The sequence below is a fragment of the Notolepis coatsorum genome (genome assembly GCF_963971535.1).
Source record: "Notolepis coatsorum genome assembly, chromosome: 3".
Taxonomy (NCBI): Eukaryota; Metazoa; Chordata; class Actinopteri; order Aulopiformes; family Paralepididae; genus Notolepis; species Notolepis coatsorum.
Genome location: NC_140167.1, coordinates 53239222 through 53311310, shown reverse-complemented (window position 1 = coordinate 53311310; position 72089 = coordinate 53239222). Strand labels below are relative to the sequence as shown.

The 72089-nt window shown below is 43.7% G+C and overlaps 1 protein-coding gene across 1 annotated transcript; it reads right to left on the bottom strand.

Annotated features, from left to right (window-relative positions):
* Positions 1-19309: 19309 nt before the first annotated feature.
* On the bottom strand, positions 19310-54827 carry tunar (TCL1 upstream neural differentiation-associated RNA; the record flags this gene model as incomplete). The annotated part of the gene is made up of 2 exons (XM_084311206.1): positions 19310-19495; positions 54792-54827. 2 exons carry the CDS (start codon positions 54825-54827, stop codon positions 19310-19312), a joined length of 222 nt encoding a protein of 73 aa, XP_084167332.1.
* Between the last annotated feature and the right edge of the window lie 17262 nt (positions 54828-72089).

The following is a 72089-nucleotide window of genomic DNA, read 5'->3' as shown; positions in this document are numbered from 1 at the left end:
GGTAAGATTCAGCGTTATTTTTCAATGTGTACGATACTAACTGCTATGATGAACATTTGACCCACATTAGATGAATGGTATAACGCTGCCCACGGAATTATAAACGCCCCCTCGGCCATCCGGTCAACATCAGATTACGTGTAGTAACTTCCAGAAGTCCGTCCAGTTGGATTTTTTTATATCGCGCCGATTGCTATCAAACTGTATTTGATCATCAATATAATGCATTTGGGGCTATAAATCACGTTCCGGGCCCGGGCACCGCAGTTTTTTTTTTATTTTTTGCGTTTTTATTTTTTTTATATAACTAGGGTTATAGGATAACCTTCGTTTTTAAGATTCGTTTTCGCTTTTGCGCCAAGCTGTCATCGGAGAAACATTTGGATGTAATTACCGCAGCGCGCAGGGAGAACTCAGGCCGGGGACAACTCGATTGGTTGTGTTGGAATATAGCCAGTTGGCGAACGTTTTATTTGTACTTGGATCATGTAGCCGGTTGAAGTTTTGTTAAAGTTGTTCAACGCGTTGCTGACGTCGTGGTGAGTGATGTTTATTATTTGCTGCCTGTTTTGTTGTGCTTTTCATTATTGCTCTGCTCAAAATCTGATTTCTGTTTGTTTGTATATAGTGACTGAGTAGGCTATTGTGTGTCGTGTGTGTGTGTACTGTGTGTCAAAGAAGATTCTATAGCCTTCAATACGTTTTACGAGGCTGCTCTATAAGCGAGCACTGGGAGGGAGGCATAAATGCTTCTTAGTTTTCAGCGTGATATGCGTTATTTAGGCAGACCTATTGGACATTTTCGTTTTTGTTTTTATTTATTAAGTTAATATATAAAGTGTTTAGAATATTTAAAACAAATACAAAAATTATTTTTTTCTGGGTTTCACGCGGGCTAGGGCTTAAAATATTATTTACAGTCAGGCTTATTTTCGGGCAGGGCCTGAAGTTCACGGGCTCGGGCAGGGCTCGGGCTTTATTTCAAGGCCCTTGCAGACCACTACTCTGCACACCCCTAAACATTGCACAATGGAATGAGATATAAGAGAATCGAATGAGATAAATACACTAGTGGTGGGACTCGATTAAAAAATGTTATCAAATTCATTTGAGACTTTATAGTTAATTAATCAAAATGAATCGCATTTTAAACATTCGATTTTGGTATATGATTGAATCAATGAATATACATTATACATACGTTTAAGCAGCAAAATCTTGTTTATTAGCTACTACACAGACCAACAGATCAATGCAATTTTTAACAAAGTGCACCAATTTTTGGAATAATATATATAGTGCAAAGGACCTTTTGTACAGTAAACTCAAGCACTTTTGAGGTAAAAGTAAAACACAGTACAGATGCAGCTCTAGGCATGGGTTTACCGCGGTTTCAAAACGTTGCAGTGTCAAAACCACAAAAATAACTTTCAGACGGTAGGCGGCGACGGTATACGTTGCGTTTCGAATCATGAACTTCGGAAAATGCCTGTCAGAAATGTCAACTGGAATGCTGGAATAGCTGGGAGTTACCATGGCTAACTAGTTAGCTGTAATGGATCATACATGACGTGGTGTGCTGTTAGTTATCTGAAAATAATGCTCAATACACAGGGGTAATTAACGTGAGCTAAGGTTAGCCCTTCGACAAGTGGTTTGCATGGACAGTAACGTTAGCTACAGCTTTGTTACCCTAGCTAACGTTAGCTACATACCTAGCAAGCTATAGAAAAAGAAAGTTTAATGTGACGGATCTAGTGAGCTAGAATCATATTCCACCCATAAATAGCTAATGTCAAATATAAATAACGCAATGGCCATACCAACCCGTTCGTTTTGACGGGAGCTAGTTAGCGTTAGCTAGTTAGCCAGCTAGCTAGTAGTACCGGTGATGTTGCTAATTGATTTCGGTCGACTAACGTTAGCGAGATTGGCCTACGTTCCGTTACATATTCATAATCATGAGAAGGATAGGAGTCTGACTCTGAGCAGAGGTGCGTTCCTGATTGGCTGACTGGTTGCACTATATTTGAATGACGCCACGTGCACGCACGCTCCCGCGCATGCGCATACATGTTCCCTCGCATACGCACAGACTAAAGACAATGCCTGATTGCCTCTACGAATGGAATGTAACACATTTCATTCACAAGTTTTGTGTGAATGTATCTGAGAACGTATTTGAACACACTTGACGACCTGAGCTATTGTTATGCAAAGTAGCCATGTGGGTACTTAGCAAGTTGGTGCATCAGTCGAGTGCAGCGCATTCCTCAGGTTTGGTGTGAACGATGGTCTGACTCAGGCAGAGCACCGTTCACACCAAACCTGTGAATGTGATTTCCATGAATTGTTATGCTTATGCGAGGTAGCCAGGTACACGCGACGAGTCGAGTGCAGCGCGTTCTTGAGTGCACGCCATGCGCGCACACATCCGTGCATGTGCGTGCACCGCTTCTGCTCACAAAAGCTTGGTTGCAACCCCGTCCCATGAGCAACGCACCTCTGAGTCTGAGGCGGGATGTCGAAAGACGATGCTAAACATTTATTAATGTTAAACTCTGTTGACGTTGAGCTAGTTTGCTGACAGGAACGTGCTGACAGGAAAGTAACAAACAATATGGTCCGTGCGGAACCCTTATCTGGTTGTTAGAGTTGTTGATCTTCCACAAAAGTTTAATCCAGTAAGAATAGTACTAGGCTATATAACATACATCTGTGCAAGTAGATTACATTACATTAACAAAACGTATTGCCCTTTTGACATGTAGCCTATCATAATCGTGAACGTTTATTTGGAAGTATTTTTTAGTAAAAGTGGTCAGACAGTTCCCTCTGTGTGTAATACAGACAGTCTTCACATATTCATAAATAACACTTACAGAAAAACTGATTTGTGCACTGTAATAAAAGACCTTTTGTTCAATGGGAATTTTTAATTTTTTTTTTACTGAATACCGTGATATACCGTGAAACCGGGGGATTTTTGCCCAAGGTTATCATACCTTCAAAATGTCATACCGGAAAATGCCTATGCAGCTCTTAGGACTCTGAGCTCTGCTCTGCACTGCTACTGTGGTAATCATGCACCATTAACCTGGCAGTGCTGTTAACGAGGCGTTAACGATACTGCGCCCTTGCAGTAGATTGTGATTTTTAAGAGCTGGATCTGTACATTCCAGAACAGTTGACCATTGGAATAAAAACGTCTTGATTGATCTGAATTTTTTCAATATTCTGTATGAACAAACCAGACTAAGAAAAAATTGTTGGCTCGATCTGCTCAGTAGAGGACCGGAGCACTGTTAGCCCCCTCTTCATCCTCTGAATCAGAGTCTTCTTCTTTGCTGGCTTCTCTGTGGGTTCTGGAGTGGCCTTGTTGGGTTCTTCTCGCAACAGTACCTCAACGCTGGTCAACACTTTAAATCCTTAAAGCGTGGGTCGAGTTCTGTAGCCATCCTGAGCTCAGTCACATATCTGCAGTAGATAGTATAGGAAAGTGATTAATTATTGTACCAATTAACAGTTGATTAAAATAATTGCAAATAAAAACAGCAGCAACGTGTGATATATTTCATTAATATTTCAATGAAGGATTACAAATCCTTACATCTAAGCTCTCCTCTGGTCAACCATGATAGCATCGTCTCCACCACTCTGGAATGTGACTGCATGTGGGTCCAGTGACCAAGCTACAAATACATATTGACCATCAGCATCAGGACTAGAATACATTTGACCTGACAACCGGTGCCTGCATGCATGGCGTCTTCGGGTCCAGGCCACCGGCCAGTGAGGAGGAGCAGACCTAAACATAATATCATATTCATCCCCAGACCATGTATACCAATATCTGTCGATCATCAGTCATCAAACCAGTCGGTCATCCTCTCTAAAAATGGACCTCCCAAAATGTATATGACCTTGTCTGTTTCTGTTGATCAAGACCTTAGTCTGCGGTGGGGCGTTCATTGCATGAGGCTCCACTCAGGGCTCTGGTCAGGACTGTATTTGCTTCTCGTGTGCAACAGCAAATAAACCATTGATTGAATTCCACCCTTGACTCCTGCTTCAAATTCCTGTTCAGCCGCCTCATGAATCACCAAAAGCTTATATTTTAATATCTATCATACGTTATACTATCGTGATCAATATTCTGTACATTTCATTTTGGAAAAGCAATTAAATGTATATTTCACTAATTCACCGTCAATTCACAAAGCTTTAACTCATTCAGCGCCAGGGGGTGGGGCGCCAGGGGGCGCTAGAACGCCATCGCTTTATTCAATGAGGAGACTGCGAAATTTGCGAGTGCTTAAAATATATCTTATATTATAGCTATGGGTCTAATACACCTGTCGATTGTCAGTGAGTTGCTTCCAGTCAACATGCACAAAACAGATTGTTTTTTCATCCGTACATTTCCGTTTTATACCGTTTTGAATATGAGTATAGTTTTGGTGATTCTTAGTAATCCCAGGAAAAGACGCGATAATAGCGTTTTAGTGGAATACACTTATCACGTTGTCATTTTTCACCTGATTATCGAATCTTCCTGAAATCAATATTATGTCTCCTCGTGCATACATGAAATTGCCCTCGTAGCGCCCCACCACAGCCAACGTAAACAGCCACACACATTCCACACAGACAGCTTCGATCGCGGTAGAAAGAAATATCAGATCAACGCAAGATTGGATATATACAGTCCTTACCTGGTCTCTGATGTAATGCAAAAAGAAGAATCCAATTATCTGATCGCCATTCCAAATACTGCTTGTGGAGGTCCGTCCCACATTGTCCGGCATTGCATATGAAGGGGGGGGGGGGGGGGGCAGCATCGCAGATGTAATGTTGTAAACGCTAGTCCTGCCGGAGTATTTAAACCCCGCCCGCACGGCTCAGATCGGCCCAGAAAAGAAACTACACCATTTCGAATGGAGTGTAATACGGGCTGGAAGGCGTAGGCGGCGGTATTTGCCCTTTTGCGAACTCAGACCCATTCCCAATGATAACATCAGGCTGGATGGATGAAAAATGAATGGATATAGCGAATAAAAGAAATAACGATTAAAACCAGACTTTTCTCGTGATTGACGCTCAAGCGATGGCGAGTTAACCTGACTTTTTTCGTCATTGGCGCCCAATGAGTTAATGGACAGTAACTTGTAATAAATCCCATTAATAAAACGGTTCTTGTTGTGGGTGGGTTTTTGTTTACCTGCATGTTTCAAGGAGGGTCTCCAGCTTCTGTATTTTGGTGGTCTACAGTTCACGGCAATCCAGTGAGCCAGTGTGTTTGTTACTTCGTTAGACGTGGTCTGACTCATCTTGGCTCTGAACCCCGTCCCGCGACCCTGCTTGCTCGTACTAGAGCTAACGTTAGCCTGACCAGCATTATCTCTAGCATCCATGGTAGCTGCAACATGCTTAGCATTGAGGTGATACCATAGGCTTGAAATGCTCCGGTGATATGCAAAGTATTTGCAAACACAACCGTTCAAGCAGTGGCGGTTCGTCCATAGTGGGCGCTAGAGCGCCGCCCTCCCTGGTTAAAAGAGAGGAGAAGAAGAATCTTTTTTAATAAAATTTTTTTTAGAGCCCTAGAAATAAAATAAACATGTTTAAAATGAATAATATTTACTAATTTTAAGTATGTTTATGTTTCCAATGCACAATATAACGTTAATATATCAAATATAAATAATTGTTTTCATTCACAGGAAGTGACTGTCTGATAGAGAATAATACCGCGTCTATACTTATCGTAGCCGCATTTCTCTCGGGCTAGACGCATAGCGCTTACAGTGGGCGTGCACTGGTTTCACCGCTGTATCCGTCGCAGCCAATCAGTGCGTAACGCGCTGTGCGTTGAAATATGATGTATTATGATGGAAGCCGGTCGCGTTTTCAAGCGACCAGCTAGAAAAAAAGCATTAGGCACAACACCGGTGTTGCAGACCGGATGTTTTGCTACCTTGACTAGTAGCTGGATGCAGCACGACGGTATGGTCCGGACTGTGGAGTTTCTTTTTGAGTGGATTTAAAATAAGTGGATTATGGCTTGTGTTCAACAACAACAACAACAACAACAACAACAACAACAACAACAACAACAACAACAATTCAACGCCATTCAACTTGTGATGGTAAGTCTATGTTAAGGCTATACTCTGTCTTAGCTGGTGAATCGCAATCTTTTTTTCTCTCTCTCTCTCTCTCTCTCTCTCTCTCTCTCTCTCTCTCTCGCTCTCTCGCTCTATCTTGCTCTCTCTCTCTCTCTCTCTCTCTCTCTCTCTCTCTCTCTCTCTCTCTCTCTCTCTCTCTGGCTCTCTCTAGAGCGATGCTGTGTGTTGTTGTTGAAGCCCATAATCACCCGGACAATGAATGGTAACTTGTTAAAAAGGACAAGATATACATAAGTGATTTTTTTTTTTCAACAAGATTGCTGGCTGCTAATTAAACACTTCGTGGAAACGGGGTAACGTTATGTCGAGTTCATACGTGTACTAGTGTAGTATGAATGAACTCGACTTAACGTTGGAAACGGGGTAACGTTATGTCGAGTCAGTGTTCGCTTGGTCAGCTGTCCGCTTGCCCCCCCCCCCTTCACCCCCCCCCCCCCCCACCCAAATGTAGTTCACACCGGCCGCCACTGCGTTCAAATATCAAAACTTTTTTTATATCTAAATCTCCCATTCAACGGGCCAAGCAACGCAACCTCAACTTTTCAACTTTAGCCTACAACTTTCTGACGTCACCCAATGCATGCTGTGTAACTGTATAAACGGTATGCCTGGAACTCGTCCACTGAGAAACATTCCACGGTGTCTGGAGTGCAAAATAATTATAAAGTATGATCAAATGTCTTTATGTTTGATTTTTTCTGTAGTTAATTAATCGAAATTAACGCTATGAAGTCCCAGCCCTAAAATAAATACTATATACAGTACATATATGACAATGAGGATTTGTGTGTAAACAGTATTGCACATTAGGCAATGTAGCAGTCCAGGTTTAATAGCAGCAGTCATAGTTGATAGTTGAGTTGCATTTTTATGTAAACAGTGCAGACAGCAGGTAAGCAGATATGCAAAGTAGAATATTTAGGTTCATGAGTTGAGAAGCCGGATGGCCTGGTGGTCCTTGAGTCTGGTGGTACGTGCAGCCCTGCTCCTATATCGTGTGCCTTCCACAGGCACCGCTGATGAAAGATATTCTGGATGACTGGTAATCCGTTGCCAGTGATGTGCTCTGCCACCTCCACTACTCTCCGGCAGCGTGGCTACGTCAGTAGAGCTCCGGACTCATGATCGGAAGATCACCAGTTCGAGCCCCGGTCAAGGCTGCTGTCGGAAAGTGGTGTTGTTGTCCAGCAGGGGGCACTCTGTCCTCTGGACTTGTCAGTAGCAATGCCCCTGTTAGGGTGATAGGGACACCGTACAGCTGCGAGTGCCGTTCTTCGGATAAGACGCTAAACCGAGGTCCTGAAAAAACCCAGGACACCTATCGTAAAGAGTAGGGGGTTTCCCGACATTCCTGGCCAAATTCCCAATCAGGTCTCTGACATCAAGGCCACCTAATCATCCCTTCCCCTTAATTGGCTGATATCAAATCCCTGTCTCCTGAGCCGTTCAGCCATTGTGTAGTGTGATGTGTGCCTGGTGCCAGTGTATGGCAGCCATTGAGCCTGCGTAGCCCAAGGTTGGGTGCTACCAGTGGTGGTGAATGAGGCAATTTCCCTAACCCTATGTTGTGAAGTGCTTTGAGTCTGAGAAAAGCGCTATATAAATGTAATGAATTATTACTCTCTGTAGTGATTTGCGGCTGTGTGCAGTACCGGAACCTAGTAACTTGAAGCTGCTGACTTTCTACACAGCTGAGCTGTTGATGTCGTCCAGCGTTTCTCCCTCTCTCCTGTAGTCCACGGCCAGCTCCTTGGTCTTGTCAATGTTGTACCAGGTTGTCCATCTCTTCCCTGTAGGCTGTTGTGTCATCAGCAAGAGGTTGGAGCCCATCCTCACCACCTGAAAATTGTCAGAATCCTGTTGCACAGGTCAAGGTCGAGTCCTAGGTTCCTGAGTTTGGGACTATGGTGATGAATGCTGAGATATACTCAACAAAGATTCTCAGAGTTCTTTCCGTCTAAACTAACCTATACTGTAGCACGCAACACTTTGATGAACATTGTTACTCAGCTGATAGAGTTGTGCCCTTCCTGATGACTTGTCGTACAGAACTTGTAAGTCGCTTTGGATAACAGCGTCAGCTAAATGACTAAATGTAAATGTAAATGTCTAGGTGGTTGAGGGCACTGTGGAGTGTTGTTGTCTGTGGATCTGTTTTGCCTGTAGTCAAATTGGTGGGTGTCTTTTCCGGTGGTAGCCTGCTACAGGTTCATTTCTTAACAGGCCTCTCAAAGCATTTACTCACTGTGGCAGTGAGGCCAACAGGGCGGCAGTCATTCAGGTATGTTACCTTGCCCTTTTTTGGCACCGGAACAATGGTGGATGACTTTAAGCAGGAGAGGACTGTGCACTCGGAGAGGGAGAGGTTGAATATGTCAGTGAACATGCCAGCCAGCTGCTCCACACACGTTCTAATCACTCGGCCTGGGATGCCGTCTGGTCTGGCTGCCTTGCATATGTAGACACCTGAATATGTCTAACAATAATTCAATGTGTCTAACTAATAATTCCTTTTACTCTACTGTGCCCACTGACCCCTCTTGATCCTCCATATTCTAACATTGACAGTTAATAGTGGGGCATGCACTGGAGTGCCGCCAGGGGGAGCTGGTGAGATGTTGGGCAAGGGAGGAGACCAGGTGAAGAAGGATGGACTGGAGGTGCGGTGCTGACAGCGGAGCATCCTCTTCGTCGTTTTCCAGAGAAGGAAGAGGTCGCATGGAGCAGGAGCTCCGGACATCAAGCGTGCGGGATATAAACCCAGTTACGAAGCGGGTTATTAATGGAATACTCGATAGCTTAGCTTTCAGTTAATGCTAAAGGAGACATTGTGAACGAAGAAGCAGACAAGCTACTGCTGAAGAGTGTGTTAGATATTGCACACGTTGCGTTTTAGCTAAAGTATAGGCGTCATGACAGGGGGTCGTCCCGATCCGCAGATTAGCTTCAGTTAGGCCTAGGGCACAGTTTAGTCCGCGTGTCGCTTCACCTCTCCAGCCGAGCAGTGGATCACTCAACGGACGTCGCGGCACTGCACGCACCTCCAGCAGTCACCTGCCTAACGTCCACCCAGCCCTGCCTCCTGGTACCACGGGACTTCTCGACGGCCATCTCACCACACGGACGTTCGGTGGTGGGAGCGGGCCAAGCTTTGGTTAAGTACTCTCCAGCCTGTTACCGTGAACGCTCCGAGTGCTGGAACTTTATCGGTAGACTTTCTCTTTGTGCGGCGCGGGCCCTTTAAGGGCGAAGAGAAGCAGTACGTTGAACTGACGCTGGTACAGTAACAGTGTTTAGGGGCGCCCCGACATTTATTATTTTGGGGAGCCGGCTATAGATAGGACTTTTGTTTTCAACGTGGGCCCACTGTCTTTTGGTTAAATGTGTGGTGTGATAACGTGTGTTCCTTTATAAAATCCCATTCAGTAGCTCCATACCCCTCTCCCTCTTTCTCCCCTCTGCACCTACAGGTGAAAGAACAGGTATTTCAACCCTTAAAGGGACGGGTGTCATTACTGTATCTTGACTAGTGTGGGAAGAGCTTTGGTTCCCTACCGTAGAGTGAGAGCACTAGGTGCCTAGCATTTCAACCCTTAAAGGGACGGGTTCCATTACTGTGTATTGACCGGTGTGGGAAGAGCTGTATTCATTGGGTTGTGTAAGCGGGAAGAGCTTTAGTCCTTGGGCCTTGTGTAAGCGGGAAGAGCTTTGCTCATTGTGCCTTGTGTTAAGAACCATATAATTTCTTCAGTAAAGAACACTGAATGGGAGCACTGTGTGTGTGTCTGTTACTGTGTCATGGTGTATTAACCCCTTTCTGCCCGGGTAATGCATTTTATTGTTTAACCCTTTCCCCACCCCCTGCCTAAGCATCATTGGGACAGGTCTCTGCTCATCAGCAAGGAAAGGTACTGCTTTGGGGAGAAAGTATATCATCTATCACTACTGTCACCGGGTGTGGGAGGGTGCGGGTAGTATTAGGAAAAGTGTGGGTGTGTGGGGAATTACTGCGAGTCGCCCTGGAGGGCAATAAGGACCAGCGCACCACCCCTAGGTTAGTAAATCCTAGGCCCCATCCACTCCCTCTGCTAAAGCTCCACTCTAATACTACTGCACTACAGTCTGGGATTCAGCCGGACTCAGATCTGCTCCATTCCCACTACCTGGTGACAGGGTACATCTACTCTCATAAAGCAGGGATAATCCACCCTGCTACACATACGCTAATATGCTTGAATTCCTTGCACACGCCAGCCTCGGCAATGAACAGATTGCCAATAGTTTCGGCAGTTGATGTGGGGGGGGGGGGGGGGGGGTCTTCCCTTGGGAGGTTTGTTCATGACAAACGTCCTCAGTTTTCTCAGGAAATAGAGCCGCTGGTGAGCTTCCGTAGCCACTGTGTTCATCTGTAGTGTCCTGACGAGGTCCTCAGTGATGTGCACAACAAGGAACTTGAAGCTGCTGACTCTTTCAACCTCAGCCTCACCAATGTAGTGGGGGAGGTGTCCTCCCCCCTACTGTCTTCTGTCATTTCTTTCGTTTTACTGACGTTTAGAGATAGGTTGTTGTCCTGGCACCAGCTGGTTAGTAGTCACTTTTCTCTGTAGGCCGTCTCATCATTGTCCCTGATGAGGCCCAGGATAATTGTGTCGTCAGCAAATTTACTGTAATAATGATGACATTGGAGCTGTGCTTGGCAGCACAATCGCAGGTGAACAGGGAGTAGCTACAGGAGGGGGCTGAGCACACAGCCCTGTGGTACGCCCGTGTTAAGGGTCAGGCGAGGAGGAGGTGTGGCTGCAGATTCTCACCACCTGGGGCCTGCTCGTCAGGAAGTCAAATATCCTGCTGCAGATGGAGGTCCCCAGTTCGAGATCAGCAAGCTTAGAGACGAGTTTCGAGCGAATGATGGTGTTGAATGCTGAGCTGTAATCAATGAAGAGCATTCTCATGTGTTACCTTCATCCAGGTGATTGAGTGCGGTGTGTGTAGCCAGGGCGATCCATGGCCCGGTTTGGTCTGTATGCAAGCTGAAGGGGGTCTAAGGTGTTGGGTAGAGAGGAGCATATATGTATATATATATATTAGGGCTGTCAATCTATTCAAATATTTCATCTGATTAATTGCATGATTGTCCATAGTTAATTGTGATTAATCACAAATTAATTGCATATTTTGTATCTGTTCTAAATATTTTTCAAGTTTTAATACACTTATCAACATGAGAGTAGAAAAATGCTTGCTTTATGCAAGAAATGCATGTTTATTTATTGCCACAATGACAAATACTCTCCAGAATCTTCAAGTAACTTAAGATGTGCAAACTGCATTGTAAAACAAAATGCTGAAATCATAAACAAATGTTTTTTAAATCCCAACTTAAATTGGCATACCAATTTACTAACTGTAACATTACATAGTAATGATTACTAACACAGTAGTGTGTTGAACTTTACACTTGAACTATTCATCCCAATTTTTTTTGTTTAAGCAGCCATTTAACACAAAAGGATGACCCTCATGCATTGCAAATTTGCATCACATTCAAAACAGAGTGATGCACAAAATAACTTAATAATAATTTTAAAACAATGAATAAAGTGTGCATGAAACAGTGGGGAATGTAATACAGAACAGGACTCAAATTATATAGTGCAGTCAGCCTATAGCCTATAAACAGCTGTTCTGTTGTATTCAGCAGAGGCTGAACAACCCAGCCTCCTTCTCTTCTCTTTTTAACAGAAAAAATAAACATCAGCTTCCATCTCTTTTCTTTTTTAACGCAAAATAAACATCAGTCTGTTAAAAAAAGAAAAGAGATGGAAGCTGATGTTTATTATAAAATTAATATCAGTTATTTCTTTGCACTGAGCCAGTTGCTCAAACAGACAAGCCATTTTCGGAAGACAGGGAGGCTCTCTTCTTCGAAACAATATGCCCAGACAATGAAAACAACCTCTCGCATGGCACGGAGGTGGCAGGTGTTGCCAAATACTTGCGTGCAAGGCAGGCCATCATGCTGTGTGCCCCTTCATGGTCAGACCACCACTGCTGCAGACAGTCCTCCATGTCCACACAGTTCTCAATGTTGTCCTCCTCTTCATCAGATGAAGACTCTGAAGCAAGCATGAGAGCAAATCTTTTCTTCTTAGGTGGCTCAGACGTCGCTGGTTGTTCCTGCTGTGCAGGCCTCTCCTCCCTGAGCAAGGCACTGATCGAACGCTACACCTCAGCCCTGTCAGGTTTGCTCAGAGACTTGAGGTCCTTAAACCTAGGGCCCAGAGCTGTCGCAACCCTCAGCCATGTCATGTTTTTTTTTCGTTGCTCCACGTCTGCTGTGAAGGTCTCCTTGAATTTCACCATATATGCTGGGTCATCCTCAGAGACCTCCATGACTCGCGACAGATGGCACAAGGCTGGCAGCACCAATGAGCAGGATACAAACTTCTCTCCTCCAAGAAGTTCTGTTATGTACCTGCAATAATAGGGGAAAGAAAAAGTTAGGAACGTGTTACATTCACCCACACAAGGGCTGAGGACTCACCCCCCCTCTCTCTCTCTCTCTCTCTCTCTCTCTCTCTCTCTCTCTCTCTCACACACACTCCCAGCTCTCTTTCTATCTTGCCCCTTCTTCATCTCTCTCACCCCCCCTCTCTCTCTCTCTGTATCTATCTCTCACACACACACACACACACACACACACACAAACAAACATAGTATCAATAATTCACCTGCAGGGTTCCAGCACTGTCTCCAACTTCTGCAGTTTATCCAGCTCAGCTGCTGTTGGCATTGTGTGTAGGGCCAGGACATTTCTCAGTGGTTCTTGATTCATCAGAATATGCCTGATCATCTCCAGGGTGCTGTTCCATCTAGTTGAAACGTCTGGTGTGAGCGCCTCTTTCGTTTTTCCATTTGCAACTTGCTGCTGCTCAAGCTCTGCTGAATTTGGTGCGCTGTGCTTGAAATGGTCCACTACCTTTCTGCATTTTGCCAATGTGTTATCAAATGGGCTGTGTTGTAGAGACACTGTGATGGCTCATTGGAGGAGATGTCCTGCACAAGGCATGTGCTCAAACGGGAGTTCCCTGGACGCTGCTATCATGTTGCGTGCACTGTCGGTGGTCAGTGTGCTGACTTTATCTTCAATGTTCCATTCTCGAGATACGTGCATGAAGTGCTCCGCGCACGTGTTGGCGAAGTGCCTCTCCTCTATCTTCATAACAGTCAACGCACGTGACTGAAGTCCCCACTTCTCGTCAAAATAATGCGCTGTGACCCAGAGGTAACTGTGATTACCGAGTGAAGTCCAATAGTCTCCGCCACTTTGGCACTCTCGTCTTCATACAAGCCGTTGATCTTCTTGGTATTTTGCAGAATGGGTCATGCTGATTTCCTGTTTACATTTACATTCTTGTGCCCATCATTAAATAGCTTTCACTGGGGTCAATTTTGTTGTTCACATTTATTTGCAGCGGAAATAAAAGCTCTTGCTGAAGGCAGATGACACATTTGACCCTCTATCCCCTGTGGAATATAGAATAATTTGCCAGACAGAAGCGTGCGCATGATAATGCCGTCTTATCGGGATATATTTTGCATTGAAATTGTTTGTATTCAGTGGGGATTTTGGGGAGGAAAAATAAGCCTGCATTTCTTTGTCTTGTTGGAGATGATGTTTTGCTGTGTGGCATTTGAATACTTACTCTGACATTCAGTGGTTGAATTGTATAAACTGTATACCAGGTGTATATGGTAGGGCTGGGCGATTAATCACATTTTATTTTCAATTACGATTTTGACTATGAAAAAAGATAATCGAGATAAAACTATTGTGTAAATCCACTGTTAAAAAGACAATACATTTTTTGAAGTTCAATAAATGCACAGTGTTTCCAAAGTCAATGAGTGTTAAATAATCGTGATCTCAATATTGACCAAAATAATTGTGATTATGATTTTTGCCATAATCAAGCAGCCCTAGTACATGGCATTGACCTACAGTACAGTGGGTCTTGTTGATCTGGTATACTTTGTAATCTTGAAGTAGATGAATCAACTGCCCTGCATTCCAGTGAAACCACCTTCGAAATAAATACAAATAAATAAAGCTCAGATATACAGAGATGGAATGTCTGCGTGGATCATCTGCTCGATGGAATCATCCGTCTGTGATACGCTGCAATGTGGACACATTGTTTACTACAAGCATCTTTGGGCTTCATGAGGGGGAAATGATCCGAGGCCGCGTCGGCCTGCAGGATCCAGGTGAAACAATACAACATGCTCCTGGGCTTGTGTGTGGATTTGAGCAGCTGTGGTTCCTTCAAACAACACTGTTTACTTGGTTCAGTGCCTAATCCAATATAGAGGGGAGAAAATGGAGTTAAGCTGTTTTTTGTTTATTTTTCTTTTTTCCCCTTCCTCCAACAGGATTATTCCAGTCTGTTTGCAACCCCACAGCATTCTTAATGGAGGGGGGAAATTATTCTGACACGTATATGACCTACAGTAAATGACACAAACAGAAAGGACGATGGAATAAAAATAAACGTGTTTAGGGGATGATTCGGTTCTCTGCCTCTTTTGTCCTGCTAGCTTTGTGTTTCCCTCAGTTTTTCTTCCGTCTTTCAGATCGATTTGCAGCCGGACGGAGAAATGTGTCCTGTGGAATGTAACGCTGTTGACTCTCGTGGTCCACTTCTCCACCCAGCCTTCAAGGCTCTTTAATGTAGGTATCTACATCTAGCTGTCAGAGTCGAGTTCCTCAAAGCTTCTCTTCAGAGTTGCTCTCGGGTGCCTTTCTCACATGGAAATCTTTGTGGCGCTACTTGACGTTCCCTCTGATCTCGGATTGTATGACGGGGGGAGAGTCTCTTAATAATGACAATGTGTATCTATTAGCCTGCATGAGCTCTCGTAGGTTTGATGGTAAACCTGAAAGGGGAACCTGGTCCAATTTCAGAATTGACATGGAATATGTTATTCCTCTGGTCTGAGACAGTTAGTAAAATATGAGTGTCTCTGCCAAATCCAAAAATTAGTGTCAAAACTCAAACGTGTGATGTCATCAAGTATAAATTCTGAAGCTGTGCCTGGCTTAGACAATGAATTGGGAACGATTTTATAGATGACACTGAGAGCACCAAGGGGAATGTTTGAGTCTGCTACTATAGAATAAAGCTCTTTTGGATATAAAAGTGTTCATTGTCAGTGGAGCAGCTCCAGACTTATATACTTGATGACACAAGTTTGATTCTTACTTCTCTGGTTTCTCATGTTCACACATATTGATTTAACTGTCTTAGGCCATGGAAATAACATATTAGACATGTCCCCCTTTAATTGAACACAAAGGATGAAAGACAAGATACTGTAAGTCACTTTTAAGATATTTTATTTTGATAATTTTTAACAAAACCGCAGGCTGGAAAAGGATAGAAAGGACAGGAACAGGAGAATAAAATCTGAAAGCACACATTTTTTCATACCTCTCCTGCTCGCAGTATCAACAAGAGACAATTCATTATGAGCGATTTTTATATGAGACTTGGCGTACTCATTAATAAAACATGTAAATAATTAAGATTACATTTGTTTTAGGAAGAGCCAAGTAAACAATAACGGTGAGGGGAGTAGCTAATAATGCAAACACCATATGAATACATTCGCAAGACTGTCTAAGAGCTCAGCTTTCCTCCAACTTCTTCTGTCAATGGAAAACCAGAACTTTACCTCAGAAACCATGGGTAACCATTTACTGAAGGCATAGCGTGACATTTATAATATATTGTAAGAAACATTAGAGGCCCTCATACTCATGTCCATGTGATGCAAATCAGAAGCTGCCATTTGCCACTTAGTGTATCATTTAGTGTCATTGATCTATGTAGATCATTATCAGTGATTGTGTACAGTATGATGATGATAACCACACTTGTGATTAGGGCTGTCCTCAACTAAATAAATTCTTAGTCGACTAGCTAGTAGTCAAAGACAATTAACCCACAATACTGCAAAAGCAACTTTTTAAATCATGTATTTGCCAGAGATGTGCTTATAATTTTTCAGGAAATAACGTTCATAATTATCAAAATTTACTAACAAAGTATTGGGAGACTAAGATCAAACTGACCAATTAATTAATTCATTAACTATGAGTGGACCTGTAACACATTATGATTAATTTTGTATATACCGGTAATTCTTGATAGGTGTATGCATTAAGGAAATTGTTACCAAAATTACTAACTTTACCGACTAAACCTTGTAGAAGAAATAATGTATGTACCAGAATATATGTTTCCCTGTAAATTCCATCCCTGGCCCTGTTTATAGATGGTCATAAGTATGTTTGTGCAAAGTGGTACAGTATAAAAATGCTGAATTCACCAGTACTGTGTGTGTTTTCCTTCTCTATGTTGACCTCTCTGAACAGTGAGATTGAGGCACTCAGGCACTTTCTGAAATCATGAGGTTGTGGACCGAAACACACAAACACACTAATGTACACACAAATATGTAGCTAACCTGCCGTCTGCCTATACATTCTTAAATCCTGTGTATAGATCAAATGTTTCCAATGTATTCTATTCTCGCTCGAATGTGTCCCCACCCTCTGGCCACAGTTTTCACCCTTGGAGGCTGAAATTTGGCATGGAGGTCAAGTGTTTGTGTGTGTGTGTGGATGATTGCACGTATGCGGTCACAGCTATTGCGGATTTGTGTGATCAATACATGGGAATGTATTTGGTTACAATACCAACTGATAAAAAATGTGTGGTTAAATCGTTTGACCTGGACTTGTATGTTTGAAATAACTAATAGCTGATTTAAGTTGATTTCACTGCTTGAATCCATGTGGTTGTTGGACCTTACAGTTCAGGCTTTGTGCGTACTGGCCTAGATTGTTACTTTATTTTTAGACAATATATAATTTAATTTGTACAAATGTTTTCAACAAAACCTTTCCCCAGCTCACCATTAAAGTATAAACAAGTCATTTCATGAGATACATGTACAGTACATTTCACAAAGAGAGCCGGGATTTGAAACTACAAGTAGTAGGTCTTACATTATGTAGCTTGAAGTGGTGTGGGATCATTCTTGTAACAAATTCCCACCACTGGGACTTTAGCAAAAAAAGAAAATAATAATAATACTGTATAATCTGTATAATACTGAGTGGACCCCTTCACAAAGTAGCATTGATCTGATTTCGTACACACAATGGAAATACCAATTGCCTGATGTTTTAAGGTGTTCAGTCCTTATGCACAAGTTTAAAGATGCATTTTGCCAATTCTTTACGTCAATCATATTGTTCTGTTTTGAGGAGGACATGTGATCAGACGTGATCCGTGTCTCGAGAGCTCAGCTGCCTATAGGAGCCCCCCGAGAAACTCTGCCAGATGACATCACGCAGCAGAGCAGACCTCTCGTGAGGCGCAGACACCGTCTCAGAACACTGTGCTCAGCGCTCCTCGGGTTGGGTCCACTAGAGATGAAAATAGTTGGGGAAATAGAGCCGGCAGTTCTCTAGCATGTGCTCACCATCGGGCGAGGTCACCCAGCGGGGTTTCTCCAGGGGGTCAGATTATCTCGTGTTCTGATGGAGATGGAGGGATGACACAAAATGCAATCTATCCTAAGCTCTAAAGTTCAGGAGAAATGCTATACATTTTGATAAATGGACTGATTACAGTGTAGTAATATCGCATGTCACCACTTGAAAATGCACATGTTGATGTTGACTCATGCAGACTCTGTGGTATAATTTGATGCTTCCCTCTCACTCACCAAACTACAGCAGGTACCTGGATCTTACCTAGAAACACATCAAATGAAGTGAAATACTTATTTTGATCTTGTCACAGCGGAGAAGATGGCTCTCATCACTATCTAAATATCCCCTTTAACAAGTTTCTCTCACAAAGATGCATACACTTTCAATAGAGGATTTCCTCTTCCGATATACAGTAATGACCCTTAATTGCAGACATGTTAATGGAACATTAAATAGCTTTCTAAATGCATGATAATTGTAATATTCAATGTTGTGTTTTATGTTGTATAATTACAAAGTAATATATCTGAAATATTATTACATACAGTATTACTAATGCATCTCTGCAATTACAGCTGATCATACACTGCGGTGTTACAATGTTGAAACAACACTGTGCAAGATTGTTCATAACATTTTAGCACTTTAGAAACAGCCAAAACACCATTTCAATACACAATTTGTATCAATAAACACAATAAACAATAAATTATTATAAATATAACTCATTTGCAGATTATCGCAGATTCAGCCTCGTTATGCAATGCAAGAACACTGTCCAAAATAAAATTTTCCTGAAAATAGTAGTTAATACAATATAATAACAATCATTAAACCAAGTTGTTCAATAATCATATTCCATTCAATTCAGTTCTTATAATATAAATACATTTGATCATGTTCCACTGAGGGTATTTCTTGTGAAAAAGTAGAGAAAAACAACAGAAAAGTAGACGCACGTTTTTACTTTGTCCACATGTCAAAGTACTTTGTACGTATACTTTGTCCACCCCGTTTGCATTCCCTGCAGATCAGACCCGTCCATTCTTTCCGAATATCCACCCAGCATTCTCAACCACATGCTGCCGAAGCTCCCGGTACACAGTAAGGCAGTCCTCTCCCTCCCTCATGGGGTCGGCTGGTGAGCGCTGTCTGAACGGGCGGCTCACCCTATAGCTTCATTCGTTTGCGTCTCAGTCAAAAAGGAACAGATATTCTGGGTGGTTCCGTCTCCGGCAGAGATGCCAGAGGGGACGGGCCAGTCTCCCACAGTCCCACCACAGTTAGTTTGCAACACCGTGTGATGCACACCGTACGGTGATGACCGTGCGGCCTCAGATCCCATCCCCCGTCGGGAAAGTCCACAGAAGTATTAGCGGCGCCTCTCGGTCGCGGTTCCAAGTCGATCAACATAACTGGTTACAGTGGAGACGGATACAGATACTGTATGCCTAACTGGTCCAGGATCAGTTATACGGATGTACAATGTACAATGTAGTTTACAGATGTGCTTACTGGTCTAGGATCATTTATAGGAGTGTCAGTAGGCAGGGCCTTACATGGTAGTGTAGATGTAGACAAAGATGATCACCACCAGGTTGAGGATGGTCCCGATGATTCCCAACATGGCCAGGATGGACTCCTCCTTGCCCTCCTTGTCTTGAATTCCCTTTTCCTCATCACTGTACACAGTGTTTACCATTTTTCCTGGAAAAGTCTGCAGTTTTCCTCTCGGACCAATCTGGAGTGAAAGGATTAAAGAGAGACAGCGTCATCCAAACGTTAATCCAAGCAGTTTTGTTCCGCATTGATCAAATAAAACTCATTGTACAATGAACGGAATCCTGTTAAAGAAACAAAAAAAAGTCATGTGACAACTGTATGAGAAATAGGTGACTTCTAAATAGAGCAACGCGTTGGTTTACTTCTCCCTCAAATCAGGTAATTAAACCACTGCAATAAACGGTGAAAGTAATTTCTGCAAGCAGATGAAGTCCTGCAGCAATAGCAGCAGGGAAACAAAGTATATGCACAGTGTTTTGAGTTATAGATGTGTGTTTATTAAGAGAGATACTGGAAGAAGGTAAATCTGTTTCTTATTGAGTGGTAAATCTAGTCTCAGTACTAGAGATGGTAAAAGTGTCTGTACTAGAGATATTTCTGCTTTCTGGAGTCTGAATTCCAGGAATCACTACGTTAACATTACTTTATAAATGCTAGGACAATATTTTTGAATTTGTTGGCTGCACTACCTCATTAAAAAATATCAGCATATGTTTGGTTGGGCCTGGAAAGCTGACTTCATAATGTCTGGGGCAAGCCTCCATTTGTTGACTGTGTGTGCTGATTTTTGGGTTAAAGGATGGTTGTTATGTGAAAAGCTGCCACAGAAGATTTCATCGTGGGAGAAAGCTCAACCCTTCTTTTCGGAAAAATATTTGTTGCATCCAGAGCCCTGCTTCGTCATTTTGGACATAGTGAATAACCAAATCCAGAATTAAGAATCCAGGAATTATATGCTCAGCATTGCCATTTCCGATCCATAATACCAACACTAGTACGTTCACCCGAGGCTCAACAAAACTATTTGAATGTTGTCCCGCTGTGTTGCCTTCCTTTAAATGCAAGGAATTAGAAATTATGTAAGGAAGTAGTACCGTAGCTTTACCAACTTCAGACGTCCCAAAAAAGCTTAGTGAGGGATGAAATTATTAGTGGGTGGTGTGATGCTTGTAGCTGACTGCCTTTCTGAAGTGTGTGTGTGTGTGTGTGTGTGTGTGTGTGTGTGTGTGTGTGTGTGTGTGTGTGTGTGTGTGTGGTGGTGGTGGTGCGTGCGTGCGTGTGTTTGTGTGCGTGGGGGAGGGGGGTGGGTTGGCTTAACGTCTCGGAGTTAGCTGCACTGTATCTGTGCTCTAAGTCTAATGCACAAGTTACCAGAAACTTGCTGAACGAATTGATTTTGATTCTGTTATATCTTCATTTTATTATATTCTATATCCGTTTGAATGGCATGCATGCTGACTTGTCCTGTTCAGCTTGGCAGTGTTTGCAAATTGCAATGTAGGGCAGGGCTACAACACGACAACACAGATGAAACTAGAAAGTTGTGCTTAGTAAAGCACAAATTTCCACCAGACGGCAGTCAGACACAGTTCAATGTGTCTGCCTTGTTCTCTGAACCCCTGAATGTTGCATTGGAGTCGTGTTGCCCCAAATAGGTAGAAAGGAAGCCTGTTCAAAAATACACACCCTACATTCAGTCTTAAAAGAACATGCCAACATTTTGGGAAATGCGATTACTGTCTTCTACAGAGTCAGACAAGAAGATAGATACCAATTGCCAATTTCTTTACAAATGAATGGAAATTAATATAGACCAGCTAGCCTAGCAGTTGGCCAAAAACACCTATCCCTTAGTAGTTAGCTAGGCTAGCTGATCCATATCTACTTCCATGTGTGCTAAGCTAGGATAGCATACAAATAACATACAAACCAGTGGCGTTTCAGCTAAGGCCAAGGTATGGGACCAGGGAACAAACTTAACTTTTTGACTCACCAGCCATTTGGCTGGTAGATTTTTAAAAGTACCAGCCGGGCAGATTTTTTACTAGCCAAAAATTATAAATAGCTTTTTATTATATCGCCATGTGTTATTATTACATATAATACTCTCATATGCTATTTTCAATTAATATCATAAACAACATAAGGAATATTAGCATAATTTTGAGTGAACTGAAGGAATGAGTCAGTGTTAATAGTTTTAAATGCAAATAATTTATTGAAACATAGAAGTGGGGTCGGGACACACATTTTATTTCTATTTTTTAACTGTTTTAACCATGTAGTGTAGCACTTTGGGATCCCAGTGAACAAAAAGTGCATTACAAATCCAATCTATTATTATTATTATTATGTGTGGCTGCCACCCTGGCGGACATCTGTGCAGCGCTCCGTGGGCATAGATGTCCGAGGGCTTGCAGCAAGCCAGAGTTTAACACAGTTTCAATCAATCAATCAATAACAACATTAACCAGACTCTCGTTGCGTCTATTCTGCCAACGCTAACGTTACCTCTCATTGTGTATTCTACCAAGCAAACCCGGGTTTAACGTTACCTCTCTATATCGGCTGACTGTAGTATTAGGCTAATAACAACAACAAACTTAACACATCAGCGATCTTGTTGTGACACTAAACTCTCCGCTCGTGGTAAATTGGGTTGATGTCGGTTGTTTCATCAATAAATAAGGCAGAATACACAGTGAATCCATTCTTTTTTGTTTATTGCACTTGGTTCTGTCGCAAACAAATCCTGAATGAAATGCATCCTTAGCGAGGCAGTAAAGATGGCGGCGCGGCGTTCTGTTCAGAGGCTACAAAGTGTGACGCGTCGAGTAGGGGGTATCTGCAGAGCCGCAGAGCCAGGCTGGACCAATAGGGTCGCTTGGAACCGAGTAGGGTATATCTGCAGAGCCGTAAGCCAACTTTATTATTATGATAAAAAACAGCGGTGACGCGGTATTCAGCCTAACTCTGCGGTGAGCGTGATGCAACAGCGATCGCGGCAGCTCTAGCCGACGCATGCAGTGGATTTTGTTGGCCGCCAGATGGCGCCCAGGCCTTAATTTATGACGGCCAAACATTAAATCTACAAGCCTGTGGCGGTCGGCGTGTGACTAATTTGTACCCTGTATGGGACTATTAGGGGGGGAACCAAAGCAGACCAATACAAATCCTTCTACATCTCTCATTCATAATGCTTAATGTTTGCATGTAATGCCTGACTTAGAGAGCAGTGAAAACAGCTTTCATCGTATCTAGTTTGGTGCATATTTCAGCACCATGGACAGAGACCAGAGGTATAATTAGTTGTTTGCTTAAAGGGGAACTATTTTACTATTTATTTCACTATTTGGGCACTTTTACACAATTCCTGTGAGTTTATGGAACACCTCTGTAATTTTTTTTTAATTCATTGTTTTGTATTTCTAATCAAGTACTCAAAAACACTGAAAAAAGCCATTTATAAGATAGTTCCCCTTTAAATCCATCTCTACAGAATGTATGAATTAATGTAGCCAAGAGTAAAGACCCTAACCCTGTCAAAACAGCAGTCAAGTGTATATTTTCAGCACTACATTTGTTTACCAATGGTTTTAAACCAAAGAAAAAGAAAAAAGAGGTTAAACCTCTTAAGCCCGACGGGACCGGTACCGGTCCCAAAATGACATCACGTCATAAATCAAGTTCTCCAGACTGTCTGATAAAAATTACATATTCTGAAAGCGTATTCAAGTATGAACATCATAACCATGTCACAACAGCAGTTATAATGTATATTATCATCAATACGTTAGTTTACCAATAGGTTAAAGTGTTATAAGATAGATTTTAGTTTTTCTGTTGTTTTTAACCTGTTCCAAACGATGTGCATATTCTTGGTATCTAGGTACATCTATGGACCTCAGGGAATGTATTCACAGTGTCAGAAATATTGTGTCTATTACTAGGCTTGCTTAAATTGTGATGAAACAAAGGAGAATATGAATTATGATTTTTCTTTGCATCTTTGACAGTGAATAACACCATGATAATAATGACCAACTTAAAAAACTGCCACTGACCTCGTTCAGTACCCTCTTGAGATCATGGGTACAAAAAATCTAAGGAAATTAATAAAGGGAAGATGATAAAACCGAAGGTTCTGTAGATACAGTAGTGAATTCTCCCATCCGGACCAATGCAATTTGAAATATTATTATAGAATATAGAATAGATGCTTATACATTACCTTAGTATAGCCAATTTATATATATTTACATTTATATATATATATTAGAGCTGGGCCGTTAACGGCGTTAACGTGCTGCGTTATTGCGAGACTAGTATCGCGCGATAATATATTTGACGCCGTTAATCTTTTTCTCAACGTTGGGTCTGTATTGTCCTTAAATACTTGCCGTAGTTCCCAGCTGTGGTACCAGGAAGTGATTGCACTACCGGAGCTGTAGTCAGAATAATGTGTTAAACTAAAGTAGTGGTCCGGTAATCATTGTTATACAGGTGAGGTTAAGAAGTCCTCAGGATATAACACAATTCGGCGATGAGGACGTCTGAATCTGCGCAATGCAAGAAAGAAGAAGTCCGTTGCAAGCTTTGTTTACATTATTAACGTTAGCGAGTTAGCATGTTAGCTCACGTTGATACGGGCGGCACTGGGAAACATCTACAAGAGGAGGAAATCCACTTTACACACTAAAGGAAGGATCGACTGGACTATCGTGAGTGTTTACAACAGAAATGGCTTGCGCACCATCCCGTATCTCTGTCCGAAACCCTCGTGCAACTGTGAGTACCTTTGTAATTTCTCTGTGATACTTGTATAACGAACGGTTCGGCCAGAACCAGTCCTTCATGGTAAATCTAGGTTGGTTTCCTATTGAGGAGCAAGTGACTGTGGATTCACTCAGTGCATCACAGTCACGAAAGGGGCTAATGATAATGTGGAGCAAATAAATGAAAATGGGGGACCCTGATGTTAACGGCCCAGCTCTAGAATAAAGTGATTTCTTTTTTTTTAACTGTCAAGGGTACCAGCGTCTTTTTCTCCAGTAGCGACTAATATCCATATCAGTTACATCATCCAATGTATTGTTACTCAATGTTTGTGAGCGTGGTTTGGAGATATTCACAGTAATTGTTAATTCAGTAAAGTAGTCAGATCTACTCTTTATTGAAGGTACTCATATGATATGATTCTACGATTAATACTACAAATTAAATGGTCCTCAATGAGTATAACAATTACACAAAACATTAGCTTTATATCAGCCTTTCTGAAAGAAGAAATGGTTTCTTTATACATAGTCCTATATATATAATTTGAACTAAAAAAATACCATGTTCCTTAGTCCTGTATTATGATCAAACAATTACACAAAAATGCATCCTATATAGACTCATATGCCAAAACATTCAGAAATACCCAAATGATGCGAGTTTTTTTTTATGACATACACAACTACAAGCTTTCAAGAACACTGACATAACCGCTGAATATCACTGAAATCCAAGTTAATGTATATCTTAGAAGTTCTTTGTTTCATCGTACAAACAGCCAAAGCTGTCATGTATGTTGTGTATGTCATAAATGTCGATATGAATTGAAAATGGGGGACCCTGATGTAAACAAGACAAACGTCTTTCTCTGGTCTGCATCCCCTTAACAATTGTATGTATTGAGCCGTACTGTATTGTACCCATTCTGCAATCTGTTAAATAACGTTTTCATTCATTCATTCATTCATTCATGGAACTGTTACACTGGGCTTGCACTGAATTTGTTGAGAAACCTGCTTCTGCAGCAGTCTGTGTGTGAGCAACCAGTCAGCAGCATTAATTTAGAGATTCACTAAAAGACACATTGAGAAACAGGTTTGTGTGTGGATTAAGAAATGAAGGTTCACAGAAGAAACTACTGACAGAGAGTGATTTTACACTGGAGAGAGCTGTCAATATCAGTGTAACAATGTTAATGGCATCAAAGGAAGGGCACAGACAATTACGATAAATCTGGTTTTAAAAGAAACACTGGAAATTACAAATAGAAGAGACATGTTCATGCTGTTGAACAAGGAGATAGAATAGCTAGTGACTCCTCAGATGAAGAGGAGAGGATAAATCTCCTCCTCTGGTCATTATTTGGGTAGAACACACCTATTTTGAACGCCTTCGGCAGATTTGTCTTTCTTTTTTTGAGCCATTTTAATCTAGATTAATCTAGATTAATTCCAGGATTGCAGGTAGATTAATCTAGATTAAAAAAAATTATCTATGCCCAGCTCTAATATATATATATACATATATTATCTTTCAAATGCCCGAGTTCAATTTGGATTTAGTATCACCAGGCGTGCATAAGAACAGATAATGATATCTACTCTAATCTAGTGTACTTTTTTATTTTCACCACAGTGCAACCGTTTTGAGACTAATTTCAGATCTAATTGTTCCTACATGCTAACAATAGGGAGGAGAAACTAACTGCGTTTCAATATTTGTCAAAAACTTTACCTTTTGTGGCTTATTATCGCGATTAATAACAGTTATTGACATAATTCATAATTTAACTCTGAACTTTGAACCCCCATGGAACTTGCCATGAAGTGTAGTTCGGAAAAATTGCATAGCTGGTCGACAGCTATGCATGTCCTCTACAAAATGGCCGCAAAAAGACTACAATTTCCATGGTTCAAAATGTCCATTTTCGTTTCAAGCTTGGAATGGACGATCGAAAATCGAAAACTTAAAACTATCTTTGAACCCTTTTAACCTATTGCTAAACTAACGTATTGATGATAATATACATTCTACATGCTTTTGTGACATGTTAGTGATGTTAATACTTGAAAACGTTTGATTTTAAAATCGCAAATTTTTTGCATCACTCTGAAAAATATGGATCTATGATCATAATGTCATTTAGGGGTCGGTACCCACCCTGGGGGGTGGAACACGAACGTTGGCCATTTTGAAAATTGACCATCGGTAATTGTAGTTTTTTTTACGCCATTTTGAAGAGGACATCGAGAGCTTTCAATGAGCTTTGGAATTTTTCAGAAACACCCTACCCAGAGGCCTCTAGGTCAAAAAAAGCAAATGGGTTCTGTATGCATTTTTTTAATATATCTTATTACTCTGCCATTACGTTATTGGCATATATTGGAGCGCAGTTAGTTTGGCTCCCCTATTTTTAGCATTGAGCAACAATCAGATTTGAAATTAGTTTCAAAATGCCGTCACTTTGGCCAGAATAATAAACCTACTGCATACAGTAGATTTCATTGTCTGTTCTTATGCACGCCTGGTGATACTAAATCCAAATTGAGCTTGGGCATTTGAAAAATAAGATTTGGCACAATCCATAAATGTGTGAATTGGCTATAATAAGGTTATTTATAAGCCTGCTATTCTATATTTTATAATAATATTTCAAATTGCATTGGTCCGGATGGGAGAATTCAGTACTGTATCTACAAAACCTTCTGTTTAATCATCTTCCCTTTATTCATTTCCTTCTGGTTTTTTTCCACGTGATCTCAAGAAGGTACTGAACGAGATCAGTGGCAGTTTTTCATGTCTGGTCATTTTAGCATGGTGTTATTCACTGTCAAAGATGCAAAGAAAAATCATAATTCATATTCTCATTTGTTTCATCACAAGCAAGCCTAGTAATAGAAGATTTTTTTCTGACACTGGGAATACATTCACTGAGGTCCATAGATGTCCCTAGATACCAAGAACATGCAAATGGACTTTGTAGAAGTGGAGCAATATTTCATTTACTTAGGTATGTATTTTAGGCAGATTTTCAGAAAATAGGGCTCCAGGCTTAAGAGGTTAAACGTGGGGAAAAAGTGACCAACAGATCATTTATGAATGTTAAACTAGTACATTTACAAATTATGTACTAATCAGTTGGAAATATATATAAATAATCTATAACAAATTTGTAAATGTTATACAAATAATAATAATAATAATCATTTACGAATGTATATAAATCGTTTGTTCATGATTAGTTCATTATCTACATACAAATACCTTATAAATGTCTTATAACTGAGTGTTATTAAAAAGTGTTACCCATTTTTCTTTGTAATACTTCTCTTTTGCATCTCTACACATCTTCTGTACCTTTCTTTTTGTTGTATTCCGTTTTTCTGTCCTCATTCTTCATGGCTGCTCTCTTTTTCATCTCATCCGTCTTTCGTCATCCACTATTGTTTCTCAACTTTTTCTAGTTTACCACAGATGATGTCTGCAACGCTTCCCAGTTTTTCTTTCAGTTTTGTCCAGTTCTTGTGGATCTTCAATATCTGCTAACTCTGTATTTTCTAATGTTTTGTTCACTTCGTTTCTGTATCGTCTCTTCATGGTTGCTCCTTTCAGACTCTTCACGTCCCATCTTTTGTGTTGTTTTCTTTTTTTTATGGTTTTCAGTTTGATCTTCATTTTCATCACTACTGCAGCATGTCTATTTTTATCATGCACATCTTATGTCTTCTTATTACCTGTTTTTTATGTCTATTTTATTATTAGTATTATTGCACAATCGATGAGGCATGACCACCCGCATTTCACTGTATGCCCTGGTATGTACAGTATGTGACAAATAAACCTCTTGCATCTTGAATCATCTACTGGAATATGATCTAATCCACAGTCTGCAGATGGTCGTGCCTTAGAATTTGTTATTCCTTTCTTGTATCTGTGGTTTATCATAATGTAATCAATTTGGTTTCTAGTGTTTCCATCAGGAGACCTCCACATGTGTCTTGCAGGTTTACGTTGTTCAAACCAAGTGTTGGTGATCCACAATTGGTTCTTCCTGCAGAAATCCACTAGTCTATCTCCTCTGTCGTTTCTTATAACCAGACCAAAAGGTCTTTCTTCACCTAATTTGGCGTTGAAATCGCCCACAACTATTTCCACATCTCCCCATTTCTTTTGGTCTTTCATCGTTCTCTCAATATTTTCATAGAAATTATCTCATCCTCAGCTTCTCCAGTTGGTGCATAGGCTTGTGTGATGATACAGTACACTTGCTGGTGTTGCTTTCATTCTCAAGGTGATAATACGTTCCGATATCGTTTGATAACTTTCCACGCTTTTTGCTGCTTTCTCAGTCAAAGCAAAAGCTACACCTTTTCTATGTTGTTTTCCACTGGAAGATATTATTCTAAATGATTGTCCAGTTGGTAAGGTGTATCTAAAGTCATCTTCTACTCAGCAATTCCCCTTTGGAATGACTTTATGACTAGATTTCTATAACTAATATTTCACTAATAACACTTAACTCATTCAGCGCCGGTGGCCTAGAGCATCTTAGTTCCTCCTGGGCCAACGCTCTATATCTATATTCTATATTATAGCTATGGATACAATACTATGGCCCATTTGACATCAACTATCTATCGTTCAATATGTGAAAAAGAAAAAAATATTTCATGCATACGTCCGTGTGTTATACCGTGGTGAATATAAGTATAGTTTCAGACAGGGACGTTGGAACTTTAAATCGGTAGGGGGTGCTGGGGGGTCGCCAGATGATAAAAAAATAAAAATTATTTTTAATTATTTTTAAAAAAAAATTTGGTCAGGCCACTGAACTTAGAAGCAGGCCAGGCCAGTGTTTCTAGTTGCACCAGCGCAATAGTTAGATAACCTAGGTGGGGAACAACCAGGAGATCACTGCAACTCACACAAGTTGGAGAACTATCTCTCTCTCTCTCTTGCTCTCACACACACACAAAGGGAGCCGCATGTGATTGGTGGAGGCGGGATCCTTACGAAAAACTGCTAATCATTGACACATGCTAGCCTGTAATAATCCCCCCCAGAAAAATTTACTTTGCATTTGATATATTGCAAATATATGCCATCACACACACTGGCATTTAAAGGGTTAGAATTATAAAATGAATATGTGGTGTTATGATCAGGGCTGAAGTTGAATAAAATATTGTATTTATCAATTACAAAAAACTGAAAATCCATAAAAATCTGTGTTGTTGCTAATCATACATATGCTAGCCTGTTTTTTAACAATAATTTGTGATGCCATCACAAACACTGGCATTTAAAGGGTACAAATAAAAAAAAATCCTGCACCAGAATGCAGGAAATGAAGTCTTTGTAACAAAAAAAATCCTGGTGGGGGACCCCCAGACCCCCTGCTTAAAAAATTGCCTGACTGGGGCTATATTTCCTGGCCTGAATGATTTCCCCAGTCCGGCCCTGGTTAAAAGCCTCCAATGCTTATTAGTGTGTGTGCGTTTGAACGTTTGCATGTTTCAACCATACATTTCCGTTTAACATTTTTTTTTACCTCCTATAATAGTGGGGGTTGCGGCTCTCTGACACCGTTTTTTTTGGGTCGCGGCCTGAAAAGTTTGGGAACCCCTGGTCTAGCCTGTACATGTTGCTGGCCCCGTCAAAACAGTATCCTATCAGCCTCTCCATGGGCAGGCCGAGGCGTAAAAGTATTTTATACACAAAAACAGCGTCTCGGCTGTTGTGTCTGGGCCGGGCATTGTAAAAACCCCAAAAGAAGTTCTGAGCTTCCAAGTTGTCATCGGCGAACTGTATATTACACGAGAATTGTTCTTTTCCAGTGAGTGACATCAGTGGTTCCGTCAGCGCTCAAGCCAAAGAATGGGCTTTTGGATGCTTTGCCTCTAATTTGTCGCTGAATATCATGGGCAAACAGCTGTAAGATTTTGTTTTGGATGTTGTTGGACATCCAGTTGTCTCTCTTTTGGAGCCAATTCTTCAACTCAAGATCAGACTCGGTGCACACTCTTTCCATCATGAGCTGCCACCCCATCCCTATTTGCATCACCCCTCAGTTCAAGCCCCTGGCGCCCGAGGGGGGGTATAGGGGAACAGACTCAGTTAACTCTTCAATACCTGATGCTGAGGCTGAACCTGTCGTCTCTGTCTCTCTCTGATGTTTATCAGATTTAGTGGGACTGTCACTGGGACCGGCGGGACGTTTCGAAAATAAATCTGATATTTTTCTTTTCTGCGAGTGAGACATTCTGTGCTAGCAAAGTCTGACTACTAGCTAAAATCGACTGACTGCGCAAGCACTGTATCACAGTAGCTCAGTGGTTCGTGGCACGTGGGAAGGGCGGGAGACGGGAGGTGAATACAATTAGTTGTTTCACCTGTCATTCAATCAGTCTGTGACAGTCTGTCATCACTCGAAAATCTACTCGGTTTTACACGTATGATTGTGTACATACAGTAGTGTAATGAATGAATGAAAACTTTATTTAACAGATTGGAGAATGGCTACAATACAGTACGGCTCAATACACACAATATTAAAATGGTGAAGTGCTTTGAGCAGGATAAACTTATAATATACAGTGTTACAGTTATACAGTTACAGTATATACAAATATATAAATACTGTCATAAAAAAAAAATAAAAAAAAATATATATATATATTTTTTATTTTTATTTTTATTTTGCAATACCTGAGGGGGGGTGCTGCAGCACCCCCCCCCCCCCCCCCCCCCTTCCAACGTCCCTGGTTTCAGATTGATCCTGGCTAATCCCAGAAAACGGCGCTATCATTTACATTTAGTAATTTAGCTAACGCTTTTATCTAAAGCGATTTACAAGTTCTGTACGACAAGTCATCAGGAAGGGCACAACTCTATCAGCTGAGTAACAATGTTCATCAAAGTGTTGTGTGCTACAGTGTAGGTTCGTTTATGACGTAAGTGCATGACAGTAAGGTTCGATTTTTTTATTATTATTTCAGATAATGGTTGAAGAAGTGCGTCTTTAGTCGACGGCGAAAGATTGGTGGAGGAATACGTGAATTTCACTAAAAGCGTTGCCGTTGCTCGCCTGGACACGCTACTATTTCCAAATCAAATGTATATAATAGGTATTATGTTTCATCATGAATGCATGAAAGGGGGGGGGGGGGTCGTTTTTTTATGCTTTGATCGTCACCAACGGCATACGTTGTGGAGTAACGTTACACATGGTTGTTGTGATCGATGTGAAATCATGGTTGGATCAAAGCAGGATTGATGTCATATTCCAATACGCGATTCCCAGTATTGGTGTCCATCGTGTCGCCAACATAATCCACCACAACACATGCATCGGGGGCATTTGACGCTTCTCAATGTGATCGGGCGAACCGCTCAACTCGCCTGACCCAGAAAACTGCACCTGGGAGGATTTGAACGTAACACAGGGTAAGATACAAGAATGGGAGTGGCTGGATCTGCGCTGACATGGCTGACATCATACCTCAATGACCGCTCCTACCAAGTGTCATGGAGAGGGACTCTGTCGGCCACCCGCCCCCTGCGGACGGGTGTCCCCCAGGGCTCGGTCCTAGGACCCCTTCTCTTCTCCCTCTACACTAAATCACTGGGTAACATTATCACGTCTCATGGCTTCTCATATCATTGTTATGCCGATGATACTCAACTCTTCCTCTCCTTCCCTCCCTCAGATATCCATGTCTCTGAGCGGATCTCGGCCTGTCTGTCCGACATCTCCGCCTGGATGACGACCAACCACCTCAAACTGAACCTAAGCAAAACAGAATTGCTCCACCTGCCGGCCAAATCCTCCCCCCTGACCGGCATCTCCATCACAGTCGAGAATGCAGCTGTGACCGCGTCCCCGACCGCCAAGAACCTTGGTGTTGTCCTCGACGACCAGTTGAACTTCTCTGCTCACATCGCAGCGACAACCAGAACCTGCAGATTCCTCCTGAGCAACGTCAGAAGGATCCGCCCCTTCCTGACAAAAGAAGCCACCCAACTCCTCGTCCAATCAACAGTCATCTCCTGCCTCGACTACTGCAACGCACTGCTAGCTGGCCTCCCGGCCACTGCCACCAAGCCTCTTCAACTCATTCAAAACACAGCGGCCCGCCTGATCTCAAACCTACCGAAGTCGGCCCATGTCACCCCACTTCTTAGGGACCTGCACTGGCTCCCCATTGATTGGCGCTGATTGAGTTAAAGGTCCCCTATCTTATAAATGGCCTATTCCAGTGATTTGCATTGTTTTCTAGCAATGTGGGGTTGTACCAACACTGACTAGATGTGAAATCTACCCAGTCCCGTTTCTTCATTATATCTGAGGCAGGAACCTCCCCCACTGAACTAAGCCATTCTGAATTTACATCAATCTGTGACGTGAAAGAATACGTGTTAGAACTCTGATCTGCCACCGCCCGCCCACAATCAACTGTGATACGTGTATATGAGCAGCGAGTGGAAATAATGCGTGTAATAAATTACAATAATTCCCGCCGGGAACGGGTCAGATGACCCGACAGCCTTTAGAATGGAGATGGGAGGGAGAGAAGGGAGGGAGGGTCAATGAGGGAGGGAGGGAGGGAGGGAGGGAGAAGGAGAAAGGGAGGGAAGGGGAGAGAGAGAGGGAGAGAGGGAAAGAGAGAGGAAGGGAGGGAGGGAGAGGAAGTGAGAAGGAGGGAGAGGGAGGTATAGAGAGAGGGAAAGAGAGGGAGAAAGAGAGAGGGAGAGAGAGAGAGGGAGGGAGGGAGAAGGAGAGAGGAAGGGAGAGAGAGGGAGGGAGGGAGCGAAAGGGAGGGGGGAGAAAAAGGGAGGGAGAGAGTGAAAGGGAGGGAGGGTCAAGGAGGGAGGGAGGTGGCCGCTCAGCAGAAATAGCTGAAATAACATTCTAATTCCATTTTCCTGAAGTCATTTTGAAATGTCAGAAACTGTGCCAGATAAAATGGGTACTTTTAGGAAAAGTCATTGAGTGACAGAGCTGGAGCTCGACCGAGTGACGAGGATACATTTATTGAAAATGCCTAGGGGTCATGTGAACCCTTGTCGGCTGTGCTAGTGTTAAAAATACAAAACAATGAATTTGATTGAAAAAAAACGTACAGATGTGTTCCATAGATTCACAGGAATTGACTAAAAAGTGAAAAATAAAGCAAAATATGGGACCTTTAAACTTCACAGAAAATAAAGAAATGCATTGACTTACATAATTGCTAGTATGTAACCAAGGGGTGTTCGAATGACTAATGTCTAACTTCTCACACAATGACAATTAATAAATTAATAAAATTACCCGATCCACCTTTCTATTTGTTGTGCTCATAGGCACAGTAGCCTACTTGTAGGTTTGTAAATGGTTATTATCCATAGCCTGAAAGCTACAGAAATCCATCGGATGGTCATTAATAGATGCTGTTTTATCATAATAACTAAGCTGAACAGCAGCATCCACAGCTATGATCTATGACACAGCAAAAGTGCACAAGCTCCTGCTGTCTTTGTACCCTGGCTGCCTTGATTTTCGGAATAAATGGGTAGAGAGTAAAACAAAAGGATGATTAAAATATATTACCTCAGAATCATTGCCAGCTTTATTCAACGGTCCTTTCAACCTTTAAAGGTTTGAAAGGATTGTTACTTCAAAGACATTCAGAATGAAATACGTTGCTATTTATTTTGATTGTTTTGGCAATTATTTTGGCACTTACTGTATGCAAAAGAGATCTGTCCTCATTAGGATTCAGCATGTCCCTCCTGTCACTCGAACAGCCGCTTATAATTCCATGATGGCAATAGCTGTGCATAGTGCATGCGCCACTGTGTCATCTTGAAGACTCATGTTGCCATATAAAACGTTTGGTTTTATTGTATTTTCTAAGCACAAAGGGTAAGGCTTCCAATAAGCCTACAGTGTACGAAGGAGTGGAGATGAAAGCAGTGTTTCTCGCCACCTAATTGGGGAGATAAGAACAAAGACCTGTTTTTTCGGCTATGGAGGAAGACAAGGGTCTCATTCCCCAATATTTTCCAAAGAGTTCTCTTGGAAGACTTATCTTGGAACCGACTGAGACAGAATCAATGACAAGTTCACTCTGAGTCCTCAACACGCTGGTAATATGTCTTAAGTGGCTCAAACGTTCGCACCTGTGATATGATCTGATATCTGCGTTTGTCAGGATGGAGGTAGGTGAGTTCCAATTGTTGTAGGCAATCACAGAGACGGAGAAGGTATACTCTTGAACAGGTTCGACTTTAATAGTAAAGAACACAAAGAGTAATACTAGGATACTATGCCAAGGCAAGGGAAAGAGAGAATAGATAATGGAGCTTAGTGGTGGTCCAGAACTGGAACCGGCCGCGTTATCTCCGAACGCCTAAAGTGAAGACCTGACGAATGACAAGCAGAGGAAAGGAATGTTACATAGCCACCAAATACCAACATTCCACACACACCCCCGTGACAGCCAATCAGAAGCCAACCCCTAAGTGACAGCACTAAATGACAGGGAAAAACAAGTGACAGCAATCAAGTGACAGATGACAGAGAAGGTGGGTGGTTCCCGACCGTAGTCAAGAACCAGAATCGTAACAGCGTTGGGAAATGGCATATGTCTCAAACGCGAAACCACGTCCCCGTTCAGGTCATTTGCATACAAAACAACGCCTCCAGAGCTCCTTATAAGGCAACTAATGACGCAGCCGCGTGAAAATGGAATGCCGGAAGCGCTTTGAGAGTCTTGCGACCCATCAAAATTAGATTAGATTAATGTATTGGCATCATATATGTTACGATTCCTGGAGCGTTTCGCTGGCATGTCATTTACATTTACATTTAGTCATTTAGCTGACGCTTTTATCCAAAGCGACTTACAAGTTCTGTATGACAAGACAGCAAGAAGGGTACAACTCTATCAGCTGAGTAACAATGTTCATCAAGTGTTGCGTGTTACAGTGTAGGTTAGTTTATTAGGACAAGTGCATGACAGTAAGGTTAGTCAGGGTTAGATTTTTTCTTTCTTTTTTCTTTTTTCAATCATTTCAGATAATGGTTGAAGAAGTGAGTCTTTAGTCGACGGCGAAAGATTGGACGGGATTCGGCTATCCTAACTGGGATGGGTAGTTCATTCCACCATTGTGGGGCAAGGACTGAGAATAGGCGGCTTCTCTTTGATGACCCTCCGGGAGCTTGGATAGGAGTAGGTCTGAGGCGGCCAGAAGATGCAGAGCGTAGGGGTCTTGAGGGTGTGTAGTTAGAGACCATTGACCGGAGGTAGGCGGGAGCGGTTCCCTTTGTCGCACGGTATGCTAGGTCGAGGGCCTTGAAGTGGATACGTGCAGCAATGGGGAGCCAGTGCAGGTCCCTAAGAAGTGGGGTGACATGGGCCGACTTCCGTAGGTTTGAGATCAGGCGGGCCGCTGCGTTTTGAATGAGTTGAAGAGGCTTGGTGGCAGTGGCCGGGAGGCCAGCTAGCAGTGCGTTGCAGTAGTCGAGGCGGGAGATGACTGTTGATTGGTTGATTGTTGATGTCGATGGTAGAGAGAAGTAGAACCCGGTATGCAGATTTAACACTTGGAGAGGTAGTGCAGGATGAAAATAGATGAAGCACGAGTCGTGGATGAAAGTAATAAGCACTTTACTTTAACGTGGCAAACAATACAAAACTGACTCACCGATAAGAACGGAGAAAAAAAAGGTTGACAACACACAGGACGAGGGTAACATGAACAATGATCGAGCACAGGAGGGCAGGGCAAACAACACTAATATACACAGACTAATTGACACATGAGGGTGATTGGAAACAAGACCCAGCTGTGTGGGAAAGACTGAAACAGCCTGGGGTAACATACTGAAACATGAGACTTAAATACACATAGATACAGAAACAGGGGGATAATACTCTAGACTAGACAATGGGGCACAACAGATACACAGACAACAAACAAGTGAGCACCACAGATAACAAATTAATAAACATAGATAAACACAAATGCAGTGGTGTAATGTTCATGAGTGGTGCTGCAAGTCCAATGACCGGTCCATTAGGACCGGGGGCGTGACAGTACCCCGCCCTCAAAGGTCGACTCCCAGGCGACCTAGCAGGCCCCCCGGGAACGGGAAGGGTGGGAGCAGCACCGGCGAAAAGGTGCGGAGGAAGGAAGGGGGGACGAGGGACGGGGCTCGGCCTAGCAGGCCCCCCGGGAACGGGAAGGGTGGGAGGGAGGGTAGCAGCGTCGACGCAGAGGTGCGGGGGGAGGAAGGGGGGTCGAGGAACGGGGCTCCTGGGAACTGGGTCGGAAGGAGGGGACTGACGAGGAGGGCTGGAGCAGGGAAGGATGGAGGGTAAAGGCAACAACTCCGGAGTAGGACCTGGGGCTGGGGTCTCCTCTGCGGCGAGACCCACCGCCGAACCCCGAACCGGAGGCTCCCTGGCGGCAGGACGCGGTGCAGGACCCCCAACCGGGTCCCTCTGGCAGCGGAATTCGGCGTCGTCCTCCAGGTCTGCCATGGTGGTATCTCGTCCTCCGGAACCCCCCAGGGCGGCGGAGACCTCGACCAGGCCGGCGAGGAAGACCTGCAGTCTTGGGATCCCCCTCCCCTGGGGCTGTGGCGTCGGGATCCGCGCCCCTTCCCCGACGCTCCCCTGCGGACCAGGCGACTCCCCACCCAGGGATCCAGCACAGCAGTGACCGCGGCGCAAGCACCCGTTGTCATCGGCGCCGCTGGTCCGGCCACTGCGTCCCATGGTGCCAGATCCCGAGCGGTCGCCTGGTCGGCACGCAGGAACGAAGCGCCCAGGATCCCGAGCGCGAAGCTCGCTCCGTCTCTCCTTTCTGCCGGGTTCAGGTGTGGCTCGATCATTCTGTTACGATTCCTGGAGCGTTTCGCTGGCATGTCGATGGTAGAGAGAAGTAGAACCCGGTATGCAGATTTAACACGAGGAGAGGTAGTGCAGGATGAAAATAGATGAAGCACGAGTCGTGGATGAAAGTAATAAGCACTTTACTTTAACGTGGCAAACAATACAAAACTGACTCACTGATAAGAACGGAGAAACAAAAGGTTGACAACACACAGGACGAGGGTAACATGAACAATGATCGAGCACAGGAGGGCAGGGCAAACAACACTAATATACACAGACTAATTGACACATGAGTGTGATTGGAAACAAGACCCAGCTGTGTGGGAAAGACTGAAACAGCCTGGGGTAAACATGAGACTTAAATACACAGATACAGAAACAGCATTCTGTCTTAAACTCGAAAGCGCGTTCCCGTTCAGCTCATTTGCATACAAAACAACGCCTCCAGAGGTCCTTATAAGGCAACTAGTGACGCAGCTGTGTGAAATGGAATGGCGGAAGTGCTTTGCGAGTCTTGCGAGCCGCGTGATTATGAAACCTAGCGTCAGTCAGTGCCAATCAGAGAGCGTCTCCGAGAAATGCGGCTAGGTTTCGTAATCACGCTTACGCGCCATCAAAACTAGATTAGATTAATGTATTGGCATCATATACAGCTCGCGGTACACACCTGCCGCAGCGCGCGCGCACACACACACACACGCGCGTGCGCAGTACTGTATATGAATGAACGAATGACATAATATATATAGCCTACGGCGGGCGTAATGAATGAACGCAGTATGGCTTATTATTCCATAATTAAGCCTATAGGCTACTGTTCATTCGTAGGCGCACACAAGACTTGTTATGGAATATTAATGCAGTCTATTTCCACCGATTAGCTTTAGTTCTTATTTATTTATCCACTGTCATTTCAGTGTTGGTGTATAGGCTATATCTCTATATGAATTGAAAATGGGGGACCCTGATGTAAACAAGACAAACGTCTTTCTCAGGTCTGCATCCCCTTAACAATTGTGTGTATTGAGCCGTACTGTATTGTACCCATTCTGCAATCTGTTAAATAAAGTTTTCATTCATTCATTCATAGTGTATTTCAATATAAGTTTAATTGATTAATGATATATTCGAAGGCATGCAGGTTTATAGCTATATCAACCCCCTCCAATGTACAGTAAATGACCAAGTATGGTTGTCAATATTCCAATGTACAGTTTTGCTTGTACAGTGTAAGTCTATCCCCCACCCACCCCTCCTATACCCAACCTCCTCCAACAGTTTCTATGTCAAATATACTCTCTTTTCTGGACTCTTTTTGTATCACAAACAGTACTGTATTTGCAAATCTGGTATGTCATAAATGTATAGATGTAGCAGTACTGTCTATCTGTGTCGTGTGTGTCATATATGTTATGATGAATTGAAAATGGAGGACCCTGATGTAAACAAGACGAAATTATTTCTCTGGTCTGCATCCCCTTATGTAATTGAGCTGTACTGTACTGTACCCATTCTGCAATCTGTTAATAAAGTTTTCAATCAATCAATCAATCAATCAATCAAACAAAGGTCTGTCCCATTGTATACCAATCAATGGGATACATTGCATGTTGACCTGCATTCTTTCAAATGTATATAATTAATCATTAAAACAGATGTGTAACAAATAAGAAATACAAATTCCACAGAAGGCATTAAATAATTATTATTTTCAATCATTTCACAATAATTGCATAATTGTGTTTGAATATCTGAGTAATTAAAGTAATTATACATTTGTCCAAAATAGCTTGTTCAGATATGGTTAAGCAGCTGCCCTGTGACCAGATGAATCCATATTATTTATTTTTCCGACATCAAATGCGTAATTTCTTATCATACAAATTTGTCATATTGTCATATTTATTTTAATTGTGATTAAGTAATTAATTCCAAGGAGGCCTGTAGCGTTGACGTGAAGGAATCACTATGAGAACACAGTCTGTCAAGTTATAATACAATTTTAAATTAGTCAATCAATCATGAGATTTGATGGTGGGCTGAGAGCATATTTAAGTGTGCTCCTCAGCACTCTTAAATCTGCTCTCAGCCACGATCAAATAAGATCTCAGGAAAATTTGGGGACTCCCACTCCCTAATATGTCTTAAATGGGCCGAAATCTGGCTAAGACGAAATATTTTGTCGTAACTTCGTTCGGGAATGAGACCCATTTTCAATTAGTCAATCAATCATAAGTGTGCTCCTCAGCACTCTTAAATCTGCTCTCAGCCACGCTCAAATCTGATCTCAGGAAAATTTGGGGAATCGCGCTACCAGCCCTAATATGTCTTAAATGGGCAGAAATCTGCCTAAGAGGACATTTTTTGTCGTAAATCCGTTCGGGAATGAGACCCAATGTTTGAGGTGTTTTGTGGTCACGTTATAGCCTATATAGACAGGAGACGTTATATAGCCTATAGACAGGCGACCTGAGACGTGATATAGCCAGTGTTCAGAGGAATGCGAGCCGTGGGACTCCTGCAATAAGCTATGCTGTAAGCCAGCTTCTATATACAAGTTGGTCTGCGTGCGTGCGTGTGTGTGTGTGCAAGTGGATAAGATGTGTTTGGTCTAGTAAGAGGTATTGGAGACTTGTAGTGAATGCATTGAGCCCACAGGAGTGGCAGGTTAGTGTCCAGACACCTCTCAGAGGACCAGCTCTCCTTTAGCACGTCAGTGGGTTTCATATACAGACTTCTAACAGTAAAGCATGAAAACGTATGGATGCAAAAAATTTACAGCAACTGGATCTGTTTATCTCTATGGAATTTACACAGTGAGTGTAAATACTGTACATAACACATTCTCTGCAACCCCCAGATATAAGATGTTGATTTACATAGAAATAGTATTATGATTGCAGGGTTTGCTTGTCTGATTAATTTATATTACTGGAATATTACAGCAACTAAAAATACTATAGTAAGATCATCCTTGAGAGTTGTCTGTTTGTACCATTGTGGGGCCAAACATAGCACTTCCTATGCTTTCAAGTGACATCAGTAATTCAGCAGCAATCAGTTTGGATCAGATGAAACTACTATTTATTTATGTGAGACAACTTGACTTGAGGTTGACCTACATTAAAAACTACATTTAAAGCTTCCTATCATCACAAAATCTAGCAACACACACACACACACACACACACACACACACCATTCCCTCTGCCATATGATTAATTTTATCTCTCACTATTGTTTGTTATAATTAACATCTAAGCCATCCAGATTATTAAAGCTCAGTTGCAGAGACTCCATTGTAACTGAAATCCATGTAACCTTTTGGAACAGGACTACCGGAGGGTTGCTATGTACTCTCTCTCTAGTACTCTCTCCGTCCCTATTGACCTATCTCAAACCCGCCATTTTTTCTTGATCCTCCAATCACAACTGTTGCTTTCCTAAGTAGTAGTTTGTTTAATAATATGAAAGTTGTTAAATTTTTCCTCGCATTCTGAGGCGTCCAAAACAATGCTCTGGGCTCCTTCTCTAACAATGAATTTTGTGGCATCTTGCTGTCTTTACAAAAATACGCAGGCTACTACAGCTAATCGCTCCACATGAGAGCAATGAATGCTGTCTTGACTCACACCAACATATAGAGATGCGGGACAAGCGGGACAATCACAGTGCCTGACATTTTGACGTTGAAGTCTGCATCAAGATTACGATTTTTTATTTATTTTTTAGCCGAATTATGTCTTAGAATTCTACCAGTCTGTAGCTTTATATGGCCAGTATCCACTGTGACATCAACATTAGAATATCATCATATGTGAGATCGTACACATGTGACATGGGTTGGAAAGTCCTTTAGCCTAAATCAGATACAGGGAGTCTCTCTGATCAGCCGTACATTTGAAGACAATCACACATGTTGATTTTTATCCTTAAGTCATTGCTAGGTAAGCTGCCCTTATATATCTCCAGACTTCTGTCCTTTTATACTTGCTTTTTTAATACCAGACAAGCAGCGAATGGGGTGCTTTTAAATGTTCCTTTGATGCAGTCAGAGCTTGGTAAAGCTGCATTCTCCCACTATGCTCCCTTTTTATGGAATACGCTGCAAGTAAAACTTTGTCTAGAGGCACTTCCTACTCTAAATGCTTTTAAAGGTATGCTACGATTTAGCCCTTCACGAAACATGTAACTGTTTTACCTGATGCTATTGTTGATGTGATTATGCTCCTTGCCACTGCACAAATGACCTTCTGTATTTATATTTGAATTATATGTTTTTTGTTTAATGCCCTGTTTTATGTTGAAACTTGTTGTGTACCGTGTTGTTCAGGACTCCCTGGAAGAAGAGATATTGTATCTCAATGGTACATTCCTGGATAAATAAAGGATAAATCAAATAAAATAAAATATATAGAAGAAATATTAGATTATATGAAACTTAGAAAACAACAGTTGAATAAAGAGATGTACTACTCTAATCCTTATTTAACTATAACGATTATTTAAACAGGCAAGTCAGCAAAACACACATTCTTATTTACAGCAACGGCCTGAGGGGAGTAGTTACAGGGGGGGAGGGATGGTGACACACACACGCACGCACGCACGCACGCACACGCACACACACACACACACACACACACACACACACACACACACATGGAAACTGCCTGGTACATACAACCACCTCTGCTATTGGCCACTGAGCAGCTCCACCAGAGCAGTTGGAGGTTTAGTGCCTTGCTCAAGGGCACGTCAGTGGTAGTTGCTGAGTGAGGGGAGAGCGTTATTTATTCACTCTCCGACCCCCCCCCCCCCACCCCCCACCCGAGATTTACTGGCGTAAGCAATAACTATTGTTCTGCTGAATCTCTGCTATTCGTGACCTTGTGATTACAAGCCCACTTCTCCCACCGCTAGAAAACACTAGTCCATAGTCCAACAGTAGGGAGCTGATTACCTATGATAGGGAAACAATCCCTATTATGCAGTAGTGTCCTCCAATAGATTGGCAATGTCCGATCGTAGTTCAACAATCACTGCGTTCCTGAAGTGCATGCATAGAAAAGTGTTATAAAGAACAGAGAATCCCAGAGTGTGCTCTGTGACAATGGGCTTGGATCGCCGGTCTGGGAGAGAGATATAAACAGGGCTTCCCTCAACCTCAATGGAACTCTTTGTGTGCAGCGCTGGATGAGCCGCCATGCATGAAGACGGCTGCTTGTTGTCGATACAAACAGACGAGAGGGAAAAGCCTGTGCCAAAGGGGGGAAAGAGAATGTGAGGGAGATAGAGAGACAGAGATGGGGGGAATAAAGAGGGGTGAGCGAGAAACAAATAATTGTGAGAGAGATGGAGAGAGGTGTGAGGGGGAGAGAGAGGGGGTGAGGGAGATAGAGAGTGAGTTGGGAGATGGAGAGAGAGAGAAAGAGGTGAGTGAGATAGAGAGAGTGGAGAAATAGAGAGTGGGGCAGATGATAGAGAAAGTGGAGAGAGAGTGTGTGAGTGAGAGAGAGAGAGAGAGAGAGAGAGAGAGAGAGAGAGAGAGAGAGAGAGAGAGAGAGAGAGAATGGAGAGAGGGGTGAGGGAAATAGTGAGAGTGGGGAGAGAAAGAGGGGGGTGAGGGACATAGTGAGAGTGGAGAGAGAAAGAGGGGGATGTACAGTAATAGAGAGAGAGAGATTCTGCCTAAACAGAATACAGCTTCACAGAACAAAGACATACTGGATAGTGGATACCTTCCAGAACCACTACCTCCTCATAGACTATCCATCCATAGGCTACAAGGTACCCGCCAAGTGTTCTGATTCAAATAGCATCTGGCACTGGCATCTTACAGTGGACCATATCCATTAACCACCCATAATGTCTTCCACTCTCTGTTAAACACCTGGAAAATACAGGACCAACTTCTTCAGAGAGTGAACTGAACCATTGGACAACATTCATCCTACTTTCAGACTAACTTATCTACCAGCCAGTGGTTTATTCAACATGTCTATTTTTAAATGGACTTGAGAGAGATTTGACATCATAGCTTACAGTAAGATACTTCCAGTTATTACATGGCGTTTTCACATTCACCAAAATGCTTGATTGTGATTGGTCAATAGCGCTCCGTTGCCCCTAGCAGCGGTCAATTATTTCTCGATAATTCACCGCTGCTAGGGGCAACGCGCAATAATGACCGCTGCTAGGGGCAACAGAGCGCTATTGACCAATCACAATCAAGCATTTTGATCGCAGTCACGAAAGCTAAGCTTTACCATATGCACAGCTGCACTACATCAGGTGCAATCAAGTCCACACACCTGCCGATGACAGAGGAGCAACAGAATAACTGCGTCTGCATTTGATCTCGTCTTGTCGATGGTGTCAAATGAATTACGTATATTGTTACTAAGTTAGCCCTGTAATAAGCGGGATAATGTATAGCTATACTCGGTCATTGTCGCAAAATAATTGACCTTAACTGCGTTTAGAACACCTCGGCGCGGCGCCTCTGTGTTCCAGAACACAGTCTTGGTCAATTATTTTGCGACAATCACCTCATAGCTATACATTATCCCTTACATAATCATCTCCAACACCTCATGCGTGGTTCCTGTGAGAATCACTGCGGTACGCAACACAAGGGCTCTCTGTCTTTCTGTTGCCTATCATAGCTTGTTTTTATCATGATTCCATCTATCAGAGTCAATTAGTAATTATCGATATAGCTGAATTGCATGGGGCTGGTTTTATGATGTGGTGGATGATGTTTGGGGGGTTGTAAATGTTTATGTTTTGTAGAATCAAGTGATGATAAAAACATCCCAGTACAATATCTGCCTCTCATACCTACATACCTACCTCTCATTGATTGGTTATCTGAGCATGAGCTATTCTCGGGTACAGAGGATTTACTTATCTCAGTATTGATCCCCGTTGTCAATCGAGAGCTAATTTCCGTCCGCTCCAAAACTTTCAAGAGTAATAATGCCTTAACTATCTTCTCAGTAATCACTCTGACCAGGCCATGAGTATTCTTGTCAAAGCCGTTCAGCAAATTCAACAGCAATAAAGAGTCAGTCCCTCCAGGATTTTCAGATCATAAGAATTACTGCAAATTCAATGACACACTTGCAAATTCTACCAATTCCCATCAATATTTAAGCATAAAAATAAATGAACAAACAGTTAAAAATTAACAACCTTGTTCAGCCTAGTTCAAGTAAGTAGTAGAATGAGTGTCAATAGTCACACTTAATTGCACAGATGACTGTCTACTAGCTGACTGTACTCCTTGTCAGTGCATTCATGTGTGGTTCTCAGTTTGGCCTCTTAATGTGCAATGTTTTAGCAACAATCCTAACCTGGCTGTCAGTTTACAACCAGCAAGCACTGCACAAGGCCTGAAATTACAACAATTAATACACGACATGAAGAGGGAACTGCATACAGTAGACGTTGGTGACAGGAACCAAAGTGAGTGCTAGATTTAATTTGACAGGTAATGGATAAGAGTTAGTGAATGTGAGAGAGAGAGAGAGAGAGAGAGAGAGAGAGAGAGAGAGAGAGAGAGAGAGAGAGAGAGAGAGAGAGAGAGAGAGAGAGATAGAGAGAAGGGGTGTGTGTGTGTGTGTGTGTGGGTGTGTGTGTGTGTGTGTGTGTGTGTGTGTGTGTGTGTGTGTGTTGATTGATTGATTGATTGAAAACTTTATTAACAGATTGCAGAATGGGTACAATACAGTACAGCTCATTCTCAATACACACAATTGTTAAGGGGATGCAGACCAGAGAAAGACTTTCGTCTTGTTTACATCAGGGTCCCCCATTTTCAATTCATCAGGACATATATGACATACATGACATACAGATAGACAGTAGTGTGTGTGTCTGTGTAGTGTGTGTGTGTGTGTGTGTGTGTGTGTGTGTGTGCGTGTGTGTGCACGTGCGCATGGTAATAAACACTGCAAATTGCAATAAAATGTAACACAGTAAAATCAGGCATTTTTGTAAAGCATATAAAAATAAACTTCACAGCTCACAGGATCCTGGGAATACTGAGTGGCTTCCTCTTTAATCAGCCTAGTTGACTCATTTGTCATTAACTCATTCAACGGCAGTCACGAGTATAGTCGGGTTAACTAGCCAACCATTCAGCTCCAATCACGAGTATAGTCGGGTTTTAATCGTTATTTCTTTTATTAGCTATATCCATACATTTTCATCGATCCAAACCCATCATTGGGAATGGGTCTGAGCTCGCGAAAGGGCAAATACCGCCGCCTACGCCTTCCAGCAGGTATTTCACTCTATTCGAAATGGTGTAGTTTCTTTTCAGGGCTGATCTGAGCCGTGCGGGTGGGGTTTAATTACTCAGACGAGGCAGGCCATTACAACGATGGCATGGTACACTAACCCCGCCCGCCCGTTCATGTGTAACGCTCGGTAATGTGGGACGGACCTCCACAAGCAGTATTTGGAATGGCAATCAAATAATTGGAACATTATTAGACACCACTTGGATAGTCCTGAGAGTGTGTCAGACAGCTCCAGATGCTAACGAAGGTTATCCTATAACCCTAGTTATGTGAATACTGGCTGAGCGCTTCCGCTCCAGCCTTATTGAGATATTCGTCTTTCGAGCGCCTATTGCGCACACGTTTAAAAAACGTCCATGCACCTGCATTCGTCTATGGCCGCGCCTACCCCGTGTTTCCTTTAAAACACAGGGTGTGGCCACTTCCATGCCCTTCCGAGTCTGAATTTCACGCGTCAAAAAACAGCCAAGGGTCATCAGGGTGTGAAGAGCGGAAGCGCTCAGCCAGTATTCACATAACTAGGGTTAAAGGATAACCTTTGTTATGTTTCATCTGACTGAGCGGTTCCGCTCCAGCCTTATTGGGAACAAAAGGGGGAGCGGAACGTGCAGCCACTGACAAATGCACCCTCTGAGGGCCCGTACGCCCGTCGAAAAGGGGGGGGGGGGAGTCTCGTCCCCCCGCTCGTCCTAATGAGGAAAGGGGGGGATAGCAAACTCTGACCAATATGTGTAATAGGGAACAGTCACCCTAGGACACACAACGTGAGTGGGACCGCATGTGAAAACACACCCTGCGGTCCACATCCACACACCTGGTGACGGGGTGCAGGAGAACCAAAGTGTAGCAGAGGGCAATGCCCTCGCACAACCAATGTGACAGGCGTTGCTTGGACAGCACCTCACCCGTATTGGGGCCACCATAACAGACAAGTAGTTGACTGGTAGCCCTGAGGTCCTGTGTGTGTCTAAGGTACACCGCCAGCTCACGGACAGGACACAACAGATGAAGGCTCCTCTCCAACTCCCTATATATGCTGCCCCTTGGTCTGATCATTAAAAAACACAATATCTCTCTCCATTTTTATGCCGATGACACTCAGGTCTATCTCCCCATGAAACCCAACAATATAACCAATCTCAACCAGTCTTTTATCCTGCCTAGACGACATCAAATGCTGGATGGCACACAATTTCCTACAGCTCAATCAGTCAAAGTGTGAAATCCTCCTTTTCGGCCCCCCAAACCAGTGTCATTGCCAGCAGCCTGGGTAACCTGTCTCCCCTAGTCAAGCCCTTCGTAAAAAAAAACCTGGGCGTGCTCTTTGACCCCATGTTTTCTTTCAATAGGCAGGTAAACTCGGTGGTGAAGGGGTGTTTTTTCCAGCTCCGGTCCATAGCCAGGATCAAGGCCATTCTCTCCCCCTCAGACCTGGAAAGAGTAATTCATGCCTTCATATCCTCACGCTTAGACAACTGTAACTCCCTGTACCTGGGGCTTAATAAATCTACCATAGCCTGCCTACAACTACCCCAAAACACTGCCGCTAGACTGCTCACAGGTACCCAGAAGAGAGCTCACATCACCCCTGTACTTGCCTCCCTCCACTGGCTCCCGGTGCACTATAGAATAGATTTCAAGGTCCTCCTATTGGTCTACAAAGCCCTTAATGGTAAGGCCCCTGCTTACCTAGCAGACCTCCTCACCTCTATACCAACGTCAGGGCCCTCAGATCGGCTGACAAGGGTCTCTTAACCACCCGTACAGTAGGTACAATTTCAAGTCTAGGGGGGGGGGGGGGGTTTGCGGTCGCAGCCCTTGACCTCTGGAACAGCATCCCCATGTCCATAAAATCTGCCCCCTCCATCGAGTCTTTTAAATCGAAACTCAAAACCCACCTATACCGCCTGGCCTTCCCTGACTCACTTTGACTCTTGCCTTGCTTGTTGACGTGTTGTTTTGTTTCCTTGTCTATCCATTGGTTGTTTTTATTTTCTGTTTATTCTATACTTTAGCACTTTTCTTTGTTCTTAGCTATGTGAAGCACTTTGGTTGACAAGTGTCATGTCTAAATGTGCTATATAAATACATTTGATTGATTGATTGATTGATTGATTGATTGATTGATTGATTGATTGATCCAAAAGAGGGTTGCTCCTTCTTCACAACGCCACACACTCCTGCTAGCCCACCTGGTGGCGGGGTGCAGGACAAGTCCCGGTACTCAGGACTGCCTGGGAGACAGAGCAGGAGAAGAGCGAGGAGTACTCTTCTCCCAGTTCACAGCAAAACCGAGGCTGGTGAGGTGTTCCACCACCTGCCTGGTGTGAGACCTGCCAACCTCCTCCGACTGGCTGAGGGCCAGAATGTCATCCAGGTAGAATGAAATTCATATTCCCTGATGACGCAGAGGTCCCAGCGCGGTCTCCAAGCACTTGGTGAAAGTGGGAGGTGCCAGAGAGTAGCCGAACGGCAGTTTCTGGTATTCGTACGCTATTCCCTGAAACAGGAAGCGCAGTCATTTCCTGTGAGGAGGAAAAATCGGGATGTGAAAATACGCATCCTTCAGGTCTATGGAGGTGAACCAGTCTCCCACTCTGACAGCGCATAACAGGTGTTTGGCGGTCAACATTCTGAACCTTCTCACCGCAATCAAACTATTGAACGAGGACAGGTCCAGTATGGGTCTGATACCCCCCGTTTTCTTGGGCACCAGAAAATATCGGGAGTAAACCCCACTCATCACGTCCTCCCGTGGGACCGCGACGATGGCCTGCTTTGTCAACAGAGATTGAATCTCGTCGGCCAGGGCTGTCGCTGCCGTGGACTCTGATAACAGAGTCTGTTTCAAACCCAAAAACGGAGGGTGGGGGTGTGCAAATTGCAACATGAGTCCCGATCTCAATGTTCTCTCCATCCACACCGACATGTGGCACTTCTGTAGTCACACGTGGAAACCCGGTCCCTCCCGCTGTGCATTGCGAACCCTGACTCTGCCAACGAGGCATCTCGTGGGGTCGGGGTTTCGCCTGACTCCGCCAGCAAGGTATCTCGTGTGGTCGGGGTTTCGCACCCTGACTCTGCCAGTGAGGCTGGGGTCGGGGCAATTGCACCCATGGGGGGACCCCGACAGAAAGGGGCGGTTTGAAATGAGGGGAACAGCAGTCATCACTCCTGTGTCAGGGGTTTGTGGATGAGGCTGAGCATTGTCCTGTTTTTAACGATTAGCCCGCTGGGGATGGCCTGGTCTACGGCTGGACATGCATAACGTGTGGTCTTTACTCTGCCTTGAGTAAAAGTTCTTCACACACTGTAACCCTGTAGTGATATTACTATCACTCAAATTACACCTGCCTGACACACTGCCGCTACTAAGACTGGTAGTCTGGGCGGGGGGAGCACAAACGTAATACCCAGCCTGGCGAGGGCGGGGCTGGGGGAACCTGCGCTGTGACACTACGTCGCTGTGACGTGGCCAAGGGTTCCCACTCTTACTACCTTTTTTTGAGACAGGGAGACCCGCTCCGTCATCATATATACTTATATAGCATCAGGCTCGCTAAGCGCACACGCCGGGCATGTGGCAGAGGGGCCTTCTGAAAATGCGACATTCTCATAGACAAACCCAGGCGTAGCAAGGACCTGGGTATCAGCCTCCGTCATGAGAAGTGACATGTTGGGCCACTTACAAATGACCTCAATACCTTCTATGCGAGGTTTGATGCTGGTAATAACAACACCAGCTCACAAGCCACGGCAATGGGGGGGGGGGGGGGGGGGTCGGCTGCTGATGGAGGCGCAGTGTTCAGGGTAACAGAGCATGAGGTGAGGCGGACCTTTAAAAAAGTGAATATCAGGAAGGCAGCAGGTCCGGACGGCATCCCCGGCCGCGTCCTAAAAGTCTGTGCCGACCAACTGGCCCCAGTATTCACTGACATATTTAACCTGTCCTTAGAACAGGCTGTCATTCCCACCTGCCTGAAGAAGTCCACTATTATCCCTGTACCCAAGAAATCCAAGCCTGCTTGCCTCAACGACTACCGCCCTGTAGCTCTCACCTCCATAGCCATGAAGTGCTTTGAGAAGCTAGTAAAGGGCTACATCTGCTCCTCCCTCCCCATCAACATGGACCCCCTGCAATTTGCATACCGCCCCAACAGGTCCACGGAGGACGCCATAGCCCATGTGCTGCACACAGCAGCATCACACCTGGACAAGAGGCAGGGGAACTATGTGAGAATGCTATTCATCGACTACAGCTCGGCATTCAATACCATAGTCCCCTCCATACTCATAGCCAAGCTCAGGGACCTGGGCTTGAACTATGACCTCTGCCAGTGGGTCTTGGACTTCCTGACTGGCAGACCCCAGGTGGTGAGAGCAGGCAACTGCACCTCCTCATCCATCACCCTCAACATAGGGGCCCCCCAGGGCTGTGTTCTGAGTCCCCTCCTCTACTCCCTGTACACACACGACTGTGTGGCTCAGCGGAGTAGCAATACAATCATCAAATTTGCTGACGACACAGTGGTGGTGGGCCTGATCTCTGCCAACGACGAGAGGGCCTACCTGGAAGAGGTCAAGGTCCTGGCGGGATGGTGCCAGGAAAACAGCCTCTCCCTGAACGTCAGCAAAACAAAGGAGATGATTGTGGACTTCAGGAGGTCGGGGGTCAAGGACTACAGCCCCCTCAGCATCGACGGGGCACCGGTTGAGAGAGTCAACAGCTTTAAGTACCTCGGAGCCTACATATCCGAGGACTTGACATGGACCACACACATTGACAGTGTTGTGAAGAAGGCACGACAACGCCTCTACTTCCTCAGGCGCCTAAGGAAGTTCCAAGTCAGTCAGAAGATCCTTAAGAACTTCTACTCATGTACAATAGAGAGCATCTTGACCGGCAACATCACCTCCTGGTTTGGGAATAGCACTGCACAAGACCGAAGCAGACTACAAAGAGTGACACGTTCAGCCGAACGCACAATTGGAGGGGGGCTCCCCACCCTCCAGAACATTTACAACAAGCGTTGCAAGGGCAAGGCTAAGAGAATCATTAAAGACTCCAGTCACCCGAACAACTGCCTCTTTGAACTGCTGCGGTCAGGCAAGCGATACCGGAGTCTCAAGGCGAGCACAGAAAGACTCAGAAGAAGCTTCTATCCCCAGGCCATCAGGCTGCTAAACGGACAATGAATGAACACTACACAACAACAACCACCAAACGCACATAGCACACACATCCACACGCACACACTCACTTTAAACAAACACACTGTAGCACCCACTCCACACACTTTATAGCACACACCCACTTTAAACAAACACACTGTAGCACCCACTCCCCACACTTTATATTTATTGATGAAGGATTGCACTACAACTCGTACACCTTACTGTAAATTGTACCTAAATTGTACCTCATCCCATTTCTGCTTTGCACTAGATAGTACTGTACATTAGTACACTGCATAGTATTGTATATTATATGGTAACTCAGAACATTGTACATATGTCTATACCGAACACTGTGACCTCATTTTCTTCTTCTAAAATTACATGCTATACTATGTTATTTGATACTATCTTGTCTAGCACAGTCTCTGGAGCGTAACAGTAAGAAGCATTTTGTATGAAAGTATTCTGTACTTCTGTATGACAACTATTAAAGAAACTTGAAACTTACGCTTCCCTGCAGGAATAGTAACGCGGCCCAATGCGAGAAGGGGACCAGAGCCCTTATTTTCGTATCGTATACGAGGGGGTGAACAAAGAGCTTTGCTAGACACAGTGAGATGATGGTGTCGGTCTACTCCCCGGGGGGAGCCGCGCACTTCAAATTCACCTGAACCCACAGCCGCCCGGGTCTGTCGGCACCATGAGAGCCCGTGTCTCTGTTTCATTATGCGCTCCAAGCGCCAGGGTGTCTCGGGCGGGGGTCGCAAGGCCACTGGTCGGGGGTCTCGCAGCAGCTGCTGACGAGACAATACTCTCACCTCTGGCTGTGAGGTGTGGGGCGGCGTGGGGGCCTGGCTATAGGCCGCCGACGGCTCCACTGACGAACCAAAAAATCCATCCTCAGAGAGGGGGACCATGAGGAGGGGAATTCTCCTCTCCTCCTCCAGGGGGGACTGCTCCAACCACAGATGTCTGTGCAAGCGGCTTCTCTAAGCGCGGCACACCGGTCCTAAGCCCCCCCCACCAGGCCGTCTACCTGTGTAAAAGGTAGATAAGCCTCGGTTAGGCCCTTAACACTAGACACCATCTCTCCTTCAGCGACATAAGGGTTAATCGCCCGCTGCTCGGGTCCCCCCCGACACACGGGAGTGGAACCCCATTAGAACCAGCGGCGAGCACCATGATACTGGGAAAAACGCATAATAGCATTGCCTGTTGTCTGCGTTCACCCGAGTACAAAGCCCCCTGCGCTGCACACGTGCCGCCCGGTTGTCTCATGGGACAATGGGCGACAGTGACAGCGTGTTGCCGTCGCCGGCCCTACCTGAACACGGTTTGGTTCGACTACCGAATGCCGTGTGACGTTCTCCAGTCCTCTGCCAAGCTGGTGACCTGAAGAAAGTCCAGCGTCGGGCACCCGGCGATATCCCATCTGGACTCGCTGGGGAAATCCTGGCGGTAGTCTGATGTTTTTTATTTTCTCTTTTCTCTTCATAACGATCCACTGTTTGACGGTGCATGTAGCAACTATCATGCGTGAAAAACGAGGAAGGGCATGGAAGTGGCCACACCCGGTGTTTTAAAGGAAAGGCGCGGCCATAGACGAATGCAGGTGCATGGAAGTTTTCTCAACGCGTGCGCAATAGGCGCTCGAAAGACGAATATCTCAATAAGGCTGGAGCGGAAGCGCTCAGTCAGATGAAACATAACAGGAGCCAACAGGCAGAGTTACTTTTGTCATTGTTTTAGAACACAGTTAAAGGGACAGTTCACACAAAATGTTTCCCCTTACCCGGAGTGCTATCTATCCATGCAGATAGTTTTGGTGTGATTCATCTAGTTTTGTAGATATCTGCCGCAGAGATTATCTGCTGTCACTCCAATACAATGCACCAAAGCACCAAAAAATACATTTGAAAAACTGGAAAGCAATGTCTCTTTACAGAAATCCTGATCCAGTTACTTAAGATAATCCACAGACTGAACTACACCCACATAATAATGAATGGGGCACTTTGGTAGGAAAGAGTTCCTACATGAAACTGCTCACAACAAGGTCTGTGGATTATAATTAACTGGGTCATGATTTCTGTAAAGACACATTGCTTTTGAGTTCTTCAAATGTATTATTTTGGTGCTTTGAGCGCCACATACTGAGTGCCATTCAGCTCCATTTTATTGGAGTGACAGATAATCTCTATGGCAGATATCTACAAAACTAGTTGAATCACACCAACAATCTGGATGGATAAACAATACTTATTTTTATTTTTATTTTGGGTGAACTGCCTCTTCAAAACAAACAACCCGCCACTTCTCCTGAGTGGATAATGCACATGCAAACAGGCAGACGCCCATCAGACACACAGGCATGCACTCACACACGTGTGTGTGTGTGTGTGTGTGTGTGTGTGTGTGTGTGTGTGTGTGTGTGTGTGTGTGTGTGTGTGCACGTGCGCATGGTAATAAACACTGCAAATTGCAATAAAATGTTTGAGAGAAAACACAGTAAAATCAGGCATTTTTGTAAAGCATATAAAAATAAACTTCACAGCTCACAGGGTCCTGGGAATACTGAGTGGCTTCCTCTTTAATCAGCCTAGTTGACTCATTTGTCATTAACTCATTCAACGGCAGTCACGAGTATAGTCGGGTTAACTAGCCAACCATTCAGCTCCAATCACGAGTATAGTCGGGTTTTAATCGTTATTTCTTTTATTAGCTATATCCATACATTTTCCTCCACTCCTTTGCTTTTTTTTGGCGAGTAGGTGTGTGTGTGTGTGTGTGTGTGTGTGTGTGTGTGTGTGTGTGTGTGTGTGTGTGTGTGTGTGTGTGTGTGTTACGGACAACACGTGTCCTGTGTTGTTTTAACACATCTTCCTCAAGAGTGAGTTATCAGTGAAATGTACTGAATTTCTGCATAATGCCTGACCTATTTTCCCGCTGTGTGTGCATACCGTTTAACAAGGGAAGAGAGGAAACGACAGCGTCTATTTCTGAAACCACAAGGTGCGCTGCTTGCGGAAAAGTGCTCCTTATGCATCACACAGCCCAGCTACCACGGTCGTCACGGTTACATTCCACTTGTTAGACATCTTCAGAGAAAGTTCAGAAGTGCAGATAGTCACATATCATATTGATGAATGAGGAATGTATTGAGATGACCGCAGAGGTGAAGTTTACATGTATTATTAACCATACAGAAACCGTTCTGTGTAGCTCAAGACATACTGAACCTGGATAAAGTCCATTTGGAAGCTTGGCTTGTCTTACATAGGTACTTTTACACTCCCTGAGAAGACTGAGACAAATGTATCATGTCATTTCAACTGACATATCACAAATACTATTCAATTCCATATACTGTACATCAAGTCAAAGCTAGAACAAAATACAAGGTAAGAATGTCATGTCTAGGGAGCTCCCGTAGCTCACCGCATATCTCTGCGCTATTTCTGCGTCTGGGAACACCGTGCTCGTCACGGATCTGGGGGACACGAGTTCGATTCCCGGACCCGCCGTCATTTCTCAGAATGTCTTCCCCTGCTCTACATCCCATTTCAACCTGTTTCTGTCGGTCATGCTTGACCAGAAAAGCGATAAACGCTAAAAAATAAAGTAAAAAAAAAGAAAAAAAAATGTCATGTCTACAGTTGTATGTACGTTTTGTTAAACTATACTAACATGTCAATATGTTGTTAACACTATATATAAAGAATCACGTCCCCTCAGAGCTACAGTATGTCACCTGGACAGAAACCCTGCATGACAAGATCTGTTACAGTAAGTCTCACACATACAGCAGTAAGGCAGAATTTAAGTTGTCTGTGCTACATTAGTTATTAAGGAACAGCTATAACTAACAACAAGTTATACCCTACTGTATCTATTGAGGGTATGTAACAGAGAGCATTATAAATGACAGCCTTGTGCTACTGTGGGACTATTGTGATTGTTATTATAAATGGGGGCAACAGTGAGGTACAGCAGTCGTCTGGTAATCCCGAGGTTCCCGGTTCGATTCCCGTTCCTCCGGGGCAGCGTGTTGAAGTGTCCTTGAGCAAGACACTTAATCCTTAATTGCTCCCGATGAGCAGGTTGGCACCTTGCATGGTTGCCTCCACCATCGGTGTGTGAATGTGTGAGTGAATGGGTAAAATTGTAGAGCGTTTTGGATAAAAGCGCTATATAAATGCACCATTTACCATTTATAACTATTTAACCGTTTTACTGTAATGTTGAATTACAAACATTTAGAATTCCCATTACTCATAACACTGTTTTGGTACAGAATGACTGTCTCGTAGAGGTGACTCACCTTGCAAAGCATCAGGAGGAGCGTAGCATTGGACATGCTGGAGGGGGATGCCTCTCCGTTGCACGGCGTCCCTGGCAACTAAGGTGAAAGTCTACTCCTCTCATCCTTCAGATGTGGTGGGGTGTGGGATCCGGGGAGGGCTGGCTCGTCTCTCAGTTTGTCCAATTTCGAAGGCTCTCGTTGGATGTCGTACCCCGCAGTCCTCTCTTTTTCTGCTGTCCTTTCTTCTCCTTCCGTCCTCTCTTCTTCTGCTGTCCTTTCTTCTCCTGCCGCCCTCCCTTCTTCTGCTGCCCTCCCTTCTTCTGCCGTCCTCTCTTCTTCTGCCGTCCTCTCTTCTTCTGCCGTCCTCTCTTATCCTGCCGTCCTCTCTTCTCCTGCTGCCCTCCCTTCTTCTGCCGTCCTCTCTTCTTCTGCCGTCCTCTCTTCTTCTGCCGTCCTCTCTTCTTCTGCCGTCCTCTCTTATCCTGCCGTCCTCTCTTCTCCTGCCGTCCTCTCTTCTCCTGCCGTCCTCTCTTCTTCTGCCGTCCTCTCTTCTCCTGCCGTCTTCTCTTCTTCTGCCGTCCTCTCTTCTCCTGCCGTCCTCTCTTCTTCTGCTGTCCTCTCTTCTTATTCTCGTCTGTGTGGAGTGATGCTGTGGAGTTGAAGTGTGGACTCAGCTGACGGGCAGCAGGGAGGGAGGTGAGGAAGCTGCCCTGTCTTTGACGCACAGGACTTGTGGAAAGACTCCGTCCTCGCCTCTCCACCGGGGGGGGCTTACTACATGACGACCCCCTCACTGGGCTGCCGTGCTATTTAACATGTAGCTGTCACTCTATTTAAAAGAGCGTAAAAACTTTTCACACTGCTCAGAGACGGGAACAGTTTCTGCCGGTGTCCTGGCTCCTCAATTTCTCTCATTAAAAAAGAAAAAGAAAGAAAAATCCACCCACGATGAAATGATAGGAACCCCCTTCTCTAAACGATGTGCAGCCTAACAAGCCCACTCCTGCGCTCCAGCAGGCTGAGGGTGTCTGTCGGACTAACTGGAGCGGAGCAGGTTCGTTGGACAGCTATAGAGAGAGAGGGAGGGGGGGGGCCGTGTAGGAACTTGTAGCCCCACGCTGATGCTGTCGTGGGTTACCGCGCTCCGGAGGCAGGAGGTATCCCCTGCTCCCCTCTCAGTCGTGCATATTAATGCAGCCACGGTTGCCTGGCAACCGACTCAGGGGAGTCACAGAGCGCCTGGCGACACGGAGCGGTTGTGACAGAGGCCGGGATGATGGGGCGGGGGTCTCCTCCACTCCTTTGCTTTTTTTGGCGAGTAGGTGTGTGTGTGTGTGTGTGTGTGTGTGTGTGTGTGTGTGTGTGTGTGTGTGTGTGTGTGTGTGTGTGTGTGTATGTGTGTGTGTGTGTGTGTGTGTGGGTGTGTTTGTGGATGCGCACATGCACAAGTGTGTAGTTTATGCTTGAATGCATAGGTAAATTCATGCGCGTGTTTGTGCAGATATATTTGTGTGTGTGTGTGCATGTCTCTATGTGGATGCCACTCCTGTAAACAAAACTGGGAGTGTGTGTGATCAACATGTGTGTTCATGCGTAAGTTGTGAGCATGAATGTGTGTGTGTGTTGTGTTGCACGCATGTGTGTGTTGTGTTGCATACATGTGTGTGTTGTGTTGCATGCATGTGTGTGTTGTGTTGCATGCATGTGTGTGTTGTGTGTGTGTGTGCATGCCTGTGTGTGTATGTGTGCGTGCGTGCGTGTGTATGTGTGCGTGTGTGCGCGTGCACGCCTGTGTGTGTGGCACCGCTAGGATTGTTTTTTCTAACAGACAGCAGTTACTGTGGGTTCTCTCTGGCCGAGCAGCCTTCATGCTGCCGTGCAGAGCTGTCCCAGCTCGCCCTGGGCAGACACTGCACTCCACTGTCAGGGACCAGAGTCTGTAATGGATACATTGATGGAACATGAAAACACCTCCAGGTCTCAAGAGATCCAATACCGTTCCAGACCCATGCCTTCCCATATTGTCCCGTCTTCCCCCTCCCACGCTGTTAGACGTGACGCACCTCGTAGAGACGCACCTCGTAGACCTGCAGTGTCACTAACTCAGTCACACATTCATTCATTTGGTAATTCATACATTCAACTCACTCACTCTGTGCCTAGTGGCGGCTCACATGCATGACATGTTGTCCTCAGTCATAGAGCCTGGACGGTGTGATGGATTTCATTTGATTTTAAAGACATTCTGAAAAAATTCAAAGAAAATGCTAATTAGGTCAGTTTCCATGAATTGGGTTGAGGCAAATACAAATTCTACCTGAACACAGAATGTAGCAACGTCAGGAAAGAAAAAATCCAATGCAAGCTAAGCTTGGCTGTCTAGAATTGACTACTATCTTTTCGGCTTTTCGTGTCAGCTCATAAGACCGTTGTTGCTTTCTGAAGCAAGATGAGGACAGAGAAGTGCAGGCCAATATTTAATTTTTATTTATTTTTTGCCCTTTTTGGCACTCCACCCCCCCCCCCCCCCCTCTTCGGGGGACAACTTTATTATTTATTATACGTTTTAACTATTTACAGTGCAAAATAAAATAAAAAGTGTAGTAAAATAAGAAAAATAGTGACATTTCATTGCCCTCTCGTAGGGGGGGAACTCAGACTAGACATTGACAAACAAATTACAACTAAGGACAATGAAGGACAACAACGAATACACATGACAAGGGAAAGGGGGGGGCAGAGAGGGGAGTAAGTAAAGTAGGGGGTGAGGAGGGGGATTGAGAGAAGAGTGGGTGGTGGAGTGGATGGCTCACAGGTCAATCTCCTGTGATTAGGAGCCTAGATTATCCACAAGCAATTCCCAGATGCTATTAAATTGTGAGACTTCGATGTGATCCACGGTTGCAGGCCAATATTGTGATGCATGAACCAACAGGTGTTTCAAAGGAGTGACTGGGAGCAAACAGGGGTGATGTATCAGGCTACCTAAAGCTATTATGCCATGAGATATGGGATATATGATATTATAGCTGCTCCCAACAGACTAATATAACAACATTATAATGAACGTGTTACATTACGTCTTACTCCCGGCCTCTCCAGCAGCAGCTGCTGTTCTCTCCAGCGCACTGAGCGCAAGCACCGCATTTGACAGTTCTGGGGAAGTTGCGTGGTGGAGATAATTTACAGACAGCCTTTTGCTGCATCATTTCAGAATGTTTAAACAGCCTTAATGTCAACCCGCCATGTAAGAGGTTATCCTACAGTTTACATCGTTGTTTTATTCGACAAATGCGTTTCCATCACCTGTTAGTGCTTACTGCATAAACTGTTTTGCGCAATTGAGGAAGCTTTATTGAATTTTACTGTTTCCATTCATGCGTTACTTCAAAGTGCATTGAAAATATGTTAATGGACACACGGCTCATGACACTTTGTGTCATTTCGCCTCAGCCAGAAAGAGAGACGTGAGCTTACAGTAGGAGGATAAAGAAGAAAGAACCCCCAACGCTTTGACAGTTCGACCAGATGAAGAGACAGGCTGATGATAAACTTCATTGGTTCTTTATTTGTGGTGGTTGCTGAGGTTTCGCCTCTACACCCACACGCACCCACATTATGGTTATGGTTAGGGTTAAGGTTCATTTTAAGGCTTGCTTAACAGTTATGGTTATGGTATAAGGTTAGGTTTTTAATACGGTTAGGTTAATGATTATGGTTAGTTTTAATGGTTTGCTTAATGGTTAGGGTTAGTTTAAGGTAATGGTGTGGTTAAGGTTTGGGTTATGTGGGTGACCTACCAACAGTGGCGGCTGCTGGATGCTTCGCCACTAGGGGCGCTATACCAAACATTTTGCAAACATGTACAAGGCACGCATTGGCGAATATTATCACCATTGCCATCGATCAATATATGATCACAGTCAGTCAAATGCAACCACGTTTCCAATAGCCCAACACAAACACGCACAGCTCTCTCTCTCTCTCGCTCTCTCTCCCTCTCTCTCTCTCTCCCTCTCTCCTCTCTCTCTCTCTCTCTCTCTCTCTCTCTCTCTCTCTCTCTCAGATCGATTCAATAAGAAACACATATGTATATATTGTCATTTTAAACAAGTTACCATTCATTGTCTGAGTGGTTATGCTCGAAATTAGAGAGAGAGAGAGAGAGAGAGAGAGAGCGAGAGAGAGAGAGAGAGAGAGAGATGAGAGAGAGAGAGAGAGAGAGAGCGAGAGAGAGAGAGAGCGAGAGAGAGAGAGAGAGAGAGGGGGAGAGAGAGAGAGAGAGAGAGAGAGAGAGAGAGAGAGAGAGAGAGAGAGCGCGAGAGAGCGCGAGAGAGAGAGAGCGAATTAACTCACTGTTTACGTGGTCCACTCACTGTTGTCCCGACTCCCCAGACTGTTGATGTATATCAAGCCGGAGGGCTTGATAAAGTGTATAATCCGCTGTTGATGATGTATATCCAGTCCACTGTCCAGACTGCCATATAGCTTGTTAAGCTGTTAAGCACCACACAACAAGTAGTTTGATTTCTTTGTACATTTCCGCGTCGAACAGACTGCAAACTACCTGGCGTTCTATCGCCATGCTCTAAGACAAACTCTAACCTTAACCAACTTTGAAAGAGTGCCTAAGCTTAACCGTCGAAAGAACTTGCAGTCACGCTCTAAGACAAATAGCTCGCATCTCAGTCACAACAACACAACTATGATCTCTACCACCAAGCTAGAATTGGAACATAGAAATTGGATTCGGCCAATCAGAGATCGTCTCCGCGAAATGCTGCTACGGAAAAAAAAAACTGGAGTCGGCCAATCAGAGAGCGTCTCCGCGAAATGCGGCTACAGAAATTCTTGACGCTGCTGCCTAGACCGCTTCAAATCGCGCCCCGGATTCCAACATAATAGTCATATTTCAACGCACAACGCATTACGCACTGATTGGCTGCGACGGATACAGCGATCACACAGTGACGCGCACTCAGAGCGCTATGGCGTCTAGCCCGGGCAGAGAAATACAAAAAAAAAAAAGAAAAAAAAAAAGTGAGTCACTTCCTGTTCAGGAAAACGAGTATTTTTTATTTTATATAGTAACGTTATATTTTGCATTGGAAACACAAACACTTAAAATTAGTAAATATTATTCATTTTAAACATGTTTATATTATTTATAGGGCTATAAAACAAAAAACTAAAAAATAATTTTTCTTGTTCTACTCTCATATAACCAGGGGCCTGAGGAGGGGCGGCGCCCGAGCGCCCCTAGTGGCAAGCCGCCACTGCCTACCAACATAGTGCCCTGTGTTCGATCCCCGGCAAGCCAGCATACAGTTAACTGTGGAGACTACGGATAGCACAGAGTATTCGCCTTTGTTAACTCGGAGAAGAAGCGTGGATTTTCCTTGCAGACAAAAACAACACATTGGCAGAGAAATGTGCTGATAATGAGCTGGAAACTCCGTTAGTGGCACTCCAGGATAATCAGCGGAGATTTGGGGGTATTTACTCAGCTTGATGGCTTGTTGTAGGAACAGAATACAGGAGGCGCTCAATGATCTTTCATGTGACGAGCTACTGAAAGTCAAGTTCACTAGACAGGCCCTCGCAAAGTTCTGGATATCAGTCCGGAACGAGTACCCAGTATTGTGTAATGCTGCGCTGATAAAGCGTGTCCCCTTCGCATCAACATATCTCTGTGAGGGCGGAATTTCAGAGTAGAAGCGGATCTCTGCCAAAGCGCACGTGAGCGCATTTTCTTTTTATGTTCTGGCAACATATTTTGGATAAATATGCCTCGTTTTATAAATGTGTATACAGAAACAATTCCATTGCTTTTGTTGATAATATTCATTTATTTTATTGATAACATAGTGCTGTAATTTCATTTTTGAAACAACGTGTGCTTTTATTTTGATATTCCTTATTTCCACATTGAAATTACACGATACATTAAGTGTGGGGTCGCCAAAAAGTTCCTAAATAAAATGGGGTTGTGGTATAAAAAAGTTTGAGAACCCCTGCATTAGACTATAGAACGCTAGGGCTGTCTTAAATACTTTGAAGCTTCGTTCGATGGGCATGGGATTCGAATATGAAAATAAATTTCAATTATAAAAAAATATATATATGATTTTTTTTTTATTTAATTTTTTTGCAAAATCAACTCTGCCTCCCTTTGTTAATTACAACAAGCAATGCTGTTTGTTATTTAAGATGAGGTCGGACTCGGCACTGACAGATTTGTGTGCATTGTGCTGCTTTTATAAAGCCTCAAATGACGGCTTACAATATTTCATGAAAGCAAAGTGTTTTGTTTGTCTAAGATTAAAAAATTTTACAGCACTGACAAAGTTGAACAAAGTGCTGTACAAGTCACACAACATAAAGAAATAAAATATTAAAAAATTATTATTATTATTATTATTATTATTATTATTCAAAAAAAAAATTCGAAGCTTCGAATTAAAATCGAATCTCGGCCCTTTTCAAATTCCAAAAAATCATCGAAGGTCAGCCACTGTGCCTCACTGCATCACTGAGCACATGACAGTACTGCCTGGCGAAATCATGGACACTTTACATTTTTACACTTATTACTGTACATTTTACTGTATATTTCTGTATATTTTTGGCTGTATAGTTTATATTTAAGATTTTAGGATGTATACATACCAGAATGTAGGCTATATCCCGGACCATATTTAATTCTTTATTCTATTTTATTCTTATTTATTTTATATTATTATATTCTTATTCTTATTTTAGTCCTATTGACTACCTAAATGTTTATTGTTCAATGTGAGCGATCTGTAGTGCCGAATTTCCCTCGGGATAAATAAAGGATTTCTATTCTATTCTACCTTCCGTCAAATTCCGTCTCACGCTTTTTACTGATATCTGAAGAAGGGAAACACGGGAACAAGTAGAACAAAGTATCTTGACTTCATATCTTCAGTATGGATCGAAAGAATGAACAGCATGTTCAAAAGTAGGTGTTTCTTGAAACAATATTTTACTGGGTTGGCGGGTGAGGTTGCTAATGGGAATGTTTTGAATGGGAAACAACCTAAACAAATTGGTTTAGTGTTGACGTTGCTTTGCACAGGAAATGGCGCAGAATGGACAGCAATAAAAATGTTAATGTAAAGGAAACATCCCCCCTGAAACCATTGATGTGCATAATTTTATTGCTTACTTTGAATCCATCCCGGCCTTGGATTAAGTCATTTAGTCTATTGCCGTCCGCATGGATGTTTATAATGATTAATCAGACCACCGGTCTGATTTGTTCTTGTCATCCGGTCACGGTGCCACTACAGTAAGACTTCCCCAGATGAGACAATCCTAGTACTGCATAGTCCTTCCCCTCAGTTCCCTGTCAAGCAGGCTACCGTCAGTCTACACACAGTCTATACAGAGCCTCGTGACCAGTCAGCTAAATTGTTCCCCAACTGTTTGTACTGAACTGTACTACACACTTTGTGCTGGTGAGCATAACCTTCAGCACTAGGATCTAGCTTGTGAGGTATGAAGAGGTTTGCATGGTGCTAGCGGAACGAATATGCACAATCCTAAGAATGGCCTGAGGTATTGCGAGAAAATAAAACCTTCATAGCAAAATCTTTTAAAATTAATTAGAGAGGGGCATTGGTGTAGTGTTTTAAAGAAGTCGACTAGAGAAGTATATAGTGTAAGAGAGCCACAGATAGGGCCTGTAAGAGAGTCACAGACAGGGCCTGTAAGAGAGCCACAGACAGGGCCTGTAAGAGAGCCACAGACAGGGCCTGTAAGAGAGCCACAGACAGGGCCTGTAAGAGAGTCACAGACAGGGCCTGTAAGAGAGCCACAGATAGGGCCTGTAAGAGAGTCACAGACAGGGACTGTAAGAGAGCCACAGACAGGACCTGTAAGAGAGCCACAGACAGGGCCTGTAAGAGAGCCACAGACAGGGCCTGTAAGAGAGCCACAGACAGGGCCTGTAAGAGAGCCACAGACAGGGCCTGTAAGAGAGCCACAGACAGGGCCTGTAAGAGAGCCACAGACAGGGCCTGTAAGAGAGCCACAGACAGGGCCTGTAAGAGAGCCACAGACAGGGCCTGTAAGAGGGTCACAGACAGGGCCTGTAAGAGAGCCACAGACAGGGCCTGTAAGAGAGCCACAGACAGGGCCTGTAAGAGAGTCACAGACAGGGCCTGTAAGCAGATAAGACACTGGAGAAGGCCGTAGGCAACATCTATATTGTGTCAGAGGTAACAGCGGCTGGCGTCACTTAGTAACAAGATTGCCGTTGCTATGGCTAACAGCCGTTGCTAGGGAAATATACTTTATAGCTGTGGGTTCTTCCGGGTTGACTCAGACAAGCAGCGAGCATTGACAGCGAGACAGCGAGACAGGAGCGGAGCTCCCAGCTTTCAGACGAGGGTTGGGAGAGGGGTAAGGGAAACCCCGACCACAAGGACAAGCTAGCTTCGGCTAATAGGACAGATACCATCAAGAGAGATAGAATTATTAATTTAGTTTCTTCACCTTTCAAAGGCTTTCAATTTGTTCCATCTTGTACAAGTCTTATGTTTATGAAATAACCATAACCATCAAGGAAAGAGACCATGTTTCCAGTGTTGATTCTTTTGATTACGGATGTATCGACGGGGTGATACAGTGTGTGACAGCCAGTAAGATAACCATCACCAAATAACGAACACAACGCAGACTTCACGGAAGGCCAGATCGACGGGTTGATGAGGCTGAAGACCACCCTAATCTAACACCGGTTTGATTCCCACTCCTCCCGGGCAGTGTGTCGAAGTGTCCTTGAGCAAGACACTTAACCCCTAATTGCTCCCAATGAGCAGGTTGGCACCTTGCATGGTTGCCTCCGCCATCAGTGTGTGAATGTGTGAGTAAACGGGTGAATGAGGAACAAAATTGTAAAGCGCTTTGGTTAAAAGTGCTATATAAATGCACCATTTACCATTTACCATTTATGAAGAGTGGTGTCTCAGAATATCTCACCCACATACCATTATGCGTTCAGCAATGAAAGAAATGGAAACCAAAGTTCTATGCAATCCATAAACAGCCTCTTCCTGAAATGGTGGAATCAATGAATCTTTTCACCATATACAAATGTTCTTCCAGGGTTTGTTTTCTTCTAACGTGTCCTTCAGATAATACAGCAGGGATGCAGCTCAGCGCCGCCAGCTCATCTGTTATTGAGAAGCCAGGAAGTTGCAAACTTCACTACAAACACGGTTTTGACAGCTGATGTTCAGCTGACGTCAAAGAATTTTTCTGTTGAAAGTTCATTTTATAGCAAATGTAACATGGGAGAAAAGAGAGGTGAGCAAGCTGAGGAAAAGCCTTTGTGTTTGTTGTCAGGAAGCTTGAAAGACTCACATCAAACAGGTAAATCTGAAGAGAAAATAAAAAAATAAACCAGGATGTGTTGACCTGACTTGAAAAGGAGGCTGTCTAGAGACAGAGGCACTTAATCTCTTGGCTCAGAGACGTAGTTCAAAGTTAAGTGGGATTTTAAGAGTGGTTGCCCGAGACTGGGGGGGGGGGGGGGGGTCATGGCTGCCATTAATCGTCATTAGTGGTGAACATGACAGGAGCATATGGGTGTCCTCCACCCGGGAAGGAGGCTTCCAGAGCCAGCCTGCTGCTCTCCGATCTTGCCCTTGTCACTAATAGAGATGCCAAGGCGAAGGAAATGAGGATTACAATTTCCAAGTTCTTTTTTTTTCTTTCTTGTCATTCTCTCTGGGAGAGATGGATGGGCCGTGGGGAGCAGGGAGACGATGCCAAAGGCACTCCGTTTGATCCTGAAGTCGTGAGGTTAAGAGACCAGCTGTGTGATAAAAACAGAGTTACGTAGAGTTACGTCACTAATTAGTTACGTCACAAGCCAAGTTACAGATTGACTTGAAGTTCTGCAAGTTTCTTTATTTTGTTTATTTTTTCTGGACGAAAGTGCTTGACCTACAGAAAAAGGTCAAGTTGTTTAGGAAAGCTGGTAGTTATATTCATGCTTTTAGACCTGATTGGTCAGGGCTTGATGCTGTCCGACCAAAATAAATTGTAAATTTTTCCAATTACTTGGTTGTTCAATTTGTGTACTGCAATGACAAATGATACCATGATGGAGGCACACAGTCGCTGTAATTTGACCTTGCAAGCAATCATTTGCCCTTCTGATCATACAGTACATACTTGAGGTACCTTTGAAGAAAGGAAATCAGATCAAAACGAAGAAAAAATAACTTGGTGGGAAAAAAAGGAGGTCTTGCGACTTCTGAGGTTCTCAATTTATTACAAAATCTTCAGATCATGTACAATGAAGAACAAGTTGTCTCTCTCAATATACTACAATTCTGATCCTTAGCTCCAATGTTTGAACAGATATACTTGAATCTAACCCTTCCCATTGTGTCCTTTAATTCGTCACATCATAAGAAAAGGGAGTGGCCATTCAAGACATATTTAACTCCTAACACTTTGATTACCACTGGTGAACATGGTAAAACGTGGTTAAATGCCAGCACCCACTTCAATGATAGCGTTGTGAACGCATAATCTCTGTCTTAAATTATGGCTATGTGTCTAATCTGCCTGTCGCTTATCAATGACTCGTTTGCAGTCAACATTGTCGAAACGGATTGTTTTTTAATCTGTTCATTTCCGTTTTATAGCATTTTGAAAAGCCCTCGTTTTTCAGGAAAATATATAGATTCCGTGATAAATGGCATTTACTGGAATATTCTGGCATACACAAAAACGTTGTCATTTTTCGGCCTATTTATGAATCGTTTTCAAATAGACGCTAGATTATCGATAGTATATGTGTACTTATGCACGCTATAGAAGCGATCTGAAAAGTATATTCTCTCATTTCCTGATCAGCGAGCACACACACACATATGGGACACGTTGATATATCTGTGAAAAAAGCTCTGATTACCCCAAGACTGGTAAAATAGATTCCTTACCTCAGATCAGATGTTATCCAAAAAGATTATTCCAATTCCTGATCGCCATTCCAAATATCGATCGCGTTTATTGATTCAGCGTTGGGTGCTGGAAATACATAATCCACGCTGTTCTGAGGGCCGGCAATCAATTTGGGTCTCTTCAGTTGGCTTGACGGAAAAGTTAAATGAGGAAACTGGCCCCCCCCCTTCATCAGTCTAAACTAATGGGGTGCAGTTACACAGTTACACAGGGAAAGACGATAGGGGGCGGTATCTTCCCAATTGAGCTCAGAGAGACTCTGCAACACTAGCGTGAGGCTCGAATGATGAAATATGAATTCAAATCGGCAATAAAAAAAATACGACAAACAAGCGCTATATAGCGTTGCCGGCACTCAACTGGCGGCATGAACTAACGACAAAACGCGTCGCTGGCATCCAAAGTGTTAACCTAAATTGACTTAAGTAACTTGTCATTTAATGACTAATCATTATTAAATATACCTCATACTCATTATAGTGGGCAAGGAAACCTAGAGTACTCTGATCTCGATTTTAGATCATTTCAGAAAGCCTATCTGCCCTGCAGAACCACTTAAAGAATATAGTTCAGATTTGAACTGGCCCTATTTGCTACTACCAATGATGATATTGATCGATAAAGTCCTTTCTCAGCACAATCCGAGCTGTTCCTCATACTAGCTACAGCTAGTTAGCCACAAACAAATGTCCTGTCTGTTCAAGCTGACTGTGAGTCACTGAAATGTACTCCACAGTGCACACAAAGTAGATTTCAGGGAGCTTCAGTCAGCTTGTACAGACAGGAGATCGACCCCATTGGCTTTGTGGCTAACTAGCCAGAGCTAGTATGAGAAACAGCATAGATTGTGCTGAATAAAGATTCTACCAATCAACATCATCATTGGTAAGTAGCAAATAGGGCAAGCAAGTTCCAGAAAATCAGAACTATCCCTTTAAACGTGGTGTTTACCTCTTCTGCCCGTGCACACTGGCACTGAGGCGGACAGTGAGCCACACTGGAGAACACCTAGGAGGGGCGTTCGAGGTGCCCAGACACATCTCTCTAGAAATAGAATCTGTTCAAATGCAGGGAAGGAGCTCAGAATAAATAAAGGAGAACGCTGCTAGGGATACTAATGATGCCTTTAAGACTTTTAAAGGGAGGATGTTTGATTGGCAGGATGGGTGCACGTCACACCATCCTGGTAACTGCTGCAGAGATATCTTTTTGATTTGTCTGTAAAACTAGACGTCTAGACAGAGTAGACTATAGATCCTGAGAGGGATACTTTGCTTTGAAGATGATGTCTTAAACTTGGTACACAGATAAACATCATCTCTCTCTCTAGCTCTCTCTCTCTCTGGCTCTCTCTCCCTCACAGTACCCCCTCTCTCTAGCTCTTTCTCTGTGGAACACCCTACCCACAGCTGTAAAGGAATGTGAATCAATACCCACTTTCAAAACCGCTGTCAAAGAGCACCTACGGGAGGCTGCAATTCGAAACTGGCCCCTGTAAATGCCCAAACCCAACCCCCTCCAATGTACAGTTCCCCCCCCCCCCCCCCCCCCACCCACTCAACCTCCTCCAATGTACAGTTTCTTCCCCCTCAAATGTATATACTCTCAAATGTATATAATGTATACAGGTGCAGCTCAATAAATAAAAATATCGTGGAAAAGTCTATATATTTAGCTGTATTGATGCAGTCATTTGTGCAAAAGGAGCCCCAATCAAGTACTGAGTGAACATACATGAACATACTTTTCAGAAGGCCGACATTTCTATATACCAAAGAAAAATACATCTATTTTCTATTTTTTATTGGTGATACAGCATTTTGGGCTTTCATGAGCTGTAAGACATAATCATCTAAATTAAAACAAATAAAGGCTTGACATATTTCACTTTGTGTGTAATGAATCTATAATCTACGAGAGTTTCGCTTTTTGAATTGAATTACTGAAATAAAATAACTTTTCCACGAAATTCATCGAGCTGCACCTGTATACTCTCTTTTTAGAAACTCTGTCTATTAATGAGAGTTTCCAACGCTAGGGTCTATATGACAGGCGTTGTACTCTCTTAAACAGTACTGTATATTTGTAGATCAGGTATGTCATAAATGTCTGGATGTAACAGTACTGTCTATCTGTGTGTCATGTATGTCATATATGTTATGATAAATTGAAAATGGGGGACCCTGATGTAAACAAGATGAAAGTCTTTCTCTGGTCTGAATCCCCTTAACAATTGTGTGTATTGAGCCGTACTGTATTGTACCCATTCTGCAATCTGTTAGTAAAATTGTCAATCAATCAATCTCTCAATCTCTCTTTATCTCCCTCTCTCTCTCCCTATCTCATCCCCCTCTTTCTATATCTCTCTATCTCAACCCCCTCTCCCTCCCTCTTTCTCTCTCGCTCTCTCTATCTCAACCCCCCTCTCTCTGTCTCTTTCTCTCTCTATCTCAACCCCCCTATCTCTTTCTCTCTGTACCCCCCCTCACTCTCTCTCACCCCCCCCCCCCCCCCCCCCCTCTCTCTAAAGGCCAGCCTGATATCCTCCCAGCCTAATCTCAGACTCTACTACTTACATCAAAAGCCTGTCAGGCTGAGCACATGAAAAGCCCGTTTGCTGAGAGCCTCTCGTCGTCTGACTGGAACGCTGGGAAGGGCTTTCATTTTTATCCGCCAAAACATGTGAGTGAAGAGAGGATGTAGCCCATCTGGAAACGTCCTCGGGTCAGTGCATATACACTTAAAACCTTTTAATCTCATGGAAATGCATTCAAATATATTCCCCTCCTCGGCAGGTCGGCACTGTAAGCTATATAATGGCCGAATTTCTGAAGCACAAACAATACCTTGCCATCAATCAGGGAGGATACTTTAGATAAAAAGGATGAGGAGGATGATGAGACTTTGATAGCCATTTCCTTCAGGCGACAGTCAGCGTTCAAACACAGTTCAGGTGTGCATCATTGTTTCCGGGCTGCAGGTGTGCTTGAAAGGACCAATTGTATAACTCGATAGCTACTGTAAACAACATCAACTAATTTCTTGAGACATTCTGGATGAATACATTTTTGATGATTAATGTGCTCACAGAGTGTTTTGAGAATATCTACCTATTCAACCAGGAGGACATGTATGCAGCTTGCATGTACACACAGTTTGTCAAACCTCTTGGTGTGTGTTAATGCCTTTGTGATGGAATGACAGCACCCTGGAGTTACTGACTATCCACGATGTTAAACGTCTGGCAAGTGCAAGTGGATGGCGGCCTACAGTATACATCATCAATTTATCATTTTGGAACAATACTCACAACACTCTTTCATCTTGATGCTTCACAGGGACAATTTCAATAACCTCTCGGAACAGCGCACTCTATTCTAGGGGTTCTGGCGGTACGCAGCAGAAGGTGCAGCAATAAATCATGTGTCTCGTACAAGCACATCATAATAGCAAAACATATGTGAGGATACTGTAGTAATTTTACACAGTACACTCAAGTCCTCCTTCACCCTTAAGCAAGGATCATCCCTTGATTACACAGGCGGTGCTTTCAGCAGCAGCAAAGCATGGCCTTGACTACACTGTATCTCACAGTGAAATACAGTTAAATCATGTCCTTCAAACAGAGCTGGCCTTAAGCTAGTAAATAATAGTACCGCTCATCAAGGACGCTAAAAACATTATCAACATCAAAGGATTTTTTGTCTCCCAATATAGCCTACTGAAATAGAACGCTTTAAATGCAGATACGAAAGACAATGTGGATTTGAGAAATATATTTTCTTTTTATCTCTACAAGAAATACTAAACACTGCAATACATACTAATAGAAGTTTTCGTATTTTCTTTGTCATTTTGGTAAGATTGAACAGTTATTTGTTAAGAAATGAACCAGGCACAGCTGAAGTGGCTCAGAAATGCCTCCCCTATATGTGGTCTACTGGGTAATGACAGTGTTCTGTTCACCATCTGCTGTGTGCCACCTTCTAAACTGCTGGAAGCAATCATCTCGACTAGAGGCTTTCTCACCCAACATGTTTACACTGGATTATCTGTTAGATTTTGACAGTGAAAACTAGCATGTTTTGTCATCACGGTGAATCGACCGTTGAAATGCATACAAGAGATCAAATGTTTTTGTTGTGTTGATACATCTGTCTTTGCTGAAAATGGATGTGGGTCCTTCTGCCAGCCTGCCTGATAAACGATCCATGTGTTGGGAGGCATTAACATATTGAATATAGGAGATATAGCCTGGGGATTATGGCAACACAATCCTACATGGATCTACAAGATTTTGAGGTATTAGAAATGAAATGAGAAATATCACAGACTGGACTGGACTGTTTTGCTCTGCTCATACCAGGTGATTTAGGAGGTTTAACAATGGCACTTAATCCTAGGGAAGATAACTCCTCCTCTCTCACTATCTCTCACTCTCTCTCTCTTTCTTTCTCTCTCTCTCTCTCTGACTATCTTTATCTCCACCAGGCAGAATGCGTGTGTGTGTGCGTGTGCGTGTGCGTGTGTGTGTGTGTGTGTCTGGCAGCATATCTCACCAACTAAAAGGCAGAGATGGATGAACATTTGAACATAGGCTTCTGGAATATTTAGCAAATCGGTCAACAAGAAGTATTTTATTTTAATACATTTCCATCATTGTCCATTGAAATACAGTAGATTTAGTATGAAGTTACACCTTTTGAACACCAGGGGGTCGATATTACTCAGGTTTGCTGCTCAGAGCCTCAGGGAATCTCTCAGGCTCTCTAGCTCCTGTTTATAAGATGGAAATGCCATAGTGAACTTATTGTTGGTATACCTGGTAAACATTTATAGTTAGGGGCCTTAGGGATATTTTCGTGCAAATTTGTGCAAAAGCACCAAATTTGGCCCAGATATAGCCCAGAGTATTCTCAATTGATTCAGCCAGGGCGCCCGAGCCGGCGACCCCCGGGGCCACCCTGGTGGCCAAATCAATATGGCCGCTGTCCGAAAAAGGTCTTGGCTATAACTTTTGAACCAAATTAACTAGAAATACAAACTTGGTGTCTATTTTATGTCTTTTGACTATTAGAAACACATTGGAATGCTTATCTTTACAATTGGGTGTGTCTGGACCCCTAATTTGCATATTTACAAGATGGCGACTTCCCGAAAGTGAGTTTTACCAGAACTTTTGTTTTTTCTGTCTATAAAAGTGAAATTCTATATAACATATAATTATGTCAGAATCCGAATCAGACACGTTGATTGCCAGGCAATATTTATAATGTCAAATAAACCTAAACAACAATTGTGTGAGGTTTTGTCCGCTGCTCACCTACTCTCTCTGTTTCCTTTAAGCCTACTGTTGGGGAATTTCCTTCTCACTCACTCTCTCTAGCCCCCACCCTCTTGTTCGTTACTCTCGTTTGCTCTCAGCGGCCACACCCTTGTACTACCTGTCATTATGTGTTTGATTGGTCTGGTGCCGAACTCACACTTTTAGTTCGATTATCAATTACCTCTCGCACCTGTGGTGCGATTTAATTAGTTCCCCTGTGGCCTTTAAGTACCTGGCTCTTCCACTCTGTTCCTCGTGGGGTCGTGTTGTAACATGCCGTAACTTTCGGTATCATATTCTCTATCATCAAGACTCCTTCGGGAGGTCCTCTGTTCTGTCTATGCTGTTTTTATCTCCGGCGTAAAGATGTGCTCCAGCCTTCGCCTCCTGTCGCCGTTGCCTGAGGGAGAGACTGGACTGCGCTCCCTAGACTTCCACGGGAGGCATCCCAGTGATCCACTTCAGACCTCCGCGCAGCAGTCGTCCTGACGCACATCCAGACCTCCGCGCTGCAGACGCCCAGACACCATCCAGACCTCCGAGCTTGGCACGCTCCTCCGTACCAGCGCGCACTCCCAGCAGACGCGCATCATCCAGACCTCCGAGCTTGGCACGCTCCTCCGTACCAGCGCGCACTCCCAGCAGACGCGCACCATCCAGACCTCCGAGCTTGGCACGCTCCTCCGTACCAGCGCGCACTCCCAGCAGGCGCGCATCATCCAGACCTCCGAGCTTGGCACGCTCCTCCGTACCAGCGCGCACTCCCAGCAGACGCGCATCATCCAGACCTCCGAGCTTGGCACGCTCTCCGTACCAGCGCGCACTCCCAGTAGACGCGCACCTTCCAGACCTCCGAGCTTGGCACGCTCCTCCGCGCTGACGCACTCCAGATGCGTTCTCTGTACCGGCGCGCACTCCAAGCAGTGGCGCACCACTCTGACCTCCGCTCGGACAGCCGGCTCCCCGGTGGCGACGCTCTCGCC